This window comes from Microcaecilia unicolor, unplaced genomic scaffold (genome assembly GCF_901765095.1).
Source record: "Microcaecilia unicolor unplaced genomic scaffold, aMicUni1.1, whole genome shotgun sequence".
NCBI classification, from domain to species: domain Eukaryota; kingdom Metazoa; phylum Chordata; class Amphibia; order Gymnophiona; family Siphonopidae; genus Microcaecilia; species Microcaecilia unicolor.
This window is the reverse complement of record NW_021963011.1, coordinates 20321-92409: the sequence shown is the minus strand read 5'-3', so window position 1 is coordinate 92409 and position 72089 is coordinate 20321. Positions and strand designations below refer to the sequence as shown.

The following is a 72089-nucleotide window of genomic DNA, read 5'->3' as shown; positions in this document are numbered from 1 at the left end:
GGTTTTGGCACCTTTCACATCAACAGTCTTGTTTGATGGAACATCAAAGGTTAACGGGACTTCATCCATGTTCCCAATCTGGCTTATTTCAAATCCATTTTTCTTTCTTGCATCCAGTACAAATTTGTGAAAAGACACAATCATGGATTCATATTCTATAGGCATTTTTTGTGCAATCCTACTTTTGGTGCGCATAGCAAGACCACATCTCTTCATAAATCTGTGGCACCATGATGGTGATCCAGTGAAGTCCTCAATGCCTTTCTCTGTAGCAAGACGTTTGGCTTCATATATGATCATTTTTGTAGATACTGAAAAGCCATTGTTCCTGTGACGTGTGATCCACTCTTTCACATCCACTTCTAACTGTGGCCATTTTGCAGCATGCCCACGAAAACATTGTTTCGTTTTGTCCGTTTTTTGCAGCTGATCCTCCTGTTTCCTCCATTCCCGTATCATTTTTTCGGTTGGAGGTGGCCCAAAGTGTTTCTCCGCTGCTCTGTTACCATGTTCTTTGGCGTACTTCACTACCTCCAGTTTAAAAGGGATTTTATATGAAAGCCTTTTCTGCTTTGACATCTTTCCACAATTACGGTAGATTCAGCAGCATACTACGGTACGCTATTTTATCTTTCTGCAACAAAATACAGTAATGACAGAACTATCAGTTCTAGGGCCCCCTCCCTCCCTCCCTGAGTTCCAGGAGGACCTGCCTCCCTGAGTTCCAGGGCCCCCCTCCCTCCCTCCCTGAGTTCCAGGGGGACCTGCCTCCCTAAGTTCCAGGGCCCCCTCCCTCCCTGAGTTCCAGGGGGACCTGCCTCCCTGAGTTCCAGGGCCCCCCTCCCTCCCTGAGTTCCAGGGGGACCTGCCTCCCTGAATTCCAGGGCCCCCCTCCCTCCCTGAGTTCCATGCCCCCCCTCCCTCCCTCCCTGAATTCTAGTGGGGCCTCCCTCCCTGAGTTCCAGGGCCCCCTCCCTGTTCCAGGCCCCCTCCATTCCAGGCCCCCCTCCCTCCCTGAGTTTCCAGGCCCCCTCCCTCCAAATTCCAGCCCCCCTCCCTCCCCCTGAGTTCCAGGCTCCCTCCCTCTGAATTTTAAGTCATCCTACCTCGTCAGGTCAGCGCGAGTGAAAAGCATGCAGCCCTTCCCTTCTCTCTTGCTCAGCTCTGGTCCCGCCCTCATTTCCTGTGGACCAGAGCAGAGCAAGAGAGGGGGAAGGGCTGCACGCTTTTCACTCGTGCTGCCCCGACGAGGTAAGACTTAAAATTCAGAGGGAGGGAGGGAGGGACTAGGCTGGCGGTCGGTGAGATATTGGGGGTGCCTGAGCACCCACGGAGTCGTCGGGACACCCCCTCCTTCCAGCCCAGGGCCCACAGCATCGCCCACTCTGCCGCCGCCGGCTTCCTGCAGCGGCGATCCTGCTCCTGCCTTCCCGCTCCACCGCGAACCGCTACATTCGGACTATAAGACGCACCCCCCATTTTCCTCCCAAATTTTTGGGGAAAAAAGTGCGTCTTATAGTCCGAAAAATAAGGTAAATATCTCCCTGGCAACCCAGGACACCTCCAGCTGACACCTCCAGCCAACCCCCCTGCTCTGCTCTCCCAGCAGTAAGGTAATCAAATTACACCAATTTCTACAACTGGTTACACAAGGCTGGAGACAGGCTTTCACTGCAGCTGCTGCAATCAACAATTTAAACCCCCTGCGGAGGCTTAGCCTCTCCAAGCCTCTTATACCCAGCGCCTATCAAAGAGACTACCTCTACCCGAGAGACAGGAATAGGCCACAGATCACATCCCGACAGAGAGAGACAGACAGACCTTGTCATCCTGAAAGTTAAAGAGAATCCAACCCCCAGAGAGAGACAGACTGTGATCCTTCCATCTGGGTTTACATTATCCTCATTGCAGCTCAGCTCTCAGGTTATCAGATCTCAAAACCTATCTTTTGGGGAGTTTTGTAAATGCTTCTTAAATGTTAATATCGATCAGATAATGTACTTTCTAGAAATGCCCAGTAATGTGTCTCTAAATGGGGTAAATGCGGAAAGAAATGTCAATTGTATTGTATTGTATTGTAGATTGTCACACTCCTTGACAGCCAGAGAGAGATAGAAAAAGAGACCGTCTCACCTCTGGCCCTGAGAGACATTTAAGAAACCATTCATCACATGCAGAGAGACACAGAGGGATTGAAAAGCCCTTAAAAAGAGAAAGCATGAAAGAGAGAGAGACAGAAATATTCTGACAGTCAGAGAAAAAGACCAACTCACCCCCTGGGACAGAAAGACAGCCCATCAGAGAAAATGAAAAGCCCTAAAAATTAAGAACTATGAGACAAAGACAGAGAGAGAGAGAGAGAGAGAGACTGCCACACTTCAGTAGATAAATTAACCATCAGAGCCTCAGACAAACTGATAGAGAACAAAGACACCATCACAAACTGACAGCATGAATGAGAGACTGTCCGACCATGTGACACGCACTCAAACCATGAACAACAGCCACTCCCAGGGAGACAGGCAGAGAGTGTGATACCCCACCCCCAAAAAGAATATACATATAGATAGATAGATAGAGAGAGAGGACGAGGGGGAGAAAGAGAGAGGGTAGAGAGAGAGAGACTATTCTACTGGCCTAGATTACAGATTAAGTATGGGGAAAGCTGAATTTTGGGTGGGGGTAGTTGTACAGAATTAGGGAAGGTACCTTTTTTATGCTCCTCCAGGTCTGTGAGTGCAAAATGATGGATAATGACACGGTTCCTCTCTCAGCCCTCTCTCCTGCTCTTCTCTTCAATTTTTCACAGTTTCTCATATTGGTTTATTTTTCATTTGTTTCTATTACCTTGTTTTACTGTATCTGGTTTATTTATCTTCTACTTTAAACTGTTTATCCAGGGAAACATCAGAGAAACAAAGAAATACTCAGAGGGTGAGACAGTGGCAGAGACCGTCACATCTTAAGAGAGACATGAGGAATTGGAGGAGACAGAGTTTTACTAGAGGGAGGTCTTGCCAGATGGATCTGATTAATTTCTTTGCCTGGTCCAGGTACCAGAGAATTGGACTGAGGGAGAGGTTAGATGTGGTTTATTTAGATTTTAGCGAAGCCTTTGACAAAGTTCCACATAGATGACTTATAAATAAACTGACTGATCCCTGTAGGCGCATTAAAGTGACTGACTGTTCTGTCCTCTGACAGCCTCATACTAGTTTATAACGTGATCCTAAAATGTGTGTAATGCTTTTACTGTTATTATCATTTCTAAGGACTGTCATTGCTGCAGTTTTCACTATGCAAAGATATGTGAGCAAAGCATTGTGTGTAATATAGTTCACAAGCAATGCAATCACACTTGCTTGGCTGTATGAGAACTGTTACCACTGGTTGTGAGGCTGCCCAGACCTCCTCTCTCTCCCTGCCAAGCTTGGCTCTTTTGTCTTCCTGCTATCATTTCCTGGTTATTCTCACTATCTCTGTCCTGGGAGGTCAGCCAGGCATGACCTTTCCCTCCAATCGAGGGCTGTCCTCTATCACCTCCTTTGCCACCCGGTGGCAGGCTCTGTCCCCATTGGTCTCTATCTGCTCCTCCCTGAGCCTGTGTGAAGCCTCAACACCCCTTTGGCCCTTCAGCCATGAGGCATTCACCATCTTGGCCTAGACAGCTTTGTCCTGCTGGAACTCCCTGCAACGAACTTGGGTTTTTACCTTGAAAATATCTTCTCCCTAATGAGATTTCGCACATTCCAGTCACCCAGCTTTGAACTACTTCTACCTGTTCAACTATCTTTCTCCCCTGCAATAAAGCTACCTCTCCTCAGATCTCCACCTCCAATAGCTCTCAGATTAAGGAGTCTCTGTGCCCTGGAGCAGCACTTCTGAACATCTGTCTGTGAGTAACTAGCTCAGTGATGCTTGAAGCAAATTATATTTACATTCTTGTCTGTCTTGAACACTTGCAGGAACCTCCGTCCCCATGTTAAAGAAGACAAAACCAGCAGTTCAGGGTGAAAAACTGACAGGAAATCCTGTGCTCAAAACCTTCTACGCTGCCCCTCACCTGGCGAAAACATTTGAGACCATCACGTCCTGTGCACTACAAAGGAATACTTCCTGACCTCATTATCACACATTTCAATACAATTTAGGGCCATCTTTTATTTATTTACTAGTAAAAAAGGCCAATTTCAGGGGAAGCCCAAGGATCAGTTCTTGGTCCGATTCTTTTTAACATTTTTATAAGCAATATTGCAGAAGAGCTGTTTGGTAAGGTCTGTCTCTTTGCAGATAGTACACATGCCTGACAATGAGGATAAAATCAGGAGGGATCTAGTGATGAAGAATTGAAAGATTTAATACTTAAAAATGCAGGGTCAATCATTTGAGCTGCAGGGAACAGTACAGTTTAGGAGGGGAATAGCTTTTCTGTGATCGTATGGCTGGGATGATCTTAAGTTGTCTGAACTGGTAGAAAAGGAGACAACAAAAGCCAGAAAGATGTTTGGGTGAATAGGGAGAGAAACAGCCAACAGGAAAAAGGAGGTGAGGATGCCCCTGTATAAGACTCTGGTGAGACCTCATTTAGAGAATTGTGTACAATTCTGGAGATGAAGCTTCAACAAAGATATAAACAGGATGGAGTTGGTCCACAGTGCGGCTACTGATATGCTTACTGGTCCTCATCATAAAGTGTATTGGGACAGACAAGATCTGACTATGTATTCTTTGGAAGAAGGGCAGGAGAGGGGAGATATGATAGCGATATTAAAATACCTTCATAGCATAAATGCAGAGGAGGCAGGTCTCTTTCAATTCCGGAACAAGCGGGCATAGGATGAAGATGGGACAGAACAGTAGTGGATGCCTGGAATAGCCTCAGTGGAAGTGGTGGAGCATAAGACTACTTGAATTCAAGAAAGCTTGGGACAACATAAGAACATAAGAGAATCCATACTGGGTCAGACCAATGGTCTATCTAGCCCAGTATCCTGTTTTCCAAATAGTGGCCAAGCCAGGTCAAAAGTACCTGGCAAAAAATCAAATTGTGGAAACACTCCATACTACAAATCCCAGGGCAAGCAGTTGCTTCCCATGTCTCAATAGCAGACAATGGACTTTTCCTCCAGGAACTTGTCCAAACCTTTTTTAAACCCAGATACACTAACCGCTGTTACCACATCCTCCAGCAAAGAGTTCCAGAGCTTAAATATTCGTTGAGTGAAAATTGTTTTCCTCCTATTTGTTTTAAAAGTATTTCCATGTAACTTCCTCAAGTGTCCCCTAGTCTTTGTACTTTTGGAACAAGTAAACAATGATTTACTTCTACTCCTTCTACACCACTCAGGATTTTGTAGACCTCAATCATATCTCCCCTCATCCGTCTCTTTTCCAAGCTGAAGAGCCCTAACCTCTTTAGCCTTTCCTCATACGAGAGGAATTCCATCCCCTTTATCATTTTGGACACTCTTCTTTGAACCTTTTCTAATTCCGCTATATCTTTTTTGAGATACGGCCACCCTCATCAATTGAGAATAGAGGACCAAATTTTGAAATTGGCCTGTAGTTCAGTATCAGCCTTGCCCTTCCCTACCCCCATCCCTCTCTGTAGCCTGGCATCAGCCCTGCCCTTCCCTACCCCCATCCATCCCTGTAGCCCAGCATCAGCCCTACCCTTCCCCCCATCACGTCATCCCTGCAGCCATCTCCCCTACCCTTCCCAATCTCTCCCCCCCCCCAACCCTGATACACACCAGCATTAAATATAAAACCTACCAACATTTATATTTAATGTTGATGGGTTTCTTGGTAGGGGGTGGTCTCTGCAGTGCCCAAGTTTAAAAAAAAAAAGTTTTATATATGAACATTTTTTTAACGTCCTTGGCACTACAGAGCCCACCCCCACCCAGAAACCCACCAACATTAAATACACAACATTTTTGTTTAAACCTGGTATTACACAAATTAAAACATTTTTATTACCTGGTCTTGAGCTTCCTATAGAGATCTATTGCCCCTGATGAGGTCCTAATGAGTGTGCACATGGGATTCCAGGTTCTAGGCCCGATTCCCCAAGCATAGCAGCAAGAATGTTAAAAAAGCAGGCAGGAAGGCTTCTGAATGGCTGCATGTTGCTGTGCAGCCTAACTGGTGCCAGATTCCGAATTCTTGAAGCTATTCATCTCCAATTATCACATAAACTTCACGATGTATTCCATGTGCAGCAAGAAATTGCCCCATCCTTTCCCCTGTAAGCCACATTTTGTAATTTTAAGCCTAAAGCGGCCCTTACACTCCCCCCCCCCCCCCCCCCCGGGGTGGTGTATTCTACCCTGAAATCCCTCATTCTTATTTTGGCCCATTTCTGAGAAACCGGAGATGAGGGGAAAAGAGAAAAAGTTTTATTCTAGTCTGCACTACAGGCAGTTCAAATTCACAATTCACCATTAATTTCTTTTTTGAGATACAGCCATTAGAACTGAACGCAATACTCAAGGTGCGGACGCACCATGGAGTGATACAAAGGCATTATAGTATTTTCAGTCTTATTCACCATCCCTTTCTTAATAATTCATAGCATCCTGTTTGCTTTTTTGGCCACCACCACACACCGAGCAGAAGATTTGAGCACAGAGGATCTCTGAGGGAGAGGAAGGGAGTGGAGAACTTAGTACTTGTTGTGGATCACTTCACACTGGTACTATTCAGATATAGTGTCCTTAAAATCCCATAGATAAAATACCTATACTTTTATCTGCTGCTGCTGTATATATAAGTGATAAACTCCTTAACTGACAGACCTCAATCTTATTCTCTATCAAACCACAGGCAAATAATCCTGTGCATCAATGGATCACAGCAAATACCAGCAAAATCTATACAAAGTAAAGAAAAATACCAACAGCCTCAGAAACATCAATACTAAACAAGATAAAAAGTATAACTTTCAATCTGACATCACAGTGTCTTTCCCCTTCCTGAAGTTACAGACTCCAGTAGATCCATCCAGTCCTGCCACAAGGGGGCAGTGCAGGTGGAACATGTGTGTCTGGGTGCAGGGAGGAGGAGTGAGGGGCTTTAAGTGTGCTTGTGGGGAGCTGGGGGGTGGGGAGTGGTATTCAAGCAGTGGCGTACCAAGGGGGGGGAGGGGGGCGGTCCGCCCCGGGTGTCGGCGGGTGGGGGAGTGCTCCGTCGTCTCCTGCCACCACCCTGCGTTTTTTTTAAAAATCCATGCAGCGACGCAGGCAGCGCCTCGTGTCTGCCCTGCTGTGTGCTGTGAAAAAAGAAAATCGCTTTGCTAGCGTCAGGCCTTCTCTCGCTATGTCCCGCCCTCTTTTGAGGTAACACCTATTTCCTCGAGGGCGGGACATAGCGAGAGAAGGCCCGACGCTAGCGAAGCGATTTTCTTTTTTCACAGCACACAGCAGGGCAGACACATGGATTTAAAAAAAACCGCAGGGTGGTGGCAGGAGAAGAGGGCTCTGTTGGCTCTCCACGGAGGGGGGGGCTCAGATGGGAGAGGGGGGCTCAGATGGGAGAAGGACGTGGGGGAGCTCAGAGGGGAGAAGGGGACTGGGGAGGGGAGTGCTTACACACACAGAAGGTGTCCTCTCCACAGGAGAAACGCAAAGCAAAAGAAATAGTGGATCCAAAAAAGTCCTCTCTCACGTGGTGTCTTCTTAAACAAGGTCTTTATTTGAAATCAATAACACAACAACCCGACACGAAACGTATTTAAACTCGGCAGCCATGCTTAGAAATGTCCTCGAGATTTACTACATTTTTCTCTATTCTCGTTCAGGTACACGTTACAAAGTGCACCTCCACCACCTTTTTTATATATATATTTTTATTTTTTATATATTTTTTTGTTGATTTTCTCTATTTTCTTTTCACATTAGCGTAGTTTACAAGCTGGTACATCATCATGGAATATTTTTCCATTTTAAAACATCTGGGCTCGTTTAGACCTTTTTTGTCAGGAGCCACATAGCACTCCTTGAACTTGTGTAACCCTGCAATTTGTCTCCGGGTATTGCCATGAAACTTTGACTTTGATTATGCTTATGATTTTTTTTTTTTTTTTTTTGCGGGGGGGTTAATTTCCGGGGGGGGGGGTTGTTTGATTTTGTGTTTACTTTTGTATTCTCTGTATGACAAAACCTTTAATAAAAATATAATTTAAAACATCTATTATTAATGTCTCCCTTATTGTGGTCAGAACGTACATACAGTACATATATTTTTACATGCTCCACTACTTATTTGGCTATATATCTCTCTATATAAAAAGCAACACCAATGTTCTATGAAGCCTCCAGCCGGAAGTGTGAAGGGGGCGAGATATCCGGTTTCCCTATGAGTGTCTGCCCCGCCCTCTCTGTAACACAGTCAGTGAAGGAAAACAGCAGAGCAGGAAATCAAATCGCTGGCTCTGTAACAGTGAAGGACTCAGAGGGGGGAGGGGAGAGAGGCCAGAGGGCAGGGACACACACACTCCCACATGCACACAGAAGAAAACATTGCTAGCCCCCGTTTCATTTGCATCAGAAACGGGGCTTTTTTACTAGTATTCTTATATAACACATATTTTTCCTCTACATATAATTTCATTTTTTCTTTATGTACTATTTTTCGCTGTATATATACACTTTTTTATATTATATTTTTCAACCTTTGCATCTAGTTCTGTGGTTTGTTTTAACCTTTTTTTAAATTATTATTATTGAGTTATTGGAAATCCGTATCTTTATTACTCGGGCCCCGTTAGATGCTTAGTCACAAAATGTCCCTGTTGTTTTGTCTTTTTGAATGTGTTTTTGATTGTTTTTTAGATTCCCTTTGAAATGTCAATTGTTATAGGGATGCACACACATCTGTACTTCATTATTAATAATAATAATACAAATCATCTATCCTTGTTTTGTATGAATCCTTTATATGTGGTGTAAAAATATATACTCTTTTATGTATTGGTTATTACAGTTGTATGCTTTTGCGTAATATTCATATGTAATATGTTTTTATATATATTTTTTTATCATAGATAATCTCAGCAGAGTGCTAAATGCTTGGTAATTTGATCTACATGATTATTTTTTATATTGAAAACCAATAGGTACGTTCCTTTTTGTACACATTTTTTTACCTTTTTATTTCATTTTACTCTAATGGATATATGGTATTTTGCAAAGATATATATGTTTTTGTTTGAGTTTAGTATCCATATGTTTTTATTGATTTTATATTTATGTTTATCTATAGACCCCTGACGCAGGCCGTTACGGCCGAAACACGTTTCGTGTCGGGTTGTTGTGTTATTGATTTCAAATAAAGACCTTGTTTAAGAAGACACCACGTGAGAGAGGACTTTTTTGGATCCACTGTTTCTTTTGCTGAGGGGAGTGCTTATCCATTACCTCTTATTTCTTATTATGAAAATGAACTCCCTTACTTGAACACCTAATCTACTTTGTCTCCTCCACCTTAACTATGTATTTCTCTTTTCCAAAATTGGTGATCACCATTAAAGAACAATTGTAAGCCACATTGAGCCTGCAAATAGGTGGGAAAATGTGGGATACAAATGCTACAAATAAATAAATAAATAGGGGAGCTCAAAGGGGAGTAGTGGCCTGGGGAGGGGAGCTCAGAGGGGTTCTCAGAGGGGAGAAGGGGACTGGGGAGGTGTGGGGGAGCTCAGAGGGGAGAAGGGGATTGGGGAGGGGTGACGGAGCTCAGAGGGGTACTCAGAGGGGAGAAGGGGATTGGGGAGCTCAGTGGGGTGCTCAGAGGGGAGAAGGGGTCTGAAGCTGGACCTGGGGTCTGACAAGGGGGCAGGAGGGAGAATGGGTCCATGCCTGGGGCAGGTAGGAAAATGGGTCTGGGGCTGAAAAGGGGGGATGCAAGGCATGTGGTGGATGAAGGGGGCTGGAACTGGGGGCTGAAAAGGAGGGTATTTGGGATAAGGGGGCTAGTACTGGAACTGTGGGCTGAAATGGGGCAGGGGCTGAAACTGGGGGCTTTAAAGGGGACAGGGAGAACTGGCTGGGGCTGAAGCTCGGGACTGGTGAGAGAAAAGGGCTGGGGTTGAAACTAGGGGCTGAAAAGGGGACAGGGAGAAGTGGCTGGGGGCTGAAGCTCAGGACTGATGGGAGAAAAGGGCTGGGGACTGGTGGGATAGTGGGGCTGAAAAGGGGGGCAGGTGGGAGATGTGGGCTAGGGCTGGAACTAGGGGCAGGTGGAATAAGGGGGCTGGAACTGGGGGCTGAAAAGAGGGGGCAGAGAGAGAGGGGACAGATCCTGAATGGAAGTGGGGAGCGTGAGGGAGGGCAGACCCTGGATGGATGGGAGAGGGAGGGCAGACCTTGGATGGATGGGAGAGGGAGGGCAGACAGATTGAAGGGGCAGAGAGAAAGGGCAGATGGTGGGTGGAAGGGGGAGAGAGAAAGAGGGCAGACTGGGGCAAATGCAGTGGTGTTCCTAGCCTCGACGACACCCGGGGCGGATCGCCGATGCGCCCCCCTGGGTGCAGCACGCCCCCCCCCCCGTGAAATGACACCTCCCCCCCCTGGCGAAATGACACCCCCCCAGGTGCACGCCGCTGGAGGGGTGCCGCAACGTGCACCTGTCTGCTCCCAGTTCGCTACCCTAAATTCTCTCGTTCGCTGCAGCTCCCTCCCTCTGCCCTGGAACAGGAAGTAACCTGTTCCGGGGCAAAAGGAGGGAGCTGCAGTGAACGAGAGAATTTAGCGTAGCGAACTGGGAGCCGACAGGCGTGCGCCGCGGCACCCCCCCAGCGGCGTGCACCCGGGGTGGACCGCTCCCACCGCCCCCCCTTGGTATGCCACTGGGCAAATGGTGGATGGAAGGGGCAGAGATAGAGGGCAGATGTGGATGGAAGGGAGAGAGAGGGCAGATGTTGATGGAAGGGGGAGAGAGAGATGGCAGACTGGGGCAGATGGTGGATGGAAGGGGAAGAAATAGAGGGCAGATGTGGATGGAAGGGAGAGAGAGGGCAGACAGTGGATGGAAGGGGCATTAGAGAGGGCAGACACTGGATGGCAGAGAGAGAGAGCGAAGACAGATGCTGGATGGAAGGAAGACAGTGAAAAGAAGATGAGGAAAGCAGAAACCAGAGACAACAAACTGTAAATATATATTTTTATTATTTTGCATTAGGATATAGTATTGTAGCTGTGATAATAAATGTTTATAAATAGAACATGTAAATAAGGTAATCTTTCTATTGGACTAATTTTAATACATTTTGACTTAACTTTCAGAGAACAAAACCCCCTTCCTCAGGTCAGGATAGGATACTGTAACAGCACTATACTGTACTGACCTGAGGAAGGAGATTTTGGCCTCTGGAAGCTAAATGTATTAGTCCAATAAAATGGCATTATTTTATTTTCAGTATTTGTTTTATTTCTATTTGTTAATTTGTAAAGTGGTGATTGGTGTTAGTTTTTTCAAATTTACATCTGCTGTCTTTATATTTTGCACAGTACTAGGGGACATTTTCTGTTTCTGTGGTGTTGCATTGTATGCAGAGTCTGGCATCTTGGGGTTTCAGTTTAATTTTTGTCTAAATAGAAAGTTTATGATTACTTATTCTATAGTGGATTAGGGTGTATCTGTGTTTGTGAAAAAGACATGGCTTTTGGTTGGCATTGACTGCAGGATTGACGATCTGTACTATTCTGTCTGTTTTCGTTTTACAATAGGTGAATTGATGTTCTAGTGCTCACTGTAGTGTTTAAGATGCTTTCCTTTTCCTTGTGTGACTCGTACAAATTACTGCTTATGGTATGGTAGAATTGCTCTATAGGTCCTGAGTGTTTTGTATTCTCGGTATGCCTAGTACTGGATTTGGGGGGGGGGTGTTAAAAAATGACCGGCCCCGGGTGTCAACTACCCTAGGTACGCCACTGTATTCAAGTTTGCAAAATCAGAACTAATAAAGCGGTTCAAGCACAAAACATCTAAAAGAATGCAAAAACCTAAGCAAAAAAACAAGAAAATTCTCTAACCAGAGCAGAAAGGGTTCCCACAAGAACATTTAAGGGGCACCTGATTTTATAAAATCTGAGAGAGTACAGAACAACATGAAAATGGAAAGAGATAGAAAAAAAGTTGTATAAAATCAAGAAAGTCACAGATAATGCCTTCTGGAACAGTGGAAGAGATGGCAACCCCATTCTACATTGTTGGACAGACAAACAGCCAGACAGACATGGATCCCTTTAACGATTCAAGTTATTTCATCTCTTACAAGCCATACAAATGGAAACGGCTGCAGTACCTCCAGTGGACACAAAGTGTCAGTATTACCATATTTACAGAACATGAGAACTAAGGTGAAATAGGTTCATGTCTGTCTGTCTATGGGTAAAATTACTTTCTGAACACAGGAGGGAAAGTTACCAAATTATACATGCAGGAAGAAAATGGGAATCTATCAGGCAAGTTCAAAAACAGGAACAAAAAAGATCAGGTTACTGTTTTCAGAGAACAGAAACTCCCGATAAATCACCCTCTTTAGCAGATAGTTACAGGCTCAACTCAAATTCTTCACTCCCAGAGCCAAAAAAGGCAGACGAAGAAAGACATAGCCCCCCCCCCACCAACATACCCTCCACACTTGGACACCTTCCCTCCCTACACACATCCCTCCAACATCACCCCCCTCCCCCCCCCACACACACATTAACACACTCTCCTCAATCAGATCTCTCACATCATCACATGCACAGCCCCAACATATCCCACCTCGTACATAGTAGCCACTATCCAAACTCATAACTCTAGACCCACAAACCCCTACTCTCAAATCAGACCCCCAGACAGACACACTCTCCATGCACACCAGTCCGTCTCCCTATAGGCAAAACATCCCCCCCCCAACACACACACACATAGAGGCTTCTTTTCAAAGCACCTAGATTTACAAAGTTACTTCTTCAAGCCTCACACATCACCTCTCCTCCCCAATCCTTCATAGATGTTTAAGTGAAGAGTCCTGTAATGAGCTATGTCAGTTCTCAGCACTATCAGCATCAGATATTTTCTTACCTTTGATTTCAGAGCCCCAAAATTACCTATATCTGTGGGTCCCTGCAACCAGTTGTGGTGGTGGGTTTTCCACAGTGTCACATCTCTTATCCTTACCTGGAGGGTCCCTGTAGTGAGTTCTGTCTGTCCTCTGCACTGTCACTATCAGAGATCTCTCTCTGATCCTTACCTGGAGGCAGTGGTTTGCTGGTAAATTTTTAACAATAGGCTCTCTTCCCGGTCCACCTTGGTGCCCCCCCCCCCCCCCGTCCACCACTGCACCCCCCCCCCATCCACCTCTGCGCCCCCCCCCCAAAATTGCAGAGCTGGCTATAGCCGGGGGGGGGGGGGGGGCAATGCATTACTGTCTCCAGGAAAAAAAATTAAATGATCCCAGGTTCCAATCTAATTCATGTTTAATATGGGATAAAATGCCATAAATAAGTAAATAAATATAAACTTTTAACGTTCAGCACCTGATTCTCAAAGTGGACATATTCCAAACACTATAATGAAAATAAAATTATTTTTTTCTACCTTTGTTGTCTGGTGACTTTGTTTCTCTGATCATGCTGGCCCAGTATCTGATTCTGCTGCTCTCTATCTGTTCCCTTGACTCCGTTTCCAGGACTTCCTTTCCATTTATTTCTTTTCTTTCCTCCTTTCTTCTTCATTTCTGGTCCTCCGCAGACTTGACTGTACAGTGGATCCAGCTTCTGCCTATTTTCTCCATCCATGTGCAGTTTTTCTCCTCACTTCCTTTTCCCTCATCTAATCTCCTTCCTCTATCTTCCCTCCATGTCCTAAAACTCTTCTCTCTCCCCTGTCCCCCTCTATCATAGGCGGTCGGTGGCCCAACTGTTTGGGGAGGCTAAAGGGGGCGGGGTGCCGGGGGGTGCCGGGGGTGGGGCTTACATCCATAATTGTCTGACAACACAACGGAAAAATAAATAAATAAAAGTAAAATAGTCACAATTAATACCTTTAACAATTCAACATCAGATCCTCCAAAATATTATAAAACCACACAATCTTTCCACTGCAAAACACTATACACAAACTTGTGCAAAAACCCACTCATAACCTTACCAAACCATAACAGCACTAATTCCAAGGACAGGATGAGCTACAACCTTATGCATGGAAAGGCAGCACTGTAATTACACCGGGCTCTAAAACACCAGTACACTACCTAGTGAAAAAAAAAAAAGGGCTGTAAATACTACATGCTAGCAGAATACTGCACCTTGATCACACATGAAAAACACATGACAACTGATATGACAAAAGGAACTAGAAATCAAAAGATATGAAGGCAAAATATTGAACTGGAAAATTACCTCAAGAAGTCAGACTCGGCATGCAGCAATACTAGAGAAATTGAAACTTACATGCAAAATATCATAGATACACATTTCCAAAAGCTGACATATTCCAATTAATACATTCTGAATAAAATACTTTTTTCTACCTTTGTTGTCTGATCTATTCGCTTTGGTCCCAGTGTCTTCTGTTTTATGCAGTGTCTTCTTTCCATTTGATATTCTTTCACTCACCATGTCCACCATCCTCCTGTGTCCTTATGCGTTCTGTCTAGCATCTGTGGCACCCTGTCCCTATCCTTCCTCCAGTTGCAGCATCTGCCCTCAAAGCGTTCCGATCCAGTCCTTAAATTCAGCATTTCTCCTCACTCCCCTCCATTCATCCATCCATGTTCAGCAACTCTCCTCCCTCCCCTGCCCTCCATCCATATCTAGCAAATCTCCTCTCTCCCCTGGTCCTTCCATCCATCCATCTAGCAAATCTTCTCTCTCCACTGATCCCTCCATCCTTCCATATCTAGCAATTCTCCTCTCTCCTCTGCCCGCTCCCCACCATGTCCAGTGATTTCTCTTCTCTCCCCTGTCCCGTCTACCCCCTCTCTCCTCATCCTTCCATCCGTTTTTCCTCTTTATCTCCCCATCCTTCTGTTTTCCTCTTCTCTCTTTCTCTCCATATCCTTCCATTCGTCTACCCCCTCTCCTGATCCTGCCATCCAACGTCTACCCCCTCTCTCCCGATCCATCTAGTATCTCTCTCTCTATCCCCTTCCTTCCATCCAGTGTCTCTCTCTCTCTACCCTTTTCCATTCATCATGCCCCCTCTCTCTCCCCATCCTTCAATGTTTCTCCTGCTGTTAGTTTCTCTCCCTACCCTTCCTTCCAGCGTCTTCCCTCTTTCAACTCCCCCCCCCCCCCACTTTCTCCTCATTTTCAGCAGCTTTTCCCTTTCTCCAGGACTCCAGCCCTTCTCCATGTCCCCTCCTTCTCTCCCCATCATACCTGCCTAGTGCCTCCCAATCACCCTTCCACCAGGTATTAAATTGTTGGCCACTGCTGCTTCTCCTCTGCAGCAGCAGCGCCCCGACAAAAAAAAAAGTAGCACGCGTTACTTACATGCCCCTAAAGCAGGAATCAGCTGGGAGACACCACGCAGCTGCAACCGCATTGGAGGAGCATTGGGCAGGAACTGCACCGGAGAGGGGCCGGCCCGCACACGAGAACTGCAAACAGTAGCAGCTTTCCTTCAAGCATGGGCTGCTGCCGGCACTGCAACCGCTCCTCTCTCCGTCCCCAGAGCAGAGCAGGAAGTCGATGTCAACTTCCTGCTCCTCCAGGGGCAGAGAGAGGAGCGGCTGCAGCGCAGACAGCCCATGCTTGAAGACTACTACGGCCCCGCTCTTGCCGCTTTACATTTTTTGTTTTGTGGCGCGACTCGCGCCGAAGAGGAGAAGCAGAGACTTTCCCGCTTTGGCGGGAGTGCGGGAGTCTCCCGACTTCGCAGGTCTGGGTTTGTGTTGGGTGGAGGGAAAGTGGCTACGTTTCGGGGGGGGGGGAAGGGGGCAATGCCCATGGGCGGGGAAGTTCACACAGCTGGGCTGGGGAGGCTTAGCCTCCCCAAGCCTCTTATATGGGGCGCCTATGCCTCTATCCATCCATACCCAGCAATTGTCTTTTCTCCCCTGCCCTCCTACCCATCCATGCCGTGCAATTGTTTTCTCTCCCCTGCCCCCTCTACCCATCCATGCCCAGCGATTCTCCTCCCTCCCCTGCCCTTCCCTCCCGCTCCCATCCATTTCCAGCTATTTTCCTCCCTCCCCTGCCCTCCCATCCATGTCCAGCGATTCTCCTCCCTCCCCTGCCCTCTCCTCCGGCTCCCATCCATGCCCAGCGATTCTCCTCCTTCCCCTGCCCTTCCCTCCTGCTCCCATCCATGTCCAGCGATTTTCCTCCCTCCCCTGCCCTCCCCTCCCGCTCCCATCTCATGCCCAGCGATTCTCCTCCCTCCCCTGCCCTCCCCTCCGGCTCCCAAACATGCCCAGCGATTGTCCTTCGCCCCCACCATCCCCTCTCGCTCCCCTCCATCTTTTTTGAATACCTCCTCGCCATTGAAGTGCCGCATTAAAGTCCTGCTGTGTCTCTAGCTTTCCCTCCCTGTTTGCTGCAGTTCGCGTGAATTTCGTGCCCTTAGTCCCGCCTTCTGACGCATACATGAGAAGGCGGGACTAAGGGCACGAAGTTCACGCATCGTGAACTGCAGCAAACAGAGAGGCAAAGCTAGAGACGCAGCAGGACTTTAACGCGGCACTTCAACGGCGAGGTATTTAAAAAAGATCGAGGGGACGGTGGGGGCAAAGGATAATCGCTGGGCATGTTTGGGAGCGGGAGGGGAGGTAAGCATGGTGCCCTCCTGCCATGCTTACCTCCTGCAATGGAGCCGGCTCGCCCCAAACAACAACTGGCTCACAAGAGCTGTCAAAATTTAACAAGCGGCTCTTGCGAGCCGGAGCGAGTCGGCTCCAGCACACCACTGCCTGGAGGGTCCCTGTAGTGAGTGCTGTCAGTCCTCTACACTGTCACTATCAGAGATCTCTCTCGGTTTCTTACCTGGAGGGTTCCCGCAGTGAGTTAAGTGGGTTCTCAGCACAGTCAGGATCACTATCAGAACTGCCAGACTGCAGCCCCCAGCTCCAGGTGCTCGGACAGAGACCATCGTGTTTTTATTTATTAAACAAAGTAAAAGAAGTGACTAAAGCCAGTAAAGTCCCATTTCTGGGTGTCAGGGAGACTGGCACTGCTGCCCCTACCAGCACACCAGCAAACCCCCTCCCCTGAAACACTGGAGAGAGGTGTGTGAGCCAATCAGGTTTTGAAGCTCAGTTGTGTCATCAGTCACCAGGGAGAGAGAAGTGTCAGTGCTACTGAGAGCCTGGAGTTTGTGCACCAGTCAGAAAGACCCGGGACAGGAGGTACATGATGGGGCTTAGAAGTTTTCTTTTCATTTAATAAGGTCTTTTAACTAAACGAATGTGCAGCACATAGAACAAATGAACATTGGAAAATGCAACTAATATACAATAAAAAGAGTAAAAACAACTTAGCCCCAAAGTACTATAAAGAGATCCTTCGCTTGCTTTATATCAGGGATAAATGGAACTAAGCACAACCTCACTTTTCAAAAGTTTTTTTTTTCCTGGAAAATATCTTTATTGACACCAGGAAATAGGTTTATATTACATTATGACTCCGGGGTTTGTAACATTTGTATACATTTTACGATCAATTGCCACTCATATTCTTTCCATCAACACTTTACTTAGTAACCTCCACCCTGCAAAGCAATACCAGACTCCTCCTGGTTTTTCTCTTTAATAATGTTCCCCCCCTCCTCCTTCCTTCCGTCCCCTCACAATCCCCTCCTCCATTCCCTCCTCCCTCTCCAGGTGCCTTCCGCTGAAGCTTAATCGCAGAGCCGGTAGTGGGAGGCAGGGATAGTGCTGGGCAGACTCATACGGTCTGTGCTAGAGCCAGTGGTGGGAGGCGGGGCTGGTGGTTGGGGGGCGGGGATAGTGCTGGACAGACTTATACGGTCTGTTCCAGAGCCGGTGGTGGGAGGCGGGGATAGTGCTGGGCAGACTTATACGGTCTTTGCCAGAGCCGGTGGTGGGAGGCGGGGTTGGGGGGCGGGGATAGTGCTGGGCAGACTTATACGGTCTGTGCCCTGAAAGCGACAGGTACAAATCAAGGTAAGGTATACACAAAAAGTGGCACATGTGAGTTTGTCTTGTTGGGCAGACTGGATGGACCATGCAGGTCTTTTTCTGCCGTCATCTACTATGTTACTATCTGCTACTATGTTAAAGGGTTTCAGTGGGGGTTTGCTCCCTTTGTCATATAGCAGAGAATATGTTTTCCAGATGTCTCAATATGCCTTATGTCTACCCTTAGAAGTCAATGTGTATTGCAACTCTACTCATGCTGCCATCTCCTTCATCAGTTGGTGCCAATTCTGGTTTGGGGGCGGTACCGGCTTTGCCCAGAACTGCAAAATACATTTTTTGACCAGAAGGTACGCCAAAAGAACAAATTTGCCTTACGCTTCCGATAAGCCTTCTTCTCTTAGCCAATCTATCCCAGTAGCAGTGCTTGAAATGACCACTCTAATTGCTTCTCTACGACGTTTTCAATGACTTCCAGGGAACGAGTCCATAACTCTGCTAATGCCGAGCACTCCGTAAAGGAGTGAAGAAACGTGCCTTTCCCTCCATGGCATTTTATACACCCATCTTCCTCCCACAGTCCCATCTCTTTTCCCCGCTGTCGGGTGATATATACCTTATGAAGTAAATGAAATTGAGTATCTTGTAGCGCTGCGTTAGGCATAGTCTTAGAGATATTTTCAAATACTTCGCCCAACCGCTCCTGTGTTATTCTCTCTCCCAATATGTCACTCCACCCTTCCGCTAATCCAGCTAAAGGCTTCCCCCTCCTGAAGTCAACCATGCTCCGATACCATTGGGAGAGCCCATTTGAGGTCAGCGACGTCGCCAGAAACACCTTGTCCAAGGCCGTAAATTGGATTAGGGAACCTGCCACCCTTGCCAATTTTTGACAGTAATCATGCACCTGTAAAAACTGAAAAAATGTGTTTATTAGTTAGATTCCACGTCCTCTTAACTTGCTCAAATGATGGGAATGCCCAGCTCCATCAACTGTCCTATATATTTACACCCTCCCTCTGCCCAGGATTCAAAACTACTTCGCCCCATCCCTGCAGGAAATGCTGGGTTATCTACCAATGAAAAAAACTGGTAGCCTTTCCTTGCCCCTCCTATCACTCCTCTCCATCATTTCCAGCCTTTCCCCAGGGCCACTATAAAGGGGTTCTTGCGAATAGGTGCCCCGATAATCCACCCCCCCCCCCGGCTCCCCAGAGCGGAAAATACGTCAATAGGGGCACACCAGCTCTGCCAGAACTCCGGGAGCTCAAACCTATCGGATCCAGTGTGACATTCATGAAGCCAGCGTAGCAGAGCCACCACATTATGTTTAAATTATTTTTATTGACATTGAATGAAAACGATACATTTGGTGATTAGAGAGGAGACATTATTCAATATCGTAACATTGAAATTTCAACTTTTGTCCCCTTACTCTGTATGTGAAGCTGTCTAATGCCTCAAAACGTTCCACATGCGTTAACACTTAAACATAGTTTCTGTATTATCCACCAACATCTAGCTGTGTGTTGCTTTCGCCGTACATTTTCATAAACCCCCAAACCTCCTCCCCCCTCCCCTATCCCAACTCTCCCTCAGTTCTAAGCTAGGAATTAACAGTTAAATAATTCTATGCTTCCCCCCTATCTTGAGCTGTTCAGATCCATCAGCACAGTCCATTTTATAATCTGAGGCTTCACACTGATTTCTATGTTGCTTGCTGCGAAGGGCTTTGCCTCTTGTAGCCCCTCGCCTGACATCGCCTCTCTTATTGTCTCTTAATATGACCTGTCCTTGTCTCCGACTGTGCTCTATGTTAGATTCCTCTCAAATGATATACAGCAAATTAAAGTGTCTGTTGCCCTCCCCTTTACCCTTCCCCCCCCCCTCCCCCCCCTTTCCTCACACACGGGAGCGAACTCCATCTCGCTCGAGTAAGTTGACAGAGTCATTCCACCTCTAATTTATTATTCTACTTCGGGCTGAGGGTTGTAAGGTGTCCCAAAAGTTCGCCCATGTCTTCTGCAGCTGCTTTCCTTCTCTGGAGGACAAATCCGCTATCCCTCGTCTTTCTAGATTTAGGAGTTCAATCATTTGGGATCTCCATGCTCCCACGGTAGGTGCTTTTTCTGCTCTCCAATGCAACAAAATAGACCTTTTTCCCATCAGCACAGTTCTATGTATGAAGGCCCCCAGGCCTGCGGGTGCAGGGCGTGCCCATTCGTTTATTCCAAACAACATCAGCGGCTGGCATTTGATCTGGTGGTCCCAGTATCTCTGCGCTTCGCCCAATATCCGGGTCCAGAACAATCCCACCTGCTGGCAAGACCAAAACATGTGCCCCAGTGTTGCAGGGGCATGATTGCACCAGGGGCAGGCGGCTGAGTCCCCAAATCCAGCTTTATAGGCTCGCGATGGTGAAACATATAACCTTAGTATAAATTTGTAATCCATTTCCCAGTAGCGATTGAAGATAGAGCGTCTCTGTATGCTTGTCAGGTATTTCTGCAGGAGGTCCGCTGTAACTTCTGATGCCAGATCTCTGGCCCAGCTCTGTGCTCTTGTCTGAAAATCTATGTCTTCCGTCGTGTCTTGTAAGAATCTATGGTGAAATTTAAGCGGTACTGGGTTTTGGGCACCCAGAGTCAAGGCCGTGTTCAGTGTGTCTTGAACATCCTCGCTCAGATTTACCCAGCCTAAAGCTGTGATATAGTGTCTCATCTGAAGGCAAGCGAAACGGTCTCTCTCTGTAAGTCCGAATTCCTGTTGTAGATCTGCATACCGCTTCGGTTTACCTTCATCTGTCACCAGCTGACATAGATACTGGATCCCCAGTGCTCTCCACTGGCTGAATGCCGGCGATGTGGAGCCCTCCGGGAAGTCTGGGTTGTGATATATTGGCAGAAAAGGGGTGACCCGCCAATCAAATTTGTGTCGGTTGCATAACCATTTCCAGGCTGCTCTTGCTGCTGCAATTAAAGGGTTTGGGCCCTCTCCTGTATCTAGTCTTTCCCCGGGGGCGTGTAGACTCCATCCCAAATGCACCCTAGGTGTCATTGTCTTTTCCAGTTCTATCACTGAGAATTCACTTGTCCCCACTAACCAGTCTCTGATGTGTCTCATTGCACTTGCTATAGTGAGATGTCTTATGTTGAGCAGGCCCATCCCCCCGTGTGATCTCGGCTTTTGAAGTATGTGGACTGGGAGCCTGGGTCTCTTCCCATTCCATAGAAAGCTTTGCACTGCGCGATGCAACGCCTTCTCTTCTCTCTGTTTCAAATAAAGTGGTAGCATCTGGAACAAATACAACCATTTGGGAGCTATCATCATGTTGAACAGACCTATTCTGCCTGAAAGCGATAGTGGGCATGCTCTCCACAGTTTCAGCAGGCCTCTGGTTTTTGTCAATAAAGGCTTTACATTTGCATCATACAGTGTGTCCAGGGCCCTGGGGATGATCACCCCCAGGTATTGCAGATTACCTGCCGCCCATTGTAGTGGGAATTCTCCTCTCCAGTCTGTTTGCAATGTGTCGTCCAGCGCTAGGGCCCTAGACTTGGTTCTATTAAGGGAATAGCCCGAGAGGGCGCCATATTCTTTGATGGTGTGTAGGAGAGACTCCAGGGAAGCCTGTGGGTTACTCAAGAGAACTACAACATCATCTGCATAGGCTAATACTTTGAGCTCCCTCCCGCCAACCTCTATCCCTGTTATCTTGCGAGAGCCACCACATTATATAACCGGATGTCTCAACCCTCCCTCCCTTCTGATCCGAACTAATTTAGCGAACGCGATTCGGGGACGCTTATTATGCCAAATAAATGTGCCAACTATGCTATGGTATAGATCCTCTTTGCGGTGCACCACCCATAAGGGTATCATTTGCAATGGGTACAGTAACTTAGGAAGGAGTACCATCTTAACCAGTGCTAAGCGACCTCGAAAACTAACTGGAAGGTCCTTCCACTGCGTGCACATTCTCCGAACCAGTTCTACTTTCTCTATGACATTTTTCCTATACATCCACTCGTAATCAGAACTCAGGTACACCCCTAAGTATTTTATCCCTGTACTAGCCCATAACAATGGGAAGCCTTCCACAGTAGTGCTAAGACACTGAGCCGACACCGCCAGCGCCTCCAACTTCCCAAAGTTATGTTTCAACATTTTTTATTGATGATTACACAGTGTAACACGTTCTTTTGAATGAGTACATGGCAGGTTTTAAATTTGTCGGTCTTATGTACAATATTCCAAAGTCACTATCATCAATTTTTGTTGTTACAGTTTCCTCCCCTCTCCCCCCTTTTACCCCCTTACTTCCATTATCCAACTTCCCAAAGTTAATACACAACCCGGCAAATTCTCCGAATTCTCTGATTATCTCCATCACTGCTGGTAACGATTCCTGTGCCTTGTCCAATAGCAACAACATGTCATCTGCGAACATGTTAACCCGATACTCAATACCTCACATACTTATACCCTGCACCTTCCTTTCTTGACGTATCCGAGCTGCCAATGGCTCTAGCGACAGCACAAACAGCAAAGGTGAGAGCAGGCATCCCTGCCGCATCCCCTGCCCCAACAACATTTTAGACGTGAGGGTCTCATTTACTAACAGCTGGGCCGTGAGGTTACTATATAATACTCGTACCCAATCCAGAAAGGCCCCTCTAATACCAAAACGCTGCAGGACCCAAAAAAGGTATGGCCACAAGACCTTGTCAAAGGCCTTCTTGGCGTCCAAACTTGCTATTATCGCATCTCCCCGCCTGTGTCTACCTTCTCTTAGTATTTGACAGACTTTCAAAATATTTGCTGATGCGAATCTACCCTTTACAAAGCCCACATGGTCGAAATATTGGTTCAAACAAATGAAAACAAAACTTGAATAACAGATTATGTTCTGGTGAATATAAACAACCTTTATAAAAAATCCTTTGCTAACTAGCTAAAGAGAGAAACAAAGATTAATGAATCATTAGTATGAAAATAATATAAAGAAATGAAACCACAACTGCCCAGAGAGATCAGCCAACGCTGTCCATCTCAAAATGGCTTCCTACCACTGGTTTCCAACAAATTATACTCGGTAAAAAGAGCAATGAAAAGCTCCCCAAAGGGAGAAAAAATTGCTTCCAAAAAAGCCAAGTATAGAAAAAGTATTTAATGGCTCCAATATCCAAGTTCTCTCAATTAACAGACTCACATTATCAAACAGTTTCTCAAAATGAAGCTTCATTCTGTGCACTTATCTGCTACTACTACTACTTAACATTTCTAAAGCGCTACTAGGGTTACGCAGCACTGTACATTTAACAACGAAGGACAGTCCCTGCTCAAAGGAGCTTACAATCTAAAGGACGAAATGTCAAGTTGGGGAAGTCTAGATTTCCTGAATATAGGTATAATGGTTAGGTGCCGAAGGCGACATTGAAGAGGTGGGCTTTGAGCAAGGATTTGAAGATGGGAGGGAAGGGGCTTGGTGTATGGGCTCAGGGAGTTTATTCCAGACATAGGGTGAGGCAAGGCAGAAAGGGTGGAACCTGGAGTTAGCGGTGGTGGAGAAGGGTACTGAGAGGAGGGATTTGTCCTGTGAGCGGAGGTTTCGGGTAGGAACGTAAGGGGAGATGAGGGTAGAGAGGTAATGAGGGGCTGCAGATCGAGTGTATTTGTAGGTTAGTAGGCGAAGCTTGAACTGTTTGCGGTACCTGATCGGAAGCTAGTGAAGTGACTTAAGGAGAGGGGTGATATGAGTATATCGGTCCAGGCGGAAGATAAGATGTGTGGCAGAGTTCTGAACAGATTGAAGGGGGGGGGGGATAGATGGCTAAGTGGGATTAACTTCACCACTTTTCCCCTGTTCCAGATTTAACATTTAAGAGGGTGGTGTATCCAAACCATAGTCCTGGTTGCTGAAAGGACTTCAAAATCCTCCACAAGGAATAAGGATCCCCCTTGTTTTGCCCTGATGCATCAGGGGTTTTGTTTTGATCTTGTACACCGTTCTGTTAAAATATTTTCCAGAGCAATTTCTTATTGAAGCAAAATACTACTATCTATCATTTCTATAGCGCTACAAGGCATATGTAGCGCTGTACAGCATACACAAAAAAAGACAGTCCCTGCTCAAAGAGCTTACAATCTATAAACCAATCACTTTCAAGTAGCCCATTTACCTGGCTTAATAGCCACTTATCTGGTAAATGACTTTTGAAAATCACCTGCATTACATATCACCTTTCAAACAAAGTTTAATATTTAAAAGTGAGAGTCCATTTCTGCATTTTTACAGGATGGATGGATAATGTTGGGATAATCAGGATTGTTCCGTTTAATTGGGAAGATCTCATTGTGCACCAGCCCTGTTTCACTGCCCCAATTGAGCAGAAGTTTTTTGTTTTGGCTGCTCCCATTTGCACAGCTACAACTGGTTTCAAAACAAACAAACCAATAACACTGACTGCACTGAAGGACCCCATCCCCTGCTTTAAGGTTCTCACAGTAGGATCCACTTGCATGTCAGTCCTTAGTTGTGACTGTCCTGTTGATGTGATCATATCACAAGTCCACCCAGTCCATCAGCTGGTTTCAGAATGAAGATAGTACCACAGTGCAGTAAGTTTCTTGTGCAGTGGAGGGGAGGATGTTATCCAGTCTAGGGGGTGATAATAAATGGGAGAGAATATTTCTGTCAGTCACATATCATAAAGGAATAGATCTGAGATTCTTAAGTGCTTCAGAACATACGGTGCAGGGGCTCCTTACAGGTGGGGTTCAGTCTTCTCCCCATGGTTAGAGAAGGGGCTCAGCTGTAGGTATTAGGAGCACTGGTGGAAACCCCAAGGTGTCAGTCGGGACTGCAGCGGTTCCTCTAAATCCTGGCTGCTGATGCTGGAGGCGCCTTCCTGATCCTTAGGCTGTGAGAGGCTTTAGACATAAGGTTGCGTTGCTGTCTCAGATGATGGATTGGAGATCTTGGAGATCAACTTAACTCAGGAGACCTAAGGAGGACAAGCATCAGAGACTATCAAAGGTGATAACTTGAGAAGTTATTTATTTTAGAGGGGTAACAAGAATTAGAAAGCTATAAATGAGAGGTGGGGAGGGGGTTATTTCTCAAAATTCTCCTTTGTCCTGCGATACCTCATTAAGTCCTGGATTTGTACATCTTTCCCCCTCTCTCCATCCCATCCTACAGCTGGGCCAAGTTTCTATGCCTGTGTCTCTCCATCACGGTCTTTCTTTCTGTATCAGCTTCTCATGCTTTATGAAGCAGCTTTCCTTACATATCTCTTACTGGGATTAAAACAATAAGGGATATTCTGAACACAGCCTCCTCCCCACCAATGTTTCCTGCCCAACTGTATTGTGGACAAAGAATCCCCAAGAAATGTTACGGGCAAGGGCTCCCTACCAGGTGAATTCTATGTAGGAAACCATCCAAGGTATATACTGCAAAGCCTTCACCCCCACCTATTGTATTAAGTACAAGGTCCCCTACTCTCTGGGTGCATTCTAGACAAACTCTCTTGGGTGTTTTCTGCACACGGTCCCATTCATCATCTTTCTATATGCTGAAGGAAACCGTCAGGCACAGACACTCTCAGTCCTTCTCTAGGGATTATTTACCTTCATTGGGAGGAATGTGAAGTTCAGTTGTACCTGCAAAAAGAAAGAAAGAAATCAATCAATTCAGAGTTATTCCTAAGTCTAGATACAGGAAGATCAGGAATTTGAGCCTGTGAAGATTTTTAGGTTTAGAGCACACCTTTTTCAGTTGTAGATGAAAGTGAGCTACATTCAAGTGCTGAAGGTATTTTCATGTTCCTAGACAGCTGCAATCAGAGGGGCTGATGCACAATCCATCAGCTCAGCTTTAACCTGGTTTTACTGTGGATTTTACTGGCCAATCAGTGCTCAAATGATATTAACGTGCTGAAACTATTACCGCAGACTACATTAAAATGTATTTAAATGCATGTTAATGTGATCATTATGTACCTTGCAGCTATGCTCATAAGATTCCAATGCACGTTTAGCACAGGAAACTTTTCACCAAGTCCAGGGTAAAGTAGAAGGGTTTGTTGAAAGGAGTGGGTGTCTATCGACACCCCCTTCTCTCCCTTCAATCCAAGCACCCTGCCCCGGAGTTCTTGGTGCACCAGCCTATAGCACCCTAGCAGTCTCCCTCCCTCCCTGTCACTGACCCTACTCAAATACCTCCCCCCATCCCCAGATTAAAGAATCCTCCCCAGTAGTCTAGTGGGCTCCCCGATTGCTTTCCGACTCAGCTCCCCCTCTCTCCCCTTGACATCAAATCCCCGATGGTCTAATGGCCCCCCATTCTAAACCAACCCATTCCCCCAGTCTGAACTCCACACAAATTCTCTGGTTGTCTAGAAGAAAATCTCTGATAGTCTAGCGGGACCCCATATCCCCCATGACCCTAAGCCTAGCCCCTGACCTTGTAACTTGCCCAAAGAGCAATGCGAACTCACTGCTGCCTATGGGCTCTGATACTGTTGAATTGCACCTCTTCGTTCTCTCTCTCTGTTACTAGTTTCCCTTTTCCTTTCTTCCTTCAACTATTTGAATCTAAACAGCTCACAACAGATCTCTAAATAGGCGGTATATCAAATATTGATTAAACTTGGATCACAAAATTGGAGGAACCCCACCCCACACAGTGTATCCTGGGATGTACCATGCGGGGCCTGTCTACCAAATAAAGGAGAAATTCCCCTATATGGTAGATGGGCCTCACCCACTGCATCCCAGGAGAGATGACATTATCTGGCTGTGAGTGTGGTTACCTTGAACAGTGATGTGACAGTAATATGAGGTGAGATTATCGAGTTCTGATTATTTTACCTTTTTTATTCTTCAGGTAAATGATGAGTCCCACTATGATGAACACAACCCCCAACACGAACCCCATGATTCCCGTCAACAGTTTGCTCCTCGCAGACTCCGAGGTCTTAGGCTCTATATAAAACACAACACAAAGCCTAAGTGTTCACAGGCTGATTGACAGGGAGAGCAGAAGCATAAACTCAGCTACAGATTGAATGATGGGGAGCACAAAACATTTGCCAATCCCTGGAATTAGAGATTATTAGGTGATGTATACAACAGACACTGTCTCCTCACACTTGTCTGTCCCTAAAAATGATGGGACTGTGGAAAATTGATTTATTTAAATAAAAAGCATTTTATTCTCATAAATTAGACATCCGAGAATCATGCGCCCTCAGTGCCCTTTGGGGGCATTTTTGAAACTCCCCACACTAGTGCATCATCTTTGGGGTCTTTTCCCCACATGATCTCTGCAACAATTTTCATAAAGAAAGTGCATGAAGAGCTTTACTTTGAGGTGGGTTCAGAGTATGTTCAGGTCACTGTGCAAGAAGAATTTTGCTTGAATCATGAGAAGAAAGGACTTCAGAAAAATACGGTAGTTAGGATGTGAACTGGGCTGGGCCATTTCGTAGACGGCACCCCAGAGAAGCGGGAGTGAGTGGGTATTGCTCCTGCTTCCATCTTACAGCTATGGGGGGGGGGAGGGGAGAACACTAGGCCACCAAGGATAACTTCTGATTTGGGGTGTATCTGTGGCCACCAGACCACCAGGAGTTTTTCTTAGTTATGTGGGGGTATGCTTGAGGGGGAGGCATTTTGGGGGGAGCCTGTATGGGGAAGGGTGTCGCTGTCTCTTCTCTCAACCAACCCTTCTAATGGTAGCTTGGACCTGGCGTTCAGCTTCCAGTCCTAAATACACCAGTTAGTCTTTTTTTTTTAAGGAATTGCTGCGGTCTCTGCTAGTGAGTTTAGCGCATGTGCTGAAACCATTAGAGGATAGTAACATAGTAGATGACGGCATAAAAAGACCTGCACGGTCCATCCAGTCTGCCCAAGAAGATAAATTCATATGTGCTAACTTTTTATTTGTACTGTCCTCTTCAGGGCACAGACTGTATAAGTCTGGCCAGCACTCTCCCCGCCTCCCAACCACCAACCCCGCCTCCCACCACCAGCTCTGGCACAGACCGTATAAGTCTCCCCAGCACTATCCCCGCCTCCCAACTACCAGTCCCACCTCCCACCACCAGCTCTGGCACAGACCTTATAAGTCTGCCCAGCACTATCCCTGCCTCCCAGCCACCGGCCCTGCCTCCCACCACCAGCTCTGGCACAGACCGTATAAGTCTGCCCAGCACTATCCCCGCCTCCCAACCACCAGCCCCGGCACAGACCGTATAAGTCTGCCCAACACTAGCCCCGCCTCCCAACCACCAGGATTTGGTGCACAATAGCGTGACTGCTGACCCGGTGGTAACCCCCTTTCAGCGCCGGCTTTAGTTTTGAGCCTTGACCCTACACAGTGTAAACAATTAATTTGCATTTACCTGCTCCTCAATCGTATCCCCCCTTAGCCATCTCTTCTCCAAGCTGACCAGCCATAACCTCTTTAGACCTTGCTCACATGAGAGTCATTCTATCCCCTTATTCATTTTGATCTCTCTTCTCTGAATCATTTCTAATTCCTCTGAATCTGATTGAAGAGATGGAGACCAGAACTGAACACGGTATTCAAGAAGTGGTGGCACCAGAGGTGTCATGATATTCTCTGGTTTCTTCTCCACTGGAACCACTAATTGAGAGTGAAAAGTGAGGGTCTGGGTTCAATCTGCTCAGACCTAAGAGCCTAAAATTTCCCATTCCCCCTCCACATGAGAAAGGACTAAGAGCTCCTCACCCTGCTGAGGACGGGGGGGGGGGGGGGGGGGGGGGGGATGGTGGGAGGCTACACTCCTAATAGGACACTTGGTGGGGCTACACTGAATAGAAGGAAAGGGGGGGGGGGCTACACCTAATAGGACACTTGGGGGGGGGGGGGGCTACACTCTGAATAGAAGGAAACAGGGCGCTACACTCTGAATAGGAAACAGGGGGCTACACCTAATAGGACACTGGGGGGGGGGGGCTACACTCCTAATAGAAGGACACTAGGGGGCTACACTCTGAATAGGAAATGGGGGGCTGCACTCCTAATAGATGCGACACTGGGGAGGGGGGATCATTTTATAAAGGTGTTTCCTTGCACAAAATCTGTTGTCGGCACATAAAAGGTTTCTTATGAAATTATCCCCCTCATGAAAATGTGTCTGGTGACAATAAGGTTTCTCACTTTTACACGACCCAGGCGTGTTCAGTGCCATAGCTTTTGCACAGTGTGGTTGGAGTCAGGAAGTGCACACAAAGGTTATAAAACACTCACTGATGCACATATTTCAGCTTTATACACTTACACCAACCCCTGAGCAGGTGTGAATGGATCCTGGCTGCATTTTAACCACCGTTTCAGCAGATTAGTGTATTTATAAATCAGCCTTAAAATATGCATCTACTTGTCCTTGCAGCCTAGGGAATTTGCTATAAAATTATTACTCAGATAAAGAGGGGGGGTAGCGATCTTACCCCAGTTTACTCTGAGGGGCTGCTGCAGGCTGCTGTGCTCCACCTCACACGTGTAGGTGTCTCCGTGCTCCGGGACAGTCTCCAGTATCGCATCCACCCGATAGGTCCAGTCTCCATTCTGTAAGAGCTGTGCATAGACCACCCTGCTCTCTTCCACCCCATTCCTCAGCCACTTCACCTGAATCTCAGAGGGGAAGAATCCGCTGACCATACAAACCAGCAGGTTCTGGTGTTCCAAACTGGGAGACCTCGTAGGGGTGATTTTCACTTTGGGGATGACTGTAAAACAGACACACAGTCTGATTATTATTCTCCGGGGAGGGGCAGATATGGTCTGTGAGATTTGGAACTCCACATAGTAAATTCATCAGAGCTGATGGGAGAGGGAAGAGGCACCACTGAGACCCCAGGAAGCATTAAATGATGGGAGGATCCTGGCTCTATGCCTGGGGTGGGGAAGGAGTCACTTAATGGTGACATCCAGAGGCTGGAATAAAGATCAATGATTACAGGACTCCCCAGACAGAGGAATGTCTCTGCGGTGACCAGGGGGAGGGGGGGGGGGGGTGAAACCTGATGGTACCTGATCTGAACACTGGCTGGAATTCAGCTGGAGGCTGTAATTGGGGGGGGGGGGGTCAAAAGTAATAACTGAAGGGGAATTATCTGCCTGCAATGTGGGGAGAGGAGCCTGTTGCATGTGGCCAGAGGACAGAAAATGACAGGGGTTCAGGGACAGAAGGAGACAGGGTGACAGATGGAGCATGTCACAGGGTCTGGTAGATGGAGAATAGCCTATGGGGGGGGCATCTTTTTCTTTAATCCCCTGAGCTGGGGTCTGTACTGTACTGGTTCCCCCTGTTCTGTTCAGGGAAGAGAAGGGGAGGGAGGGAGTTTGGAGCAAACCGGTCACTTGACTGCTAATCCTTGCTCTTGTCGTTGCCCTATCTGCCCCCTTGTTCCTGGTAGGGAGGGGGCCCAGGGGCGTAGCCACTCAATTTTGGGTGGGCCTGGGCCCCAGATGGGTGGGCAGAACTCCACCCTATCCCACAGTGATTTGGTCTCTCCCTCTCTTGCCTACATGCCATATGGTCTCTCAAACATCCCCCCTCCCCCACATACCTCTTAAATAGCAGATTTTCATCGGAGTGAGAAGCAACTAATACACACTGCTCATATTGGCCCCATAGCCTTCCCTCTGATGCAACTTCCTGTTTCTGCATAGGTGGGAATACATCAGAGGGAAGGCTGTGGGGCCAGTGCACAGTATATATCAGTGGCTGCTCGATGCAGGCAAAGATCTGCTACTTACAAGGTATGCAGGAGGGACAGCTGTTGGGAGTTTTTAGCTGGTGTGGCTTGGGGATCCCTGCCTGCCAAATCATAGGTGTGCTGCTACTGGGTGGGCCTGAGCCCAAAGAGGGTGGGCCGTTCTGTTCTCACCTCTTTTGCGTGCTGTTAGCACTGGGGGGGGGGGGGGGTCTGTCCGTCTTCTGTCGAGTTTCTCAGGGGTCTCTGGTTTCTTCTCTCCCAGGTTTTATATGCCCGTTGTGCGGGAAGTGGTGAGGAGGGGTTGTGCTCGGGTTTTTTTTTCTTTTGAGGGGGGGGGGTTGTGCTCTGACCTGGCTCTGGATAATGCGGGGGGGGGGGGGGGGGTGTTCTGTCTCATCTCTCTCCTGTGGTGTCTCTGCTCTCACCTCTCCTCTGCTCGGTGAAGGGTTTATATGTCTCATAGTTGTAACTGCAGGATGTCTCCACCTCAGCCCGTTTCTGCTCCATAAACGCTGTGTCATTGTTCCAATAATCCACCTGCCACACTCCCCGCTCCGTCCTGCCCACGTAGCGCCCGATGTCACTGTCGAAGTACGCGAACTCCTCCCGGTTAATGATCTGCCGTTCCAGGAGCCGCATCCCCTGCCCGCCGGCTCCAAAGTGACACTCACCCTTCCACTGATAGAGGAAAACCGCTGCGAGAGAGAGAGATAGAGAGAGACTGTAATAGTCTGGCAGAAAAACAAGGAGATAGAAAGAGACCACCTCTACCCGAGAGACAGGAGGAGGCCACCGATCACATCCCGACAGAGAGAGACAGACCTTGTCATCCTGAAAGTTAAAGAGAATCCAATCCCCAGAGAGAGACAGACTGTGATCCTTCCATCTGGGTTTACATTATCCTCATTGCAGCTCAGTTCTCAGGTTATCAGATCTTAAAAGCTATCTTTGGGGGACTTTCGTAAATGCTTCTTAAATTTTAATATTGATCAGATACTGTACTTGTTTAGAAATGCCCAGTAATGTGTCTCTAAATGGGGTAAATGCGGAAAGAAATGTCAATTGTATTGTATTATAGACTGTCACACTCCTTGACAGCCAGAGAGAGATAGAAAAAAAGACCGTCTCACCTCTGGCCCTGAGAGACGTTTAAGAAACCATCCATCACATGCAGAGACAGAGAGATTGAAAAGCCCTTAAAAAGAGAGAGAAAAAGAGAGAAAAAAAAAGAGAGAAAGAGAGAAAAAGAGAAATGAAGTATGAGAGAGAGAGAGAGACTATTCTACTGAATTTTGGGTGGGGGTAGTTGTACAGGATTAGGGAAGGTACCTTTTTTAAGCTCCTCCAGGTCTGTGAGTGTAAAATGATGGATAATGACACTGTTCCTCTCTCAGCCCTCTCTCCTGCTCTTCTCTTCATTTCTTCACAGTTTCTCATATTGGAAGTGGTGTGCTGGTAAATTTTTAACAGGCTCTCTCCCCGGTCAACCTCGGCGCCCACCCAAAAAAATTTGCAGAGCTGGCTATAGCCGGGGGGGGGGGGGGGGGGGGGGCAATGCATTACTGTCTCCAGGAAAAAAAAATTAAATGATCCCAGGTTCCAATCTAATTCATGTTTAATATGGGATAAAATGCCATAAATAAGTAAATAAATATAAACTTTTAACGTTCAGCACCTGATTCTCAAAGTGGACATATTCCAAACACTATAATGAAAATAAAATTATTTTTTTCTACCTTTGTTGTCTGGTGACTGTTTCTCTGATCATGCTGGCCCAGTATCTGATTCTGCTGCATTCTATCTGTTCCCTTGACTCCGTTTCCAGGGCTTCCTTTCCATTTATTTCTTTTCTTTCCTCCTTTCTTCTTCATTTCTGGTCCTCCGCAGACTTGACTGTACAGTGGATCCAGCTTCTGCCTATTTTCTCCATCCATGTGCAGTTTCTCTGCTCACTTCCTTTTCTCTCATCTTATCTCCTTCCTCTATCTTCCCTCCATGTCCAGCATTTCTTTTCTCTCCCTTCCCTCCCCTCCATCCATGTCCAGAATTTCTCTTGCTCTCCCCTCCATCCATGTCCTGAAACTCTCCTCTCTCCCCTGTCCCCCTCTATCCATCCATACCTAGCAATTCTCTTCTCTCCCCTGCCCCCCTCTATCCATTCATGCCCAGCAATTCTCTTCTCTCCCCTGCCCCCCTCTACCCATCCATGCCCAGCAATTCTCCTCCCTCCCCTCCCCCTCCCATCCATGTCCAACGATTTTCCGTTGCCCCCATTCTCCCCTCCCGCTCCCATCCATGTCCAGCAATTCTCCTCCCTCCCCTCCTGCTCCCAAACATGTCCAGCGATTGTCCTTCACCCCCACCCTCCCCTCCCACCCCATCCATCTTTTTTTATTACCTCCGTTGAAGTGCCGCGTTATTTAAAGCCCTGCTGCCCATCTCTAGCCTTCCCTGTTTGCTTCTGATGAGTTCGTGCCCTTAGTCCCGCCTTCTAACGTCATACGTCCCTGGGCTCCCTGATCTCGTCTCATGGCTTCCACTATCATCTTTATGCTGACGACACCCAGCTTTATCTCTCCACACCAGACATCACTGCGGAAACACAGGCCAAATTATTGGCCTGCTTATCCCACATTGCTGCCTGGATGTCCAACCGCCACCTGAAACTGAACATGGCCAAGACCGAACTTCTTGTCTTCCCACCCAAACCCACTTCTCCTCTATCTCCAATCTCTATCTCGGTTGATAACACCCTCATCGTCCCCGTCTCATCTGCCCGCAACCTCGGTGTCATCTTCGACTCCTCCCTCTCCTTCTCTGCGTATATCCAGCAGATAACCAAGACCTGTCGTTTCTTCCTCTATAACATCAGCAAAATTCGCCCTTTGCTCTCTGAGCACACCACCCAAACTCTCATCCACTCTCTCATTACCTCTCGCCTTGACTACTGCAACCTACTCCTCACTGGTCTCCCACTTAGCCACCTATCCCCCCTTCAGTCCATTCAGAACTCTGCTGCACGTCTTATCTTCCGCCTGAACCGGTACACTCATATCACCCCTCTCCTCAAGTCACTTCATTGGCTTCCGATCAGGTACCGCATTCAGTTCAAGCTTCTGCTACTAACCTACAAATACACTCGATCTGCAGCCCCTCCTTACCTCTCAACCCTCATCTCCCCTTACGTTCCTACCCGTAACCTCCGCTCTCAAGACAAATCCCTCCTTTCAGTACCCTTCTCCACCACCTCCAGGCTCGCCCTTTCTGCCTCGCCTCACCCCATGCGTGGAACAAACTCCCTGAGCCCATACACCAGGCCCCCTCCCTGCCCATCTTCAAATCACTGCTTAAAGCCCACCTCTTCAATTTCGCCTTCGGCACCTAACCACTACACCTCTACCCAGGAAATCTAGACTGCCCCAACTTGACATTTCGTTCTTTAGATTTAAGCTCCTTTGAGCAGGGACCGTCCTTCTTTGTTATTTTGTACAGCGCTGCGTAACCCTAGTAGCGCTCTAGAAATGTTAAGTAGTAGTAGTAGAAACAAAGAAATATTCAGAGGGTGAGACAGTGGCAGAGACATGAGGAATTGGAGGAGAGAGAGTTTTATTAGAGGGAGGTCTTGTCACATGTATCTGATTAATTTCTTTGCCTGGTCCAGGTACCAGAGAGTTGGACTGAGGGAGAGGCTAGATGTGGTTTATTTAGATTTTAGCGAAACCTTTGACATAGATGACTTATAAGTAAACTGACTGATCCCCTGACTGAGGGGCCGATGCTCAAAGCCACAGATGGACCCACAATGCAACAGTAATGCAAGAAACTAGCTCAGTGGTGCTTGAAGCAAATTATATTTACATTTGATTCCAGTTAAATTGCACTATTAAACAGGAAGTGGAGGGAGGAACACGCCTGACACATGCGCAGAAAGGTTTTGCAGTAAGCGCGGATCTTGTGCACTGGTGCAGAGAAAAACCGAAGTGTCAGCCTACATTAGCGTTTTTTCTTCAGGACCTAAATATGAACCTTGCAAATATTACTAGCACTTGGGAGATATTGTGAGGTTTATATTTAAGCGTAGAAGAATTGGAGCTGATGTGTATTTCACTCGGACACGCGCACATGTTTTGCTACTTCTTGTCTGTCTTGAATACTTGCAGGAACCTCCGTCCCCATGTTAAAGAAGACAAAACCAGCAGTTCAGGGTGAAAAAGTGACAGGAAATCCTCTGCTCAAAACCTTCTACGCTGCCCCTCACCTGGCAAAAACCTTTCGATATTGAGACCATCACGTCCTCCTGTGCACTGCAAAGGAATACTTCCTGACCTCATTATCACACATTTCAATACAATTTAGGGCCATCTTTTATTTATTTACTTATTACTTATTTATTAGGATTTATTTACCGCCTTTTTGAAGGAATTCACTCAAGGCGGTGTATAGTAAGAATAGATCAAACATGAGCAATAGGCAATTAGAGCAGTAAAAATATTCGAACAACAATACAAAGTATGGCATAATATACTACTTGCAATGACTACACAATACGTAATAGAACATTATAATTGGTAGTGAAGGGTAAAGCAAAGTTGTAACATATAGATGAGTAAGAAAGTAGGAAGAATTAGAATGTAAGGTGCTTGATTTGAAGAAAGTTGCATGTGAGGTCAGAGAGATGGTTAAATATTATGTCAGCTAGGGTAGGAGTGGATAAACATGTTCCGCTGCAGTATGTGCAGCCCAGTCAATCCTTGTGTGTGTCAGTGGCGTAGGAAGGGGGGGGGCAGTGGGGCAGTCCGCCCCAGGTGCACGCGCTAGGGGGGGGTGTTGGCTCGCTGGTTCCCTGCTCTTTCTGCCCCGGAACAGGTTACTTCCTGTTCCGGGGCAGAGAAAGCAGGGAAGCAGCAGAGCCGACGCAGCTCCCAGTGACATGCACTGGGGGCGGATCGGCCCTCCCGCCTGCCCCCTGCTGCAAGGTAGGATGCGTTTCGGGGGGGGGGGGAGCGTGCGCTCCGGAGGGGGGGGCGCCGTGCCCTGCACCTGGGGGGGGGGGGGGGGTGCGCAGCGGCGACCTGCTCCGGGTGTCAGGTACCCTCGCTACGGCGCTGGTTTGAGTGAGACTAACAAGTTAGTTACTTCTTCCATTAAAGGCTTGGTTGAAGAGCCAAGCTTTCACCTGCTTCCTGAAGTAGAGGTAGTCTTGTGTTAAGCCTTTCAGGCAATGCATTCCAGAGTGTGGGGGCTACTCCAGAGAAGGCTGGCTTGCGGGTATCACATTTTGTAATGTCTTTTGGAGAGGTTGTAGTTAGTGAAAGTGATGTGCATTTCATGTGCATTTTGTGAAGCTCCTGGCCACTGGGTGATTCTGAATGCAGCCCTCTGCTGGCCGGGGTTGCATTTGCCAGTCTCTTCTGAGTTTCCTTGGCTCCCAAGCCAAGCTATGTATGGCCCTTGGCCAGGCAACTGCTCTGCTACTGACAGTTTCAACCAAAGCAGTTCAGAACAACTTGTGGTCAGTCCCTGGTAACTCTAGCAAAAACAGTACATAAGCAAATAGTTCCAAACAAAATGGCTTCCTTTATCTTTCCCCTTCTCAAGGTATTATTGAACCAAGCCCTTTAAGACTCCCAGGCACTTGGCTTTAAGACAAACTGTAAAGACACATGACCTTCCTGCTCTCTACCTGGCCTCACTGGCCCCAGGCTCCTGAACAGATCATCTGCTGGTCTTCTCCTAGTCGCTGGCAAGCACCCACCTCTATATCTGGGGCTCCTGCCCTACTCAGGGTGACTGCTCAACATGCCTTCCTTCAGCTGAAAATCCTCTCCTGTTCAGTCCAATGTGCCCCAGTCACCCCTTTGATACATGGGCCGTGACCCCTTGCACTCTCCTGGAACTTCAACTAGGATTCTTCAGCTTTCACATGCATGCAAATGAGACATTATATGCAAATTCACTTTATTAGATTACTTCATTCTTGTGGACCTCACTTATTTTCAGCAGTTAATCATGTAGCACAAGTTCTCTCACTGAGCCCATCTACTGTGGGGAACCTGGGTCTCAGTGTCTAACAGCCTCCTCCCCTGGATAGGACTTTTCTTCACTCACATTGACCTTACAGTCCTATCCTCCACCCCACGGCTGTTAGTTCAGTCTCATTAGCAATTGGTCATAACCATTAATACTTTCTCATATCTTTCTTCTTAAATACTTTCACATATCTTCACACTGAGCCTCCCCACACAGATACATGGGCTCAGTATTAATTTCAATACTTTGGGGACTTCTTACCCCAGGCCTTGCCGACTGCTTCTCTCAGTAATGGGACCCATAGTCCCCCCTTCTTTGGACACACAGTCCTTTCTGTGAACACACAGTTCCTATAAGTACTGAGAACGCACAGTCCAACACTAATGCTTTAGGGATTTCTTACCCCAGCCTGCTTTTCTTCCTTGAACACATAGTACATCACAAGTCCATAGGGTTAGCCAGTATCTTCCAGGGGATCTCTCTTCTTCAGCTGCTAACTCTTTCCTCTCTTCCCTCACAACTCAAGTGGGGTATAAAGGGTTAATTAGCCAAACAGGACCCAGCCCATAACCTGCTGCACCTGTTGCCACCCCAGGACTCTCCCCGGTCCTAGCGACCTCCAGCTATACAGTCCCTACTGGCTCCCTCTAGAGGCACACCCGGCCATTTTCCCTGGACATTTTTAAGTGAACAGCGCCATCTAGTGGCCTACCCAGGGTAGGACAGCCTCTTACTCTTCACAATTTCCACCAGCGCTCAAGACCTCTGAGCATTTGGCGTACAATTACATGCACAGACACCTGGCATTAACCGAATGCCAATGCTGGCGCTAGTTTTGAGCATTGGCCTCTGTGTTAGGAACTGGTTAAGTGGGAGGTGACGAAGAGGGACAGTAAATGGCGCTGACTCTGAGGAATGGGACAGTTACCATTGATGTGCCCCAAGGATCAGTTCTTGGGCCAATTCTTTTTAACATTTTTATAAGCAATATTGCAGAAGAGCTGTTTGGTAAGGTCTGTCTCTTTGCAGATAGTACACACGCCTGACAATGTGGATAAAATCAGGAGGGATCTAGTGAAGTTTGAAGAATTGGAAGATTTAATACTTAAAAATGCAGGGTCAATCATTTGAGCTGCAGGGAACAGTACAGTATAGGAGGGGATGATCTTAAGTTGTCTGAACTGTTAGAAAAGGAGACAACAAAAGCCAGAAAGATGTTTGGGTGAATAGGGAGAGAAACAGCCAACAGGAAAAAGGAGGTGAAGATGCCCCTGTATAAGACTCTGCTGAGACCTCATTTAGAATATTGTGTACAATTCTGGAGATGAAGCTTCAACAAAGACATAAACAGGATGGAGTTGGTCCAACTGGTGGCTACTGATATGCTCACTGGTCTTCATCATAAAGTGTATTAGGACAGACAAGATCTCACTATGTATTCTTTGGAAGAAGGGCAGGAGAGGGGAGATATGATAGAGATATTTAAATACCTTCATAGCATAAATACAGAGGAGGCAGGTCTCTTTCAACTGAAAGGAAGCTCCAGAACAAGCTGGCATGGAATGAAGATGGGACAGAACAGTAGTGGATGCCTGGAATAGCCTCGGTGGAAGTGGTGGAGCATAAGACTACTTGAATTCAAGAAAGCTTGGGACAATATAAGAAGGTAAGAGTAGCCATACTGGGTCAGACCAATGGTCCATCTAGCCCAGTATCCTGTTTGCCAAATAGTGGCCAAGCCAGGTCACAAGTACCTGGCAGAAACCCAAATTGTGGCAACGCTCCATACCACAAATCCCAGGGCAAGTAGTTGCTTCCCATGTCTGTCTCAATAGCAGACTATGGACTTTTCCTCCAGAAACTTGTCCAAACCTTTTTTAAACCCAGATACACTAACCGCTGTTACCACATCCTCCAGCAAAGAGTTCCAGAGCTTAAACATTTATTGAGTGAACATTTTTTTCCTCCTATTTGTTTTAAAAGTATTTCCATGTAACTTCCTTAAGTGTCCCCTAGTCTTTGTAATTTTGGAATGAGTAAACAATTGATTTACTTCTACTCGTTCTACACCACTCAGGATTTTGTAGACCTCAATCATATCTCCCCTCATCCGTCTCTTTTCCAAACTGAAGAGCCCTAACCTCTTTAGCCTTTCCTCATACAAGAGGAGTTCCATCCCTTTTATCATTTTGGTCGCTCTTCTTTGAACCTTTTCTAATTCCGCTATATCTTTTTTGAGATACGGCCACCAAAACTGAACGCAATACTCAAGGTGCAGACGCACCATGGAGTGTTACAAAGGCATTATAGCATTTTCGGTCTTATTCACCATCCCTTTCTTAATAATTCCTAGTATCCTGTTTGCTTTTTTGGCTACCACCACACACTGAGCAGAAGATTTGAGCACAGAGGATCTCTGAGGGACAGGAAGGGATAGGAGAACGCAGTACTTGTTGTGGATCACTTCACACTGGTACTATTCAGATATAGTGTCATTAAAATGCCAAAGATAAAATACCTATACTTTTATCAGCTGCTGCTGTATATATAAGTGATAAACTCCTTAACTGACATACCTCAATCTTATCTATCTATCTATCAAACCACAGGCAAATAATCCTGTGCATCAATGGATCACAGCAAATATCAGCAAAATCTATACAAAGTAAAGAAAAATACCAACAGCCTCTGAAACATCAATACTAAACAATACAGACACCAGTACATCCATCCAGTCCTGCCTCAAGGGGTCAATGTAGGTGGAACCTGTGTGTCTGCGTGCAGGGAGAAGGAGTGAGGGGCTTTAAGTGTGCTTGTGGGGAGCTGGGGGTGGAGAGTGGTATTCAAGTTTGCAAAATCAGAACTAATAAAGCTGTTCAAGCACAAAACATCTAAAAGAATGCAAAGACCTAAGCGAAAAAGAAGAAAATTCTCTAACCTGAGCAGAAAAAGTCCCCACAAGAACATTTAAGGGGCACCTGATTTTATAAAATCTGAGGGAGTACAGAACAATATGAAAATGGAAAGAGATAGGAAAAAAAGTTGTGTAAAATCAAGAAAGTCACAGATAACTCCTTCTGGGTCAGTGGAAGAGGTGGTAACCCCATTCTCATTGATGGACAGACAAACAGCCAGACAGACATGGATCCCTTTAAAGATTCAAGTTATTTCCTCTCTTACAAAGCATACAAATGGAAGAGGCTGCAGTACCTCCAGTGACCACAAAGTGTCAGTATTACCATATTTATGGAACATAAGAACTAATGTGAAATACTACTACTACTACTATAAATCATACTATAGCGCTACCAGTGGTATGCAGCGCTTCACAAAAAGGTTCATGTCTGTCTGTCTGTCTGTCTTTGGGTAAAATTACTTTCTGAACACATTAACCTATAATTACCCTAACCACTCCCTTCCTTCTTCTTTTTTCCCTCACTTAATTTCTACACAATACTAAATGTATCTGCTATCCTGTAACAACATTGTTTACATACTATGTAAGCCACATTGAGCCTGCAAATAGGTGGGACAATGTGGGATACAAATGCAATAAATAATAATAATAAAATGGGAATCTTTCAGGCAAGTTCAAAAAGAGGGGGAAAAAAGATCAGATTACTGTTTTCAGAGAACAGTAACTCCAGATAAATCACCCTGTTTAGCTGATAGTTACAGGCTGAGAATATTCACAACTGATGCAACTCAAATTCTTCACTCCCAGAGCCAAAAAAGGCAGACCAAGAAAGACATACCCCCCCCCCCCCCCAACACACCCTCCATACTTGGACACCTTCCCTCCCTACACACATCACCCCCCCCCCCACACACACACACACACCCACACACACCCACACACACACTCTCCTCAATCAGATCTCTCACATCATCACATGCACAACTCCAACATATCCCACCTCATACATAGCCACTAAAATAAATCCCACACACAAAACAGACCCCCAGACAGACACACTCTCCATGCACACCAGTCTGTCTCCCTATACTACTACTACTACTTAACATTTCTAGAGCGCAGTGGTGTGCTGCAGCAGGCTCTCACAGGCTCTCGAGAGCCGTTTGTTAAGTTTTTAAGAATTTTGGGAGCCGGTTCTCCATGGCTGCTTTAACAAATGGATCCCAAAATGTGGGCTTGGGCCCCTCCTGAATTCTCTTTTACTTTGCTGGCGAGAGAGAGCCCACAGATAACAATTTACCAGCACACCCCTGGCTACTAGGGTTACGCAGGCTGTACAGTTTAACAAAAAAGGGCAGTCCCTGCTAAAAAGGAGCTTACAATCTAATGGGCGAAATGTCAAGTTGGGGCAGTCTAGATTTCCTGAATAGAGGTATGGTGGTTACGTGCCGAAGGCGACATTGAAGAGGTGGGCTTTGAGCAAGGCTTTGAAGATGGGCAGGGAGGGGGTCTGGCGTATGGGCTCAGAGAATTTATTCCAGGCATGGGGTGAGGCGAGGCAGAAAGGGCGGAGCCTGGAGTTGGCGGTGGTGGAGAAGGGTACTGAAAGGAGGGATTTGTCTTGAGAGCGGAGGTTACGGGTAGGAATGTAAGGGGAGATGAGGGTAGAGAGGTAAGGAGGGGCTGCAGATCGAGTGCATTTGTAGGTTAATAGGAGAAGCTTAAACTGTATGCGGTACCTGATCGGAAGCCAGTGAAGTGACTTGAGGAGAGGGGTGATATGAGTGTATCGGTCCAGGCGGAAGATAAGACGTGCAGCAGAGTTCTGAACAGACTGAAGGGGGGATAGATGGCAAAGTGGGAGGCCAGTGAGGAGTAGGTTGCAGTAGTCAAGGCGAGAGGTAATGAGAGAGTGGATGAGAGTTCGGGTGGTGTGCTCAGAGAGGAAAGGGCGAATTTTGCTGATGTTATAGAGGAAGAAACGACAGGTCTTGGCTATCTGCTGGATATGCGCAGAGAAGGAGAGGGAGGAGTCGAAGATGACTCCAAGGTTGAGGGCAGATGAGATGGGGCAAAACATCCCCCCCCCCACACACACACACATAGAGGCTTCTTTTCAGAGCACCTAGATTTACAAAGTTACTTCTTCAAGCCCCAAACATCACCCTCCTCCTCAATCCCTCATAGATGTTTAAATGAAGAGGCCTGTAATGAGCTATGTCAGTTCTCAGCACTATCAGCATCAAATATTTCCTGACCTTTGATTTCAGAGCCCCTAAATGATCTTTATCTGTTGGTCCCTGCAACCAGTTGTGGTGGTGGGTTTTCCACAGTGTCACATCTCTTATCCTTACCTGGAGGGTCCCTGTAGTGAGTGCTGTCAGTCCTCTACACTGTCACTATCAGAGATCTCTCTCGGTTTCTTACCTGGAGGGTTCCCGCAGTGAGTTAAGTGGGTTCTCAGCACAGTCAGGATCACTATCAGAACTGCCAGACTGCAGCCCCCAGCTCCAGGTGCTCGGACAGAGACCATCGTGTTTTTATTTATTAAACAAAGTAAAAGAAGTGACTAAAGCCAGTAAAGCCCCCTTTCTGGGTGACAGGGAGACTGGCACTGCTGCCTTCCCCCCCCCCCCCCCCATACCAGCACACCAGCAAAACCCCTCCCCTGAAACACTGGAGAGAGGTGTGTGAGCCAATCAGGTTTTGAAGCTCAGTTGTGTCATCAGTCACCAGGGAGAGAGAAGTATCAGTGCCACTGAGAGTCTCTGGAGTCTGTGCACCAATCAGACAAGACTCGGGACAGGAGGTACATGATGGGCAGGGCCGTGCCAACACAGTAAGCACGGTAAGTGCCGCAGGGGTGCGCCTGCCTTCAAGGGTGCCGCGCCATAGTTGTATTTAAAAGAAAAAAAAACCTTACTCCTCTGCTCCATCCCCGATTCCCCGGCACTTTAAGTTTACCTCGCTCTGCCTCCGATGTCTGCGCAGCGTCAGTGAAAGCGCTGCTTGTCTGACGTCTTTCCACCAGCCTTCCCTTCGCTCGTTCATTTCCTCTGTGTCCCACCCTCAAGGAAATGACGTCAGAAGAAGGCGGGACACAGAGGGAACGAACGACCAAAGGGAAGGCTGGTGGAGAGATGTCAGACAGGCAGCGCTTTCACTGATGCTGTGCAGACATCGGAGGCGGAGCAAGGTAAATTTAAAGCGCCGGGGAATCGGGGCGTGCACGCGCCAACTGATAGTCTGCAGGGGGGCGCCAGAGACCCTAGGCACGGCCCTGATGATGGGGCTTAGAAGTTTTATTTTCATTTAATAAGGTCTTTTAACTAAATTAATGTGCAGCACATGGAACAAATGAACATTGGAAAAAGCAACTAATATACAACAAAAAGAATAGAAACAACTTAGCCCCCCCCAAAGTACTATAAAGAGACCCTCCGCTTGCTTTATATCAGGCATAAAGGGAACTAAGCACAAACTCACTTTTCAAAACGTTTTTTTTTAATTAAGGTTTAAAACACTCACTCCCTCCTCCCAAAATAACTCCACACTACCCACCAGGAAGGTGGACATCGACATGGCAGGTGACCTTTAATGTGAGCAAGTGCAAAGTGATGCATTTTGGGGGAAACAGGAACCCGAATTATAGCTACGTCATGCAAAGGTTCCACGTTAGGAGTCACCGACCAGGAAAGGGATCTAGGCGTCGTCGTTGATGATACATTGAAACCCTCTGCTCAGTGTACGGCGGCGGCTAAGAAAGCAAATAGAATGTTAAGTATTATTAGGAAAGGAATGGAAAACAAAAATAAAGATGTTATAATGCCTTTGTATTGCTCCATGGTCTGACCACACCTCGAATATTGTGTTCAGTTCTAGTCACCGCATCTCAAAAAAGATATAGTGGAATTAGAAAAGGTACAGAGAAGGGCGATGAAAATGAAAAAGGGGATGGGATGACCGCTATTAGGAAAGGCTAAAGCGGCTAGGGCTCTTCAGCTTGGAGAAGAGATGGCTGAGGGGAGATTTGATAGAGGTGTATAAAATATTGAGTGGAGTGAAATGTGTAGATGTGAATCGCTTGTTTACTCTTTCCAAAAATACTAGAACTAGGGGAGCACGCAGTGAAGCTACATAGTAGTAAATTCGAAACAAATCAGAGAAAATATTTCTTCACACAATGTGTGATTGAACTCTAGAATTAGAAAATTTCATAAAAGCAGTTAGCTTAGTGAGGTTTAAAAAAGTTTTGGACTGCTTGCTAAAGGAAAAGTCCATCGACCGTTATTAAAATGGACTTGGGGAACATCTGGGGGCGGAGCAAGATGGCGGCGGTGCCAACTGTTCACGCTTGTGACTAGCTCAACGCTGCTGGGGGTTGATCCTTCTCTTCAAGATTCTCTTACCTATTTTGTTATTATGCCACACACAAAGAGGAAAGGGACTGTTAGGACGGTGGCCCAGCCGTCGCTAACGTCAACGCCCGACCAGCAGACGATTGAGCAGTTCCTGACGCGTCAATCCACTGATTCAAGGTTTGGAGTTCCCGCTGATGTAACGGCGATAGGAGACGCCGTGATCCAGGGAATAGACACATTGTTGTCTCCTCCAACTCTCTGCCCGCCTTTGCAACCGGCGATACCCGATTTGAGGGGTGGATCGTTGACCCTGGAAGTCGGAGAAGGCGCTCCGCCGCTGGGCCAGGAAGTCGGGTTTTTGGCCGGGGCTTCCTCGACATCGGAGCCGGAGGGTGTAGCCGCTCTTCAGGAAAGGCCAACAACATCTAGGGCCTTAAGTTCGAAGGTAATGCCGGAGACGATATGGGAGGCGCTCCAGCGTTTGGATAATGCGGTGAGGACTTCAACAGGCAAGATTGATACTCTTTCTGAAAATGTGCAAAATTTAAATACTGCATTTACTACAGTGAAAAGTGAGGTTAATGAGAGAATAAATCTTTTGAATATTGATTCCACTAAAATGAAAGAAACAACTGTGAAATTGATACAGGACAATATACTAATACATAATAGACTTGAGTATTTTGAAAATTACAATCGAAGATTAAATCTTCGATTGTTAAATTTTCCTAAGACATCAGTGTATTCTCCAATGGATATGTTCAAAAGGTATTTAGTGGAAAATTTAAAATTTACTTCAGTTAAAATACCACCTTTGAACAAAATTTATTATCTACCATCAAAAAAAATCAATGAAGATCTACAGATTCCACAAAGTGACTTATGTTTAAATCGTTTTTATTGGTTGTAACTGACAATTAAACAGCTGTTTGTCGAAAAAGGTACATACAAGAATTGTCATCCAACAAATTCAATCAACATATCGAGTTACAGTGTGGCGTTTATATTTCTCCCCCTCCCACCCTCTCGGTGCCCATTGATACACCTTGTGCAGTGTCACACCCCAATATTAACAAGTATAACGCATGCAACAGCTAACAATCGCCTGACTAAATTACTCTAGAATAAACTCTTCATTATCACTGCAACGTGTGTGAGTTATCTAAACTATATTAACCCTGAGGTGTATCCCCCCCCCCGCCCACCTGCCCTGCCTGACCCTCCCTCTGCCCTTCCCCCCCTCCCCTAGCTCCATTATGAGTTCAACGATACATGTGGTTCGGGTCTCTCAGTGATCAAATGTCAAATGTGATGGTATTTATCATTGCGTCCTGTATGCCTAAAAAAAAAAAAATTATTATTTTACTGCCAGAGTGATGTGGTCTGGACCATAGGCCCTCTTATTAGAAAGTATTATACATCCTACGCTGCTATCAACGGCTCTCTGCTTAGTGACCCGGATCCGCGGGCACCCGAGAGGAGTCAAAAATTCAGCAATAAACTTCGTGCCCTGGACGGTAGAGTGACCCAAAGTACCTCCCATTGTGCCCTAAACCTAAGGCCCGCAGGGCTTTCCAAATCAGTCACTCCACACCGGTCTATTCTCATTTGTTTCACTAACTGTGCGCGCCATATCTGTAGAGGAGGCATTTCCCTTGCTCTCCAAAATTGCAAAATAGTAGTTATTCCAAAATATATGGCCATCTTTGCAAATGCTCTAAAGCCCTCCGGGGGTTCTGCAGTGTATTTAAAATTATTAAATAAAATTAAAGTTTCACAAACAAGGGTACAATTCCATAGTTGGTCTACCCCCCTCATATCCTGCCTCCAGAATCGCTCCACATAGGGACAACTCCAGAACATATGCCCCAGAGTAGCCGCACCCTGATTGCATTTTGGGCAGGTTCCTTCGGCAGCAAACCCCGCCCTTTGTGCTCTGTGAGGAGATATATGTGTTCTAAGCAGCCATCGATATAGCCTCTCTCGCTGTGGTATGGAAAGCCGCTGCTTATAGATAGATTTCAAATATGACCTACACTCCTCCTCTATAAATGTACAGTCCAAATCCCTTGACCACTCCCGCGCGAGCTGCCGGAAATCTAATTCTGCTGTCGTATCCTTAAGTTGTTGGTGGTGGAATCTTAGTGGTAATGGAAGCTGCGTTCCCAGAGTAAACTCTTCCAAGAGAACCTCCACCACATCTTCTGTAAGATCTGCCCACTTTAGGGAAGCTACATAATGGCTCAACTGGCAATACGCAAATTGATGTGTCGGGGGAAGCCCATACCGGGACTGAAGTTCCAGGTATGGGAGAATTCATCCCTGTTCTGTAACTATATGTGCCAGGTATACAATCCCCTTTTGTGCCCATCTGCTGAATATGCTGACCCCCTGGCCTGGTGGAAATGCTGGGTTGTCACATATTGATAGCCAGGGGGATGCACGGGAGGAGAAGTGATGACGTCTGCACACCCACCTCCAAGTTTCCCTAAGAGATTTCAATAGAGGGTGTCTCTGAAATGCTGCGGTAGGCAGGGGAGACCCGGAGTGGAGCAAATGGCTGAAATGTATATCCGGGAACACCGAGGTCTCCACCGACGTAATAGAGAAATCAGATGTCCCCCAATACCAGTCATTTATGTGTCTCATGGAACTTGCAATTGCCAGTAACTTGATATTTAAGAGCCCCATGCCACCCCCCTCCCTTGGAGCTGTTATCTGATAGTAAGGTATTCTGGATTTCTTCCTCTGCCATAGGTACGTTTGTATCAGACGCTGAAACAGCTTTTCTTCTTTGCGTTTCAAAAACAGTGGTAATTGTTGAAAGACATATAGAGGGGCATAATCGAACGAAAACGTCTATCTCCATGGGCGTTTATCTCCGAGAACAGGTCCGTGAAGGGGCGGACCGACCGTATTTTCGAAAAAAAAAAAAATAGACGTCCATGTTTTATTCGACAATTTGTAAGCTGGGCGTTTTTGTTTTTCAGCGATAATGGAAAATGAAAGCGCCCAGCTCAAAAACGAATAAATCCAAGGCATTTGTTCGTGGGAGGGGCCAGGATTCGTAGTGCACTGGTCCCCCTCACATGCCAGGACACCAACCGGGCACCCTAGGGGGCACTTTTACAAAAACAAAAAGAAAGGTAAAAGAGCTCCCAGGTGCATAGCACCCTTCCCTTGTGTGTTGAGCCCCCCAAATCCCCCTCAAAACCCACTGCCCACAAGTCTACACCATTACTATAGCCCTAAGGGGTGAAGGGGGGCACCTACATGTGGGTACAGTGGGTTTGGGGGGGGGGGGTTGGGGGGGGTTGGACGACTAAGCATTAAGCAGCACAATTGTAACAGGTAGGGGGGGGATGGGCCTGGGTCCACCTGCCTGAAGTCCACTGCACCCCCTAACAACTGCTCCAGGGACCTGCATACTGCTGCCAGGGAGGTGGGTATGACATTTGAGGGTGAAAATAAAAAGTTGTGAAACATCATGTTTTGTGGTGGGAGGGGGTTAGTGACCACTGGGGGAGACAGGGGAGGTCATCCCCGATTCCCTCTGGTGGTAATCTGGTCATTTAGGGCACTTTTGGGGGCCTTATTCGTGAAAAAACAGGGTCCAGGAAAAGTGCCCTAAATTCTAGCTACAAACGCATACGTTTTTTCCATTATCGGCGAAAGGCGCCCATCTCTCCTTGGCCGATAACCACGCCCCAGTTCCACCTTCACCACGCCTCCGACATGCCCCCATCAACTTTGTACGCTTCCGCGATGGAGTGCAGTTGAAAACGTCCAAAATCGGCTTTCCATTATACCGATTTATTCGTTTTTGTGAAATAAACGTCTATCTTCCGATTTGGGTCGAAATCTAGGCGTTTTTCTCTTTCAATTATAAGGTGGATAACCACCTAGCGCAACCACCATATTGAATAATGCTATTCTACCCCAAATAGTAAGTGGCAATTCCTTCCACATGGACAATTTGTTTCGAGTCATCTCTATCAATGGGGCTATATTATCTCTGTGCATGGAGGACCTGTCATTAGAAATGTACACCCCTAAGTATTTCATTTTTGTTGTCTCCCATCTAATTGGAGTCTCTCCCTGCCAGCATAATTTGGTATCAGTATCCATGGGCATCGCACAAGATTTGAAAAGGTTAAGGCTGAACCCTGACAGCCACCCGTACTCCTCGATCAGTGCCAGGGCAGCTTCAAAGGACTCCTGTGGGTTGGTCAGAACCAGGAGGACGTCGTCGGCATAGGCCAGAACTCGGACTTCCTGCTTGTTGGATTATTTGTAGTAAATAATTAGCAGATTTTAGTACACACAGCTTCAGCTTTAGAAATGTTAATTTCTTTCTTCATCTCTCTCTCATTCACCCCTGAATAATTCACTGCTGAGTCACTTTAAAGTTGAAGTAACAAAACATCTGTTTACTCACAGTTTGCAGTTAGATTATAATCAGACAGGCTTATATATACATATTACTATACATTTGTCTTATCAGCTCCTTCCATGTGCTTAGATGGTAATGGATGCTCACACCACCATAGATCCTCTCAGGTTAGGAGAGATCATGAGCTCCATGTGCTCCATGTGCTGCATGTGCTGTGTCTACTGTGTCTGACCCCCACAGGAAGTTGCATAGCTGTGTGACCTCTCTAAGTAATTCACATCAGAGGTCACAGAGTAATCACAGAGAAATAATAGGTGACAGGCAATGCATGTAAAATACAATTACATTCCAACAAACCCCTTCTCATGCATAACTGTCATGCAATTATTTATTCATACAAAGTCCAAGCTTTATACGCAGATTCACAAAATGTTCTCTGGGTAACGGTTTGGTCATGATGTCAGCTGTCATATCACTTGTGTGACAATAGTGTAGACTGATGACCCCTTCTTTCGCCAACTCTCGCACGTTGTGGTATTTCGTTGCGATGTGCTTGGTGCGTGACTGAACCTTGTCATTCTGTGACAGTCGGATGCAGCTCTGATTATCTTCCATTATCTGGATTGGTCTCTTTTCAGCTATTCCAAAATCCAGCAAAAGTTTTTCAATCCACATCAGTTCTCTGCACGCTTCCGATACGGCCACATATTCAGCTTCTGTAGAAGACAAACTCACAATACTTTGTTTATGACTGGCCCATGAAATGTGTACATTTCCATACATAAACACATATCCACTTGTGGATTTATAATCAGAATGATCCCCTGCCCAATCTGAATCACAGTAACATATTAGTTTTGGATTACTATTGGCTGAAATCTTTAATTTACAATCAATGGTACCCTTTAAATACCTTACCATCCTTTTAACTGCAGTCCAATCTGATTTGGTAGGTGAGCTGACCCTTCTGCTCAAAATTCCTACTGCATTTGCTATATCAGCCCTGTATGTGGTAGCTAGATATAAAAGCTTACCTATGGCTGATCTATATTGGATGTTATCTGGTAAAGGTTCTCTTACTGTTTCATCCTTCAGAAAATCAGTGATCATGGGAGTGCTTACAACTTGGGCATCTTGCATACCTAAACTTTCAATAAGCTCATTTATTTTCTGCTTCTGGCTTAGAAGATAAGAACCATCATTTTGTTTCTCAATTTCTATACCAAGATAGTAGACACATTACCCAGTTCTTTTATCTCAACATTGAGGTTTAAACATTTTACAATGTCCTTGTACTCTTGCTCACTTTTGCTTGCAATGAGCAGATCATCAACAAAAGCTAAAATGTATGCATATTGTCCATTTGTGCACCTAGTGTACAAGCATTTATCTGCTTCACCTTGCTTAAATCCTAAATTTGTCAATATTTCATGCAATTTATCATTCCAACATTTTGCACTTTGCTTTAATCCATAAAGACCTTTGTTTAATTTACACACTAGCTGTCTTTGTTTTGTATTTATGAAACCTGTTGGCTGTTCCATGTACAAGTCTTCAGTTATATCTCCGTGAAGAAACGCTGTTTTCACATCAATGTGGTTGACTTGCATGCCTTTTGAGACTGCAATGCTCAGAAGTGTTCTTATTGTCGTGTGTTTCACTACAGGTGCAAACACTTCATCAAAATCTTCTCCATATTTTTGAAGATATCCCTTTGCCACTAATCTGGTTTTATACCTTTCCACTTTTCCTTGTGCATTCCTTTTTAACTTGAATACCCATTTGCATCCTATAGCTTTCTTGCCAGGAGGTAATTTTGTAAGAATCCAAGTATTATTTTTATCCAATGCATCAATTTCTTCTTGTGCAGCTTTATGCCATTCAGCAGCTTCTTCTGCTGGCATTTTCTCAATCTCATCCCATGTTAAGGGCTCTTGAGCTTCTGCTGACTTTGTTAGGTAAGACAGTCTTGGGGGTGGAACATCTTTGTTTTCCCTGGATGAGCGTCTGACAACAGGTTGGTCTGACCTTTCCGCATCCTCTAAATCTGAGAGTTCTTCTCCAATTGATTCCCCTTCTCCAACTGTACTGTCTTCTTCAATGATCCTTTCTGTGTCTGTTTCCTCTGCCTGTTCCTCGTTAGAAACAGATGAGTTGCTTTCAGACATCTGCCTTGGTATGGCATTTATATACACTGGCATGTCTATTATGGTTCTAGTTTCATATTCTGGATGATAAGGCTCATCTGGGATAATCCAGCCTTTATCAACCCTTTTGTTTTCATCAAAATATGTAACATGTCTTATGCCAACAATGCCAGTTTTCAGATTCAAAATTCTATATCCTTTGTGTCCTGGAGCATAGCCAACTAAAATGCCCCTTTCTGTTGTGGAATCCAGCTTATGCCTTCTTTGCTTTGGTACATGAGCATATGCTGTACTTCCAAATGTTCTTATGTGTGACAGGTTTGGCTTCCTACCATGCCATGTCTCATGTGGTGTGCGCTCAGCGCCTTTAGTTGGCATTCTATTTTGTAGGTACACTGCTGTGAGAATGGCTTCCCCCCATAGTCTTTTAGGGAGATTGCTATCTGACAGCATACATCTGGTCATTTCCACAAGTGACCTAAATTTTCTCTCTGCAACAGAATTTTGCTCTGGTGTATAAGCTACTGTTGTGATATGCTGAATGCCTTCTTGTTCTAGAAATGTGCGCATGCTTTGTGAAGTGAACTCACCACCATTGTCGGTCTGAAGAACCTTTGGTTTTCTTTCAAATTTATTGCTCACCATGGCTACGTATTTCTTCAGCATGTCTGTGACTTGACTTTTTTCTTTCAGCAAATAGGCCACACAATATCTAGAGAAATCATCCAAGAATATTAGCACAAATCTGTTATTTCCCAATGATGGGATATTAAACGGTCCACATAAGTCACTGTGTATTAAGTCCAGCACTTTATTACTCCTATTTCCTGTGTATGCAGGAAATGAGGGTCTCACACCCTTTTGAGTAACACAGTCTATGCATTTCTCCATTTTACCAGCATCTGCACTTATCTGAATGCCAGTGGCTAGTTGCCCACTGCGAAGATCCTGGATCACCTTAAAATCACGATGTCCCAGGCGGCGGTGCCAGATTTCCAGACTACATTTACCATCATTCTTCCTTACTTGCGCCATATGTGAGGCTTCACCTGAAATGTTCAGCTTATAAACATCATTATGCATAAAAGCTTCAGCATACACTTCATCATTTTTAGAGATTGTGCACTTACTGTTTTCAAAATGAATCGCAAATCCCTTCTTATCTAATGTAGATACACTAAGCATATTGCAAACTGCTTGGGGAATATACAAGACATCACTTACAGGAATTTCTTTAACTTCATTAGACACTTTGCATTTTAAGAATCCAATACCTTTTGCTTGGATCTTAGCAGTCCCTGCGTTTGCAGTTTTAAGAATACCTTCCTCTGGACACATTTCCTGAAAGAAATCCTTACAATTGGTTAAATGGCATGTGCTCCCCGAATCCAAAATCCAAGTACTTTCATTTGAATTATTATTTACCATAGTCAAAGATTTTTCTGCCATTAGAAAGCCCTTGTGTTTATCTTTGTCCTTCATACATTTCCTGGTTTGAAAATTCTTTAGTTCCATTGGCTTAGGTGAGCTAGAGGGAGTGTTTTGTGTTTCCTTACACAGTTTAGATACATGTCCCTCCTTTCCACATGAGTAGCAAATCAGCTTGCCCTTGGGTGGAGTTTTCCCATAGCTCCGCCTTCCTCTGTTCTTTGCCAAGAAATTTGTTTCATTTCTCTCTGACTTGCTTTGAGAACACATCTCCTCAGAATCATTTATTATGCATTCCTGCCTTAGTTTTGATGTTGCCTGTTCAAAAGATTGCCCTTCAATGGCCTCATTTACAGACCTAAAAACATCAAACTTCTTTGATAGTGAGGTAAAAAGAAATGCTCTTTTCAATGCATCACACATGGGAATTCCAGAAAGTTCTAGCTTTTGAAATGAAGACATAAGATGCATAATGTGATCATTACATTTACTTTTATCCCTTAATTTGGTTTCATTCAACTCTGCCAGCCAAATTGGTTGCTGCTTTGCATATGTAGTTGCATACATAGTTCTCAGTTTATATAAAATGTCCTTTGGTGTATCTTTTCCCTCCACTAATATGGCTTGTTTCTCTGAGAGAGCTTCCAAAAGCATGCACTTCACATAATAGTTTGCATTGTCCCATTCAGCCATATTTTCAGCTGTTCTGTCTTGGTCTAAGCATATATCTAATCTTTTTGCTCGAAGGAAACATATGAATCTTAATTCCCACTGCCGATAATTAAACTCAGTTAATTTAGGCACCTTGAGAGAATAGAACAATGGTGAATTTCTTCCCTCAGCCATTTTCTTAGCCTTCTGTCTGCTGTGTGGGGGGAGAGAGAGACAGACTGAATCTTTCCTTTAAAACTTAAGAGAAAAATGTGGCCTTTTTTTCTGCCTGGTAATATTTCTCTTCTTTTTCAATTCCTGAGCCCTGGGCCCATAACCCTTTTGTTGGATTATTTGTAGTAAATAATTAGCAGATTTTAGTACACACAGCTTCAGCTTTAGAAATGTTAATTTCTTTCTTCATCTCTCTCTCATTCACCCCTGAATAATTCACTGCTGAGTCACTTTAAAGTTGAAGTAACAAAACATCTGTTTACTCACAGTTTGCAGTTAGATTATAATCAGACAGGCTTATATATACATATTACTATACATTTGTCTTATCAGCTCCTTCCATGTGCTTAGATGGTAATGGATGCTCACACCACCATAGATCCTCTCAGGTTAGGAGAGATCATGAGCTCCATGTGCTCCATGTGCTGCATGTGCTGTGTCTACTGTGTCTGACCCCCACAGGAAGTTGCATAGCTGTGTGACCTCTCTAAGTAATTCACATCAGAGGTCACAGAGTAATCACAGAGAAATAATAGGTGACAGGCAATGCATGTAAAATACAATTACATTCCAACACTGCTCTCCCAACTGTACTCCCTGGATTCTTGGGTCGGAATTCAAAAGACGTAGTAGCGGTTCCAGTGTTAGATCAAACAGGAGTGGGGATAAGGGGCAGCCCTGTCGCGTTCCCCTGCCTATCTGAAACCTCTCCGAGAGCCCCCCGTTAGCTGTTACATATGCTTCCATGCCGGTATATAGAGCCTCAATTGCTTGCCTCACTCCGGCAGGGATTCCTATCCAGTCTAGCATATAGAACAAGAAATTCCACCCAACCCTGTCAAAAGCCTTGGTGGCATCAAGGCTCACCAGAACCCCAGGAGTCTCCCCATACCGGCATTGTGCCATTGCGAGTAAGACCCTCTGAATATGCAATACAGAGTGCCTCTTGGGGATAAATCCCACTTGTGCGGGCTCAATCACACCGCGGAGACAAGTATTGAGCCGTATAGCCAAAATCTTTGCTAAGAGTTTGATGTCAACGTTAATTAACGAGATAGGCCTATAGGATTCTGGCTCTTCTATGCTTTTCCCCGGCTTCAGTAATAGTGATATGCAAGCAGTATTTTCATACAAGGGAAATTTCCCCTCCTGTATCACCGCCTGGTGATATTCAAATAGCAGGCACAGCAATTGGGGTTGTAGCAATTTATAAAATTCTCCAGAATACCCATCCACCCCTGGTGCCGAGAAAGACTTTAACCCCTTTATTGCCTCTGATAGTTCCTTAATCTGGATAGGGGCCTCTAGGCGTGCTACCTCCAACTCTCCTAACCTTGGCATTTGTGCCCTGCTGAGGAAGTCGCCGGGTAGACTGGTCGGCACTGTATAACTGAGCAAAATGGTCCTGTAGTATTTGAAGAATCCTATCTGGGTTATTGGTAAGGCCTCCCGTCTTTTCTTTCAGAGCCGATATAGCTCTGCCCCCTCCCCGTTTCCGGACTACCAGAGCCAGCATGCCCCCTGCTCTGTTTCCAAATCTGTGGAACCTATATTTTTGAAAGATCCTATTTTTTAACATTCTTTCATGCAACAGGGAGTTAACAGCAGCCTGCACAGACAAGAAGGCCTCCCTGTTAGCTGCGGTTTGCCGTTCCGTGTAACGGCGTCTGGCCTTCTGTAATTGCCTATTCAGGAGTAAAAGGCTAGCTGTATTCTTTTTCCGTTTATTTACTACATACGCTATCAGGTCCCCTCGGAGTACCGCTTTACCAGTGCACCAGAACAGTTGGGGGTTCGATTTGTGTTCTCTGTTAAACAATTCGTATTCTTCCCACTTTTTGACCAGGAATTTTTGAAAGGATTTGTCTTTTACTAAGTAGTGAGGGAACCTCTACTGTCTGGCCGGCTGGAAGCTGCCTGGAGCCTCCAGCTCCAACCAGACAGGGCTATGGTCAGATATCAGAATTTCTTCGATTTTGGCGCCTCGGACACAATGGAACAAGGCTGTTGAAATGAACATATAGTCTATTCGTCCCCATGTCCCGTGCGCCCTGGACTGATGCGTGTAATCTCTAGCGTCAGGGTGCAAATTCCGCCATGCATCTACCACAGAGAGGGAATTGGTGAATTCTTTTAGCATCTGTGACCCCCTTCGACCCTCCATCCCTCTGCCTCCCTCCCCGGAATAATCAATCTTGGGGTCTATCAGTACATTCATATCCCCCGTTATGATCAAGTGTTTGTCTTCATAAGGGAGCAGACGCCTTAATAATCCGGGGAAGGAGGAGCTGTCGGGGGGTGGGGGTGGGAGCGTAGACATTTAGCAGGTATAGTTCCCTCCCCTGTAACCACAATTTAACCAGAAGGAATCGCCCATTGGGATCCTGCAGAACTGTTTCTACCGTGCAAGCCAGTCGCCGGTGAATGCAGATCGCCACTCCCCCTCTCCGCCCCTCTGAGGATGCGTAGATCACCTGGCCTACCCAGCCCTGTTTAAGCTTTTCATGCTCTGCAGCAGTCAATTTCGTTTCCTGCAGACACGCTATATCTGCTTTGAGGTGTTTTAAATGTGCCAGGATCTTTTTCCTTTTAATGGGAGACGTGATGCCTCCCACATTCCAGGTGACTAATTTACAGTGTGCTATCGCTTGGGCACACTAGCTCCCTGATAGTAATCTCGAAAAACTCAGCCCCTGGGTCCCAGCCCCTCCCCAGCAGCTGCAAATATCACACCTTCATTCTCACTCCATTAATCAGAAGCACACAGTACCAACATGTTTTTGCCTTTTGTATGACCTGTTTCGGAGACCCATCCCATGTATATCTAGAACCCTCCCTCCCTGGACATTGATTCTCTTCAGATCTCCGTCTTCCCCACCCATTAGCCATCCCGTTGCCTAAACCCCCCTCCCTCCTCTCCCTATCCATATCTTCTCTCCTTCCAGATGACATGGTACCGCTACGTGGTTCCCCCTCCCCCCCCCATCCTTTCAACCCCCTCCAACCTTAGCGGGAGTTCCCCTCCCCCATCATGTCGGATCTATTATAGCAACCAGGTAGAAGAGCTCCCTCAACAGCTGCTAGTATTATTGGAACATATAACATGGTAACATTTAATCAACATTGTATAGACAAATGTTATATAACCTTGTTTGTTCACACCATCGCCACTTTCTCGTGAGGTTGAAAGTGGTGTAAGCACCTTTACTCCAGTAAGAGTCTTCAGGACATGTAATCAAGGCGGCGCTGCATCTGGCGCCTGCAGTTCAGTATCTATAAACTGTTGGGCCTCCAGGACCGAGTGGAAAGAACGCCATCTATTTTCGTGTTGGATCTTCAGAACAGCCGGGTAAAGCAGCATAAATCTTGTTTTTCTGTTTACCAGCGTTGTACACAGCGGATGAAACCGGCGTCTTTGCTCTTGTACTCCAGCCGAATAATCTTGAAAGATTTTTATCTGGGCCCCGTCATATCTCAAAGTGTCTCTTTTCAGTCGAAAGCCCCTCATGATTTCTTCTTTATGCAGAGGAGTGTGGTAGCCGTGTTAGTCCACTCTTAAGGTTATCAATAGAAATCAAACACGCCTGTTGGTCAACATTTTACAGGACCAGGACACTGTACCAGTGACTTCACAGTGAGAATCCTCAAAGGTAACTTTAAAACCATACAAGAACGTAAGATCTTTGAAGTCAGAATGATTGAATATTTTAACACCCAACAGAAAGGACTTAACAAGGATCTGGGGTTCCTAGCCCATTATAAACCATAAAGCTGTATGTCTCTGTTGATCACCCTCCCCTCACCTATCCACACCCACCCTGTTAGAATATCAATGATATGCTTTGATGTCCCCATGCATACTTCCTACCCACCCCCCTCCTCCCACCCTCTCACAGTAATGCTTGAATGTTTTCACTTATAAACACTGTCATCTAGCACATTTGCTTATTTCCGATCTGAGGAAGAAGGGCAACCTTCGAAAGCTAATCAAGAAATGTATTAAGTTATGTCCAATAAAAAAGGTATCATTTTATTTTCTTTTCCATGTTTTATTTTGTTTGATTTCTATTGATATTCTTTATGCAGGTAATTGTGCACTTTGATTATCACCAATCTGGGTCTTTGTTACCCTTGTTGCCAACGGCCAAGCCTATGGGCCCTCTCTATGCATAGTTCTCCATAGCTGTCTGACAAGGTCAGTTCTTTTTTAAGCCATTGTTCCAGCAGGGGCCCCAGTGATTTCTCGGGGATTGCTTCTGGCAGGCCAACAATTCGCAGGTTGCATCTCCGTGCTCTATTCTCCATGTCTTCAATCTTGTCTTGCTGCGCCTTGAGTTGGTCCATCATACGGGTGACATCTTGGACACTCTGCGCCCTTGTGTCTTCCAAGACTGAGATTCTGCTTTCTGCCTCTCCTATTCGCTTCACTGTGTCTACCATAGTAGCTTCTAGGCTGCTCATTTGGCGTTCCAGTAAATCAAATCTTGGGTTGAGTGCAGCACTTACTGCCATGGTGATCTGTGCCAGTTGTTTATCAGAAAAATCACCAAGCTTTTCGAGCTTCCCTTCTGCCATCTTGGCCCCTGGGGGTGAAGGGGGTTTTTTCCCTTTGTCGTACTTAGTGCAGCTTCGAGTTGTACCAGCAGACTTGGGTCTCAAATATTGCTCCATATAGCAGGTGTTCCACCCCTCTGCAAGACTCAGCGCGTGGACCTAGGGGTGGTGAATGCGCGGTATATCTTGTTGCCAGTGAGAGTTACTGCGCCACTTCGTACAGTTGCGTGGTCATTGCAAAGTAGGTACTAAACTTTTATGTGAATTCAGCAGCAGCTGGTCTTTGCTGAAATATTGATAGTAGCACCAATCTTCTCCACTGGCGACTGCTATCTTAATATTGAAAGTTCAATGGAGCTGAAATGATAGGCTCTCCTGTATTATAGGAGCTATTAGTGCAGCCCCCGTTTCTGCTCTGCTGCGGGCTTAAATTCACCTCACCCTCGATAAGGAGGATTTGGTGCAGGGCTGTCTGATGTCTCCGGCATCCCTTCTTTGCTCTTTCGTCGGGGGGGGGGGGGCGGGAGGGAGATGTAATCAATTTTACCGCTCCCTCTGTGGTAACGCTCCTCCGAGTTCCCCCAATACCCAGCCCCGGGGATCGCTTGCCGTCCACTGCTCACCCGCGTTGTTGTCTCCCCGCCATCCTTCCTGCTGTTACTCCGGCCGCCATCTTGGATCACGGCACATGCGGCGCGAGCGACTTCTATTGTAGTGCTGCGGGGAGCGTCGGATGGCCTCCGGAGGTACCTTTTTGTTCTGGGGAGCTGTGGGTAACGCCGGGTTGTTGCGGAGGGGGTCTAGAAGATGGGGCAATGGATGTCCCACGTGCGGTATAGCGGAGCTCTCTAGATGGCGGCCATCTACCCGCCCGGCTCCACCGGAAGTCCCCACAAAGTGACTTAAATATCTCAGAACTTTTGGAAACCTCCTTGACTTCTATAACTGATAGACAAACATTGTTGGTGTCATTTGTATTTCAACAGGACTTGGAGCTGGTGAGGAAACTGGCTCTAAGAAACCTACAGAATCTTTTCTATGGAGGAAAAATCTGGGTTTTCCCAGATGTTACTAAATTGACACAAACAAGAAGGAAAGATTTTTTATCTTTACGACCTGCTGTTCTGGTGTTAGGTGCTACCTTTAACCTAAATTATCCGTGTAAATGCATTATAAAATATATGGATGTAAAATATATTTTCTTCTTACCGGATCATTTAAAACAATGTATAGATCAGAAAAAAATATCACGAAAGCTGTTTTGGAGTCAACCAGTATTAATTCCAGGGATAAGAAATGTAGATAAACAGTGGATATCTGTTAAGACTTTCTTTATTGTTTCTTTAATTCTCTTCTCCTGAGTGTTATTGGCTCTATCCCCCTGCTTTGGTGGTCTAAGACAAGATGGAAAAGATTTTGTTTTCTTGTTTACTATATATTTTGGTAAATTGATTAATCTGTTTTTCCTATTCAAGTGAAATAGCTTGTAAAATGTTTAAATGATCCTATATAATAATTCTCACCTCCAACATTCTGAGGCTGCCTGGAACTATGGATCATGTTGGAGGATAATAGTGATGTCACACAACCCACACCAGATTGGGCAGTAGAAGGGAGAGGGGCAGAGCCACGATACAGGGCGCAGCGAATCAGCACAACACGGGGAATGCACAGCAGCAGGAACAGAAGCCTCTCTCACACAGTCACTCTCACATACATTCTCTCAAACATACACACTCAGAGGAAAACCTTGCTAGCGCCCATTTCCTTTCCAACAGAAACGGGCCTTTTTTACTAGTAAATAAATAATTTAAAAAATGGACTTGGGGAAATTTCTAGAATAAGCAGCATGAAATGTATTGTTCTGTTTCGGGATCTTGCTTCAGTTGTCACATCTGAGAAATTATTCACATCTGAAGAAGGGACCTCAGTGGTCTTAGAAGCTCATCCTATATAATAATTTGCACCTCCATCTGGATGCCTGGGTTCGTAACACAGTTCCCATTGGTCCGCCCTGGGGATGACATCACAGGGCGGACCAATGGGAAGTGAGAGGGAAGGGAACCCAGCAGCAGCCACCGGAGGTGAGTAAAGAATCGGGCCCCCAAGTTCCATGACCCCCAACCTCCCTCCCTCCTTCCACTTCCGTCCGTCTGAGTTCCATGGGCCCACTGCACTCCGAAGGCCCCACTCCCGTCCGTGTCCACTCCCCCCTCTCCTCCGATTTCCGCACCCCCTTCTCCAATTTCCGCTGCCCAGCGCTTCCCTCCCTCTCTCTCTGTGGCCTCCGAGTGCAAGCAGGACGTGTGCGGGTGCCCCAGCCCTTCGTAAGTGCCAGCTGTTGTTTAAAACATTTTACCTGCTGCTCCGCCGGCAACAGTGAAGTCCAGCACGCACGGACGCCGCTTCAGACTGCCATTGCTTTCGCTTCTGTTTCAGCTGTTCCTCTGGTCCCACCCTTCAGTCTGAAGCGGCATCAGTGCGTGCTGGACTTCACTGTTGCCGGCGGAGCAGGAGGTAAAATGTTTTCAACAAAAGCTGGCACTTACGAAGGGCTGGGGCACCCGCACACGTCCTGCTTGCACTCGGAGGCCACAGAGAGAGAGGGAGGGAGGCGCTGGGTGTCGGAAATCGGAGGGGAGGGGCGGAAATCGGAGGAGAGGGGAGGCGTGGAACTCAGACGGGAGTGGGGCCGTCGGACTGGAATGGGCCTGTGGAACTCAGACAGATGGGAGTGGAAGGAGGGAGGGAGGGAGGTGTCATATCCTCAACCTCTCTCTCTCCACTGCAACTGTCCCTGACACCTTCAAGCACACCGTAGTGACACCTCTCCTCAAAAAAATATCACTTGACCCTACCTGCCCCTCCAACTACCGCCCCATCTCCCTCCTACCCTTCCTCTCCAAAATACTTGAGTGCACCGTTCACAGCCGCTGCCTTGATTTTCTCTCCTCTCAGGCCATCCTCGATCCGCTTCAATCCGGTTTTCACCCTCTACACTCGACAGAAACAGCACTCTCTAAAGTCTGTAATGACCTGTTCCTTGCCAAATCCAGAGGCCACTACTCCATCCTCATCCTCCTCGATCTATCCGCCACTTTTGACACTGTCAATCATGATTTACTTCTTGCCACACTGTCCTCATTTGGGTTCCAGGGCTCTGTCCTCTCCTGGTTCTCCTCCTATCTCTCCCACCACACCTTCAGAGTACACTCTCATGGATCTTCCTCCACCCCCATCCCACTCTCTGTTGTTCGCCAGGGATCTGTCCTTGGATCCCTTCTTTTTTCAATCTACACCTCTTCCCTAGGCTCACTGATCTCATCTCATGGTTTCCAGTATCATCTTTATGCTGATGACACCCAGCTGTATCTCTCCACACCAGACATCACCGTAGAGACCCAGGCCAAGGTATCGGCCTGCTTATCCGACATTGCTGCATGGATGTCCAACCACCACTTGAAACTGAACATGGCCAAGACCAAGCTTATCGTCTTTCCACCAAAACCCACTTCTCTTCCTCCGCTCTCGATCTCAGTTGATAACACCCTCATCCTCCCTGTCTCATCTGCCCGCAACCTCGGAGTCATCTTCGACTCCTCCCTCTCCTTCTCTGCGCATATCCAGCAGACAGCCAAGATCTGTCGCTTCTTCCTCTATAACATCAGCAAAATTCGCCCTTTCCTCTCTGAGCACACCACCCGAACTCTCAGCCACGCTCTCATTACCTCTCGCCTTAACTACTGCAACCTACTCCTCACTGGCCTCCCACTTAACCATCTATCCCCCCTTCAATCCGTTCAGAACTCTGCTGCATGTCTTATATTCCACCTGAACCGATATACTCATATCACTCCTCTCCTCAGGTCACTCCACTGGCTTCCGATCAGATACCGCATACAGTTCAAGCTTCACCTTCTTACCTACAAATGCACTCAGTCTGCAGCCCCTCATTACCTCTCTACTCTCATCTCCCCTTACGTTCCCGCCCGAAACCTCCGTTCACAGGACAAATCCCTCCTCTCAGTACCCTTCTCCACCACCACCAACTCCAGGCTCCACCCATTCTGCCTTGCCTCACCCTATATTTGGAATAAACTTCCTGAGCCCCTACGCCAAGCCCCCTCCCTACACATCTTCAAATCATTGCTCAAAGCCCACCTCTTCAATGTTGCTTTCGGCACCTAACCTTTATACCTTTCAGGAAATCTAGACTGCCCCAATTTGACTGCCCCTACTTGACTGACTGTACATTTGTCCATTAGATTGTAAGCTCTTTGAGCAGGGACTGTCCTTCTATGTTAAATTGTACAGCGCTGCGTAATCCTAGTAGCGCTTTAGAAATGTTAAATAGTAGTAGTAGTAGTAGTAGGTAGGGGGGTCATGGAACTCGGGGGGGGGGGGCGATTGTTTACTCACCTCCGGTGGCTGCTGCTGGGCAGTGGCATTCCTAGGGGGGCTGACACCCGGGGCGAATCGCCGATGCGCCCCGCCCCCCGGGTGCAGCGCCCCCCCCCCGGATGCAGCGTGCCACCCCCCGGCGAAAGGACACCCCCCCCAGGTGCACGCTGCTGGGGGGGGGTGCCGCGCGCGCCTGTCCTTCGTTCGTTCCATGCTCCCCCTGCCCCGGAACAGGAAGTAACCTGTTCTGGGGCAGAGGGAGAATAGAACGAATGAAGGACAGGTGTGCGTGGCACCCCCCCCCCCCAGCAGCGTGCACCCGGGGCGGACCGCCCCCACCGCCCCCCCCCCCCTTGGTTCGTCACTGCTGCTGGGTTCCCTTCCCTCTCACTTCCCATTGGTCCGCCCTGTGACATCATCCCCAGGGCGGACCAATGGGAACTGTGTTACGAACCCAGGCATCCAGTCGGAGGTGCATATTATTATATAGAATGAGGTGGTTCCTCTCTCACCCCTCTCTTCTGCTCTTCTCTTAATTTTTTCATAGTTTCTTATATATACATTTTTTTGGTTTGTTTGTTTTTATTGCCTTGTTTTACTGTATCTGTTTTATTTATCTTCCACTTTAAACTGTTTATCCAGGGAAACAGCAGAGAAATAATGAAATACTCAAGAGGGTGAGACAGTAACATCCTGAGGAATTGGAGGAGAGAGAGTTTTACAAGAGGTAGGTCTTTCCCTCTATCATTTTTTACTGCTCTTCTTTGAACCTTTTCTAATTCCGCTATGTCTTTTTTGAGATATGGTGACCAGAACTGAACACTATACTCAAGGTGCGGATGCACCTTGGAGTGATATAATGGCATTACAGTATTTTCGGTCTTATTCACCAACCCTTTCCTAATCAGCTCTCTCACATCTCATACACAACCCCAACACATCTTACCTCATATGTACTCTCTCTCCAAACTCATATGCCCAGACCCTCAAACACCCTGCTCACAAATCCCACCACTCACCCTCTCCCTCACACACCACCACTACACAACCCACATATAAGATCTAAACACCCCCACACATTTTCAATCCACGTCCCCATATGGTCTTTTCTGCTCCCCACCCATCTCCCAACCCCTCATAGATTCTTATGTGAAGAGTCCCTCCCTGTTCTCAACACTATCAATACCCTCTGGCTTAGAACCCCTCAGATTCCTACATTCCAAGCCCTGTAATGAGTGCTATCGATTCTTATCATTGTGGCAATTAGAAATCCTCTAACCTCTGACCTTAGAACCCTAAATGATCCATACCTGGTGTGTTTCTGCAGCTGTAGGTGGGTTCTCAGCACTATCACTATCACAGATCCCCTGACCCAGATCCCTTCTCTGATCTTTACCTGGAAGGTCCCTGTTGGAGGTCCTCTGACCCAGAGCCCCTGTCTGATACTTACTGGGAGGGGCCCCACAGTGAATTATGTGGATTCTCAGCACAGTCAGAACTGCCAGACTGCAGCCCCCAGCTCCAGGCACCCACACAGAGATCATCATGAAGTATATTAAATAACTGGAGCCACGAAATCCCTTCATTGGGTGAAAAGAGACTTTCCATATCATCATGCTGATCAATCCATAGACTGGTGGTTGTGTCCATCTACCAGCAGGTGGAGATAGAGAGCAATCCTTTTGCCTCCCTATATGTGGTCATGTGCTGCCGGAATCTCCTCAGTATGTTCTCTATCTCAGCAGGTGGTGGTCACACACAGCAGCAGCTCTGGCTAGGTCTCCAAGCCTAATTTTTAGGTTTTGTTGAGTACCTGGGGTTGAGGGCTCTTCTTGAGCAAGTGCAAACCTGGTGGTGCCAGGTCCCTCCTTTTCTCCCCCCCCCCCCCCCCCCGCTGGCTCCGTTAAAAAAAAAAAAATTTTGGACGTCTTTAAGGGCGTTTATTTCAACGTTTATTGCAGCTGCTCACTGGGACACCAGTTCGTTACAGCTCGGAGCGAGAAGCAGGTAATTTTACCTTTTTATAGCGGGCAGGGGGTTTCCCGTTTGGTCTCCACGTGGCTTTTGGCGTCGGAGGGCGAGGGCGCGAGGATTCGCTCCCCGGACCGCGTGGGTGTGTCTAGCGGGGATGCGGGGATTCCAAAACCTGAATCGCCTTTGTTAAGCATCAGTTTGGAGGCCGGTCAGTGTCCCGGTTCTTCCTCCGGTGCGGCGGTTTTTCCCACCATAAGCGCCCATCCCCCGCTGCTCGCCCACTCCATGTTGGCCAGCCACTCTGCTCGGTCGGCTTCTTCTTGGGCCGCCCTCGAGCTGGGAGACGTTAATACTATGGTCGCCCTTGATTCGGGCGACGGTAAGAAAGCGGCCAAAGTTAAACGCCGTTCTTCCCGCACGGCTCCTTCTCGGAGTTTCGTGCCGGACGCCATTTTGGATGCGCAGCACGTTTCTCCCCCGCTCTTGCGAGCGCCGGTTGAGGGTGCGGCTAGGGCCGTGGCCCAAGCTGCCGAAGTTCACTGTTCGGGGGGTTTCTCCCCTGAGTTCATTTTGCTGCTGCATTAGGCTTTTCTTAGAAAACAAAGGGGCAGACGATCTGCAAACTCCAAAGTGGAAACTGTACTGAGCAGATCGTTGAATTATATTATTGACGATGGCTGTCTGATGTCGGAATATGCTGTTATGTCTGTATTCATTTCCCTGTATATACTTTCTGTGTGTTTCTTGGGACACTCTATAATTATCCTTTTTGGAATTCTGTAACATGTACCTGTATATATATATGTTGTAGATATATTAATTATTTGTGGCTAGCATACGCGATTTCTAATAGTCTAACTGCTATATTCTTTTATTATGGATAAAGAGTCTGTGGGATTTTGAAGCTATAGATTTTTATGATATTAATTTATATGTAATTATAGATGTATATACACATATATTTTATGTCACTTGGTTTTTGATACGACAAACCGATATTTGATCTTTATGTTATACCTTTTTTTAAAAATATTTTTTATAATATTATTTATGTTCGAATTATGCAATTTCTATGTTCTCATTTTATATCATCATATCATTTTATGTTTTTATTTAGATGTTAAGATGCATAATTTATTATTTATTTATTATTTTCTAGCCCCTGAAGCAGCCCAGTAGGGCGAAACACGGCCTGTGTCGGGCTATTATATGTATATGTATATGAGTTTCTATATACATATTTTAATTCTGTTATATTAATAAAATACATCTCAGTTTATCAACGATCTGCTCAGTACAGTTTCCACTTTGGAGTTTGCAGATCGTCTGCCCCTTTGTTTTCTTGGACCCTCTCTTTTGGGCATTATAGAACCTGTATTCACAGGCACCATGTCTTTCTCACCATGGAAGGATATTCTTAGTTTTAAGGACGATTGCCTACAAAGCATGTTACCACCAGACCCCTTCTTTAAAGAGCCAGATGTTTTAGAGGACTATCTCAAACATTGGGAAGAAGTGGTGAAGCTAAGCAAAAGATGGAAAAGAACAGAACTTCATGGGTCGTCGTTGCTTGAGTACTGTAGATACAAAAGGATACCGAGGGGGTTACGTATTAATAAGGCATCCACAATGTTTACTGATGATAATACATTTATGCTACAATGGGAGGCTATTCTAAATAAATGCTCACTAGACCTTATGATCCTGCTTATTAAAACCTGTAAAAAGAAAGAACAAAAAGGTTAAGGAAGAGCTAGATAAAGAATTAATCTTTCTGAAAGAGAATGACACCTGCTTCGACATATTACATGAGGATTTTAAAAAGAGTACAGATCAATTTGAACGTGTTCTGAGACTAATTAAGTTTGAGAAATTTCGAAGAGACGATCAGGATTATAAGTACCATAATATATACCCATGGCATAGACAAAAGAACCAGAAGAATAGAAGTACTTACAGATATTCAACTAAACAGATGAATAACCCCCGTAGAACATTAAATTATAACACCCAACACAATAAAGTGATAGATAACAATATCCAAAGAAGTCCACAAACTATAAGAGAGAGAAAACGACCCAGAAGTGACCAAGATGATGTATTTGATCCATCAGCCTCCCTCTACACGACACCCCCGAGAATGAATGTTGATAAGCAAGTACACCATTTGGGCCAGCTCTGGAGGAAAAGATCTGCCATAGGTACCTCTACCTCCGAGCATCCACGAGGGTAATCATTTAGAGGTAGGGGTCGTGGTAGAGGTAGAGGTGGCACCTTTCAACCAAAATATGGACAGGAAAACACAAACAGGTATTAAATACAGTATACAATCTCTCAGACAGAAAATTAACAGATATAGAGGAGAAGGTTTTAAGCAAAGGCCTATCATTTGTACCTATGCCAAAATACAATGCTTTCAAAACCAGAATAGAGTTTTTCAAATTTATACGCAAACTAAAAATCATGGAATTTTTTTCAAAAAAAACATCAGACTATAATGATCAATCAATAGTGAAAAATAACAGCAAATGGCTCCCGCCTGGCAATTCACATCATTTGATACAAGCTTACTAAACGGTCGTACTTAAAGATATAGCAATGTTAGAAAACAAGGTAAGAAAAGGACATTCTACAACTTAACAAAGGAAGAAAATATTGCTATTAAAGAATTACAAAAAGAACAGAGTATCATCATTAAACCAGCAGATAAAGGTGGAGCCGTCGTAGTTATGAACAGGAAAGATTACATAGAAGAAGTTCATAGACAACTTAATGACCAGACCTTCTATAAAGTGTTGAGCAAAGATCCCACAATAAATATCCAAAATGAAATTTTCTCACTGGTTGAATTAGGCAGGAAAGCACAATATCTGACTGAAAAGGAAGCTAGTTTCCTAATGGTAAGAGAGCCCATCACACCAACCATATACATTCTCCCTAAAATACATAAATCCCTGTCCAGACCCCCAGGCAGACCAATTGTATCTGCCTGTGGCTCTTTACTAGAACCATTATCAATCTTTACTGATAAGTTTTTACGTCCTTTGGTTCACAAAATTCCTTCTTACACACGCGACTCTGCTGACATTATCAATATGTTAAATAAAATAACCCCGAGTAAAGACATGCTTTTGGTCACTTTCGATGTAGAGAGTTTGTATACTAATATCCCACAGAAAGAATCAATAGAGATTATTAAAGAAAAATTGTCTGATCAACATATACGACCTAGGATACCAACACAACTCATTGTTGAACTTGCCACAATAGCACTTACAAACAATTTTTTTGCGTTTGATGGCAAATATTACCAACAGATTAAAGGTACAGCAATGGGTGCAACATTCGCACCATCTATAGCTAATTTATATGTAGCCCAATTTGAAGAAAAATTCATCACGAAGAATAGGTATATAGACCATATACACGTTTGGAAGAGATACATCGATGATATTTCATGATCTTCTGGAAGGGCACAGAGAAGGAGCTTAAAGACTTCTACAACTGGTTAAACACTCTTGATATCAATCTGAAATTTCAAATGCAGTTTGATGAAAGAAGAATTCCGTTTCTGGATATCAATATAAACATAATGAACAATAAGTTCACTACTGACATTTACCGTAAATCTACGGATGTGAATAAACTTTTGCATTATGAAAGTTGCCATAGTAGAAGTTTGAAAACTAACTTACCATATAGCCAGTTTTTACGTCTAAGACGCTTATGCTCAGAGCAGAGAACATATACACTTCGATCTCAAGACATGTCCAGACGATTTAAAGAAAAAGGGTACCCCACAAAATGTATCAAAGAGGGATTTCATAAAGCATCTGACAAGTCGAGAGAAACACTTCTTAACCCAATACAGAAGACGAATGAGAACAAAATTGTCTGCACATTACCATTTACTAACATGTCAAACTCTATAGTCCATATTATTAAAAAACATTGGCATTTGCTAGAAGATTTAGAAGTATTTCAGCAAAAGAGAGTAATAGTTGCATACAAACGTGAACGCAACCTAAGGGACCTTCTTGTTCCCTCTACACTACCTAGTACAACTACTACATTGAATCATTTACCAATAGGCCATTTTCCTTGTGGGAAATGTTCAGTCTGTAATGTCAATATTAAGACCAGGAATCTTCATATACCATCATCAAATAAAGATATTCATCTCCGACAATTTTCAAATTGTAAAACTAGTAATGTTATATATATTGCTATGTGTCCTTGTAAATTAGTTTATGTAGGGAAGACAAAAAGGAAACTAAATACTAGAATTATTGAACATAGAAGCGCAATCAAACGGAAATTAATAGAAAAACCATTAGTATAACATTCAATACTATTGGGCCATAAATTTGAGGAGTATAGATTCTGTGCAATTTATGTACATAAAAGTAAATGGAGAGGTGGACCAATTGATATTCATCTATTACGGAAAGAACAGGAATTTATTTTTGAATTAAACACCCTCCATCCGTATGGGTTAAATGGGGAAACTGATTATTCTGTATTCTTATGACCATGTATACACATTAGACATCCATCTTAATAATAATTCTTATTTTTTACTTCTTTTATTGACCATGGCACCGTTCCTATATATATATTTTTTTATTTTATCTATCTATTATTCATTTTTTCTTTTTTCCTTATAAATTCATTATTCATCAATCACTTTATGATATTGCAACACTTCCATCTGTATAGGCATTTTTATTGCCGATAATACATAATGACGTCCTTCTTAGGCATTTTTTTATTATCAATATCAGATCTTTTCTTTTTTTGAGTAGCAACAAATATGCACCAAAGGACGAGCATTCATTTTTGCCTGGTGACCTTTGACCTTTAGTTGCGCTTTTATCTTTTTATTTTTTATTTTTCTTTTTTTGTATTGGCTTTTTTCTATTATTTATTTCAGTCTGGACATATCCATCTCCCAGTTTTTACATAATTATTCACTTTTACTCTTTTTCAATTCACCTTTATCTGTCACAACGTCGCATACCCCGATTGGCTGTCAATCAGGTTATTCCCTACAACGATATAAGTGTGTTTTATCAATTAAAACTTTCCAAGAACAAAAAAACTTTTATCTAATCGATGATTAACATCGTGCATCAACAAATTTGCATTAAAGGAATTTTCTGGCGATTTTACTTTTTGTTTCTAGCCTGTTTGACCTTTGATCTTTCTTCTTTTAACTCACTTCCGGTTTCGCCACGGCGTTTTTTCGGCGTGTTTGGAAGTAAGAGGCTGTCCATATGACCTCAGGTAAGTTTGATTTTCAACCATTGCGCTGTTGATAGAACACAAAAGCTGATATACCATTACTATAAAATATAGCCTAACGTTCATATTTAAAACAAAGTAAAGTTGTTCGCTGTGGATGATGTCTGTCTCCCACTAAAACAGATATCCCCATTCCTCTAGACCAAGTAGCGCGACGTTGCGATTATTTTAGAAGCTTTGGAACCTTTCTATCTGAGTTCAGGCATACGTAGAGTAACGCTATAATGGCTTTAAAAACTTCTCTCTAGCACACAAGAATGAAGCGTTGCGATTGATCTCCAATCACACAGTCTCCCTGTAAATATCTCTGCAAACTGGCTCAAGTTCTTTTCTATCACGTATTTTCAAAAATAGAAAAAAATATACATTCTTATTCCCCTTTTTCATCATATCAATGTTATTTTCACACAGGTTTATAACCAATTGTTTCTGCATTTCCAGACGAGCTGTTTTTTTCAGAATATAGACTATATACGTGAGTTTTTTATTATGTTATTTTTCTATCACATCACTCTTTTCCATCATAGTTGATCACAGTCATTTTTATTTTTTATCTTCATTTTCACATTTCCTTTTTGTACCTCTTTAGTTGTTTTCTCCAGCAAAACCTTTGGTTTGATGGTGGAATACCACTATATAGGTGGGTGCCTTTTGAATTATATTATTGACGATGGCTGTCTGATGTCGGAATATGCTGTTATGTCTGTATTCATTTCCCTGTATATACTTTCTGTGTGTTTCTTGGGACACTCTATAATTATCCTTTTTGGAATTCTGTAACATGTACCTGTATATATATGTTGTAGATATATTAATTATTTGTGGCTAGCATACGCGATTTCTAATAGTCTAACTGCTATATTCTTTTATTATGGATAAAGAGTCTGTGGGATTTTGAAGCTATAGATTTTTATGATATTAATTTATATGTAATTATAGATGTATATACACATATATTTTATGTCACTTGGTTTTTGATACGACAAACCGATATTTGATCTTTATGTTATACCTTTTTTTTAAATATTTTTTATAATATTATTTATGTTCGAATTATGCAATTTCTATGTTCTCATTTTATATCATCATATCATTTTATGTTTTTATTTAGATGTTAAGATGCATAATTTATTATTTATTTATTATTTTCTAGCCCCTGAAGCAGCCCAGTAGGGCGAAACACGGCCTGTGTCGGGCTATTATATGTATATGTATATGAGTTTCTGTATACATATTTTAATTCTGTTATATTAATAAAATACATCTCAGTTTATCAACGATCTGCTCAGTACAGTTTCCACTTAGGCTTTTCTTATGCAAAACGCTGCCCCTGCCCCCCTGTCTGATAAAGGGGTTGAGGTCTCCGGAAGCAAACGCCCTCGGGTGGATTTCCAGGCCCTAGAGGACTCTGTCTCCACTGATGTAGATGAGGGCAGCGTATCTGAGTTCTCCCAATGGTCCTTTGGGGATTCCTTGGAGGAGACGGATTCCCGCTCGGATGGAGTGGATGACCCCTCTGCAGCGCGGATCTCTCGCTCAGAGGATTTGCCCAACCTGTTAGTGCAGGCCATGAGCATTTTGAAGATTTCCTCTCTGGAGGACGTCTCTCCCTCAGCCTCTGTTGGCTCCGCCATTATGCTGGGGACGAAGCGCCCGCCTAGAACCTTCCACGTGCATGAGGCCATGCGCACCTTGATTTCGGCTCAATGGGATGTCCCAGAAGCGAGCCTCAAAGTGGCTAGGGCTATGTCCCGCCTCTATCCTCTGCCTAAAGGTGAACGGGAGGCCTTTCTTTGGCCTACCGTGGATTCTTTAATCACTGCGGTGACTAAGAAAACGGCGTTGCCGGTGGAAGGTGGCACGGCCCTAAAGGACGCCCAAGACAGAAGATTGGAGGCGGCCTTAAGGTCGTCCTTCGAGGCGGCTGCTTTAAGTTTGCAGGCCTCAGTTTGCGGCTCCTATGTGGCCAGGGCGTGCCTGATGATTGTGCAGCGGGCTTCCCCCTCGGATCCTTCCTTGAGGGCTGATTGGCCAGCCCTGGAATCGGGCTTGGCTTATTTGGCAGGCTTGCTGTATGATGTCTTGAGAGCCTCAGCTAAAGGTATGGCTCAGACAGTCTCTGCGCGGCGGTGGCTTTGGCTGAAGCATTGGTCTGCGGACCACGCCTCTAAGTCTCGCCTGGCTAAGTTGCCTTTTAAAGGCAAGCTGCTTTTTGGGGTCGAGCTGGACAAAATTGTGACCGATCTCGGCACGTCTAAGGGCAAGAGGTTACCAGAGGTCAGGGCTCGGGCCAGTGGTGCTCGCCCCAGTAACTCCAAAGGACGGTTTCAGGAAGCCCGTCGGTATCGCCCGGGCAAGTCGGGCTCCTCTGCCCCCTCTTCCTTCAAGAGGAACTTCTCCCCCAAGCAGCATTCCTTTCGCAGAGACCGCCGTCCCGGAGGTGCTTCCTCCGGTCCTCCCCTAGGGTCTCGTACCCAATGACGGGGCCCTGGTCCATGGCCCAGTGCAGATTGGAGGACGCTTGTCCTCGTTTCTGGGTGAGTGGACCAGGGTAACTTCAGACGCTTGGGTGCTGGAAGTCATCAGAGACGGCTACAAGCTAGAGTTCTGCCGACCCTTAAGAGACGGGTTTGTACACTCTCCCTGCAAGTCTCCGGTCAAAGCTGTGGCAGTGCAGCAGACTTTGGACAATCTGATCCGCCTGGGTGCGGTCATTTCGGTGCCAGAAGATCAGCTTGGCAAGGGACGTTACTCCGTTTACTTTGTGGTCCCAAAGAAAGGAGGTTCTGTAAGGCCTATCCTCGACCTCAAAGGGGTCAATCGGGCCTTGAAAGTTTGGCACTTC

General features: G+C 45.7%; 2 protein-coding genes across 2 annotated transcripts in view; both read right to left on the bottom strand.

The window, feature by feature from the left end:
* LOC115458726 (class II histocompatibility antigen, B-L beta chain-like) overlaps positions 1 to 17145 on the bottom strand; it is a 26481-nt gene extending 9336 nt beyond the window's left edge. Inside the window, exon 1 of the mRNA XM_030188550.1 lies at positions 16983 to 17145. Coding sequence (XP_030044410.1) covers positions 16983 to 17088 — 106 coding nt within the window. The 5' untranslated portion in view covers positions 17089 to 17145. The remainder of the gene's footprint in view (positions 1 to 16982) is intronic.
* A 6776-nt stretch (positions 17146 to 23921) lies between these two features.
* On the bottom strand, positions 23922 to 42409 carry LOC115458727 (HLA class II histocompatibility antigen, DRB1-10 beta chain-like). Its single transcript, XM_030188551.1, has 6 exons — positions 42225 to 42409; positions 31276 to 31545; positions 29579 to 29857; positions 26972 to 27085; positions 25730 to 25762; positions 23922 to 25101 (listed from the first exon to the last, which is right to left on the bottom strand). The coding sequence occupies exons 1-6, from the start codon at positions 42328 to 42330 to the stop codon at positions 25088 to 25090; spliced, it is 816 nt and encodes a 271-aa protein (XP_030044411.1). The 5' UTR covers positions 42331 to 42409; the 3' UTR covers positions 23922 to 25087.
* Between the last annotated feature and the right edge of the window lie 29680 nt (positions 42410 to 72089).

Bases quoted from the DNA above. Each gene is read 5' to 3' on its own strand.
- LOC115458727 (XM_030188551.1), bottom strand. From the start codon at position 42,330: ATGGTCTCTGTCCGAGCACCTGGAGCTGGGGGCTGCAGTCTGGCAGTT. The intron at 29,858-31,275 runs GTGAGAGCAGAG...TCTGTTTTACAG, and splicing joins CTTCACCGAGCAGAGGAGAG to TCATCCCCAAAGTGAAAATC. The intron at 25,763-26,971 runs GTAAAATAATCA...TTCTTTTTGCAG, and splicing joins TTACCTGAAGAATAAAAAAG to GTACAACTGAACTTCACATT.